This window comes from Liolophura sinensis, chromosome 6, assembly GCF_032854445.1.
Source record: "Liolophura sinensis isolate JHLJ2023 chromosome 6, CUHK_Ljap_v2, whole genome shotgun sequence".
Taxonomy (NCBI): Eukaryota; Metazoa; Mollusca; class Polyplacophora; order Chitonida; family Chitonidae; genus Liolophura; species Liolophura sinensis.
In genome coordinates this window covers 53,858,612-53,925,556 of record NC_088300.1, presented here as the reverse complement: position 1 = coordinate 53,925,556, position 66,945 = coordinate 53,858,612, and the positions used below count along the sequence as shown (strand labels likewise).

At 39.1% G+C, this 66,945-nt stretch overlaps 1 protein-coding gene across 1 annotated transcript; it reads right to left on the bottom strand.

The window, feature by feature from the left end:
• Positions 1 to 10,928: 10,928 nt before the first annotated feature.
• Positions 10,929 to 40,349, bottom strand: LOC135468957 (elevenin-like). Its single transcript, XM_064747450.1, has 5 exons — positions 39,927 to 40,349; positions 22,239 to 22,336; positions 15,188 to 15,289; positions 12,028 to 12,193; positions 10,929 to 11,551 (listed from the first exon to the last, which is right to left on the bottom strand). Exons 2-5 carry the CDS (start codon positions 22,328 to 22,330, stop codon positions 11,498 to 11,500), a joined length of 414 nt encoding a protein of 137 aa, XP_064603520.1. The 5' UTR covers positions 22,331 to 22,336; positions 39,927 to 40,349; the 3' UTR covers positions 10,929 to 11,497.
• Positions 40,350 to 66,945: the final 26,596 nt, after the last annotated feature.

Below are 66,945 nucleotides of genomic sequence, written 5' to 3'. Positions count from 1 at the left end.
TCTTTTTCATTGCAAAAAGTGTTAATATTTCTTGAACTATATTTACACCCGCAATGAATATATATATATATATATATATATATATATATATATATCAATCCTGTATATATGGGCTAATGTTGGCGCCATCTTTTACTACTTACTTCTATAGTGCTTACATTTTGCGATTACTTGCTGTCAGAAATACTGATATTTCAAGTTTGTATTGAAGATAACTACACCACTTATTGTTTTCTTGTCTTTAAATCTTTATGTACGTATACTGCACAGTTGGAAATATTGTTGTTTAACATTTAAATCGTGGACATAATTCTGTGGCATCGGTTGTTTCGTTCGTTTGGAAAGCAATTTCTTGGTTTTGTTAATAACAGAAAATCCAGTTTGAGTACCGCTATGGTAGTGAAATAATAAAAGTTTGTCTGCTTTTTTTATATGTATATTTTTAATGTCATGTTGACAGACAGTGTCGTAAAATGATATGTCTTTGATTGAAGAACTTTGGATGTTGTAATTTTTTGCACAGATTGAGGAACGGTTTATAAAGAGCTTTGTGCAGCAAAGTTAACTGATTTTCTTGTGAAGAATATCCTTTTCCCAGAAGGCATATATTTGTATTGTTTGTTGCCATATTAGGATTCTGGCCTCCAGATACTCGTATATACCCTATTTGAAGCCTGTTTTATGGAAAAGAAAGAACATATTTGATTGAGTTTTGAACTATGTAACAATATTCTGTCAGTTTATTGTGGTGTTTTATAATACAGTGACTTAGTTACGGTTTTATCAAACTACGGATTATTTTGTGTAGTTTTGATTGAAGTAATATTAATGTGTATCAGTACTAGTACGAATTTTTGTTGTAGAGCAATTCAGTTTTGAAACTATTGAATATATAATATTTTGCCATACATTGCTCGTCAAGCAGTATATACAGTAAGTTAGTTTTGAATCATGAGCAATCCCTTTGCTGTATTTCCACACTGAATATTCTACGTGGGGACCACATATCCTTTGGTTTATGTCACATTTACACCTTGATGAAGGATTACGATTTTTTAAAAGTGAACAGGACCTGTTTGTGTCTTCTTCAAGGCTTGCCAACTTAATTTGATGATGGGTCTTTTATAATGTGAACGGAACTTGTATTTCTTAAGACAGGTACACGTTGGAGACGCTTCTTAATACCATGCAGTGCAATTATTATCATTAATATTTGCCGTTATTGATAGTAGTGGTTTGCATTTTATTGTTTCACGGAACCAGCTGTATTTTGGCCAAGTGAGGAAGGAAGTATTAAACAATACCGTGTTGGTTTGTACTTTCCTTTTGAATATTGGTTAGAGTATATGGATTACATAATGCAGTGCCTTGGTAACTTTGCTTACTGAATTTAATCGACATTGTGGGTGATTTTGTTTGAAAAAACACCAGTGTGTTATACCACTTGTATACGGACTTAGTGTATTCCAGCTTGACTACTGAAATCTAGCATATCACCATTTACCATATTTTTCTTCATTTACATGTATATACAGTACAATAGTTTTGTGCAGTTACGGTTGAGTATACCTTTCTAAAGTGCTGCTTATTTTTGTATGCTAACCATTTCACATGAGAACCAGTTGTTAATGTTAGTGTTACATTGACACCTTGATAGGGAATCAAATATTATATAATATGGGACCAAAGGTATTTTGTGTTTCCTTGCAAATGACAGGTTCTTTATCCCAGATGTTCTCTTTATTATATGTTTTCTCTGTTATATTATGTTTTTGGTATTGGATGAATGTTTGTTTTTGTCATTTTTAGTAATGTTTATTCTTTGAACTAGGGAACAGTACATTGTCGCCTAGCGTTATCTTTGTATTATATGGTTTTGTGAATTGGTTACTGTTTTATTATGGAGGTACACGTAATAATTGTACCGTCATCGTTTTTATCAAATTTCTAATCGCTACGATCGTTTGAAACAATATCAATGTATGTTACCACCTGTATGTATGAGTATTTACCGCATCCCAATTTGAAGCCTTATAATGGTCATATAATCTCTTTCTATATCCTTTTTCAAGGATATACAGCAGGATAGTTTTGAGGATATGAATTTTGAGCATTACTGTTTAGTGCTGTATTCCAAGTGGACCATTCCATGTTGAGACGACTTAAGGTGTTTACGTTATATATTTACACCTACACCAGTGATAAAGATTTGTCGGAATTGTCTGTGTTGTTTCTCTTCGTGTGCTTAATTTACATGATTGTTTTTGAGTGCTTTTATCCCGAAGAGAATTTTTATTCTTTCATTGGGATACGATGAGGGGTGGTCTTAATTTCAGATGTGTTTTTTAATTTGTTGTTCTATTAATATGTTTGTGATAATGACTTAACATGTTCATTGTTATTGACTCCTGTTTATATGGCAAGGTATTTGGATGGACAAGTAACAGTAGGTATGCTTTATTGGATAATGGTTTACCTTTGTATTTTATGAAGCCGTAATGCAGTTTTCCTTTGGGTCTTTGGGCCACGCACTTATAATGCTGTACTTATGACTGCGTGTATTGTTTGCTTGAAATAATATCAGACGTTTAATATGTGTTACTATTTGCACATACAACTCTGTCACACAGCTCACTGTAACACTTCAGAATGGTCATATCTTCATGTCATTTGTCGTTGATTTTGACTACATGCAGATTGTCAGAACCATTCCTTGTTACGTGGCCCGGTTATACTTTTGTTCTACATTCATACGCTCTAATAAAGGCTTAAGCCGCACTTCTTTATTCAGCACGACTTCTCTTTCTCTATGCCGTACGTGTGCCATTATTTCCAGCGTTTATTTGAAATATGACTATGACTGCGACACTGCATTGTGAATAATCCTGGACCAATGATATCTAATAAATTGCAACCAACGTCACTGCATTTTTAAACCTAATTTTGCTTATGCTAGAGGGTATGTAAAGTGCTGCATTTAAAACCATTTACAAGAGCTGTTAGAATAAACCAAAACTGAGGAAAACGGACAGAAGACTAGATTTCACCGGCTACGTGTGAGCATTTGCCAACTATCACACTGTTGTCACTGGTCGAATAATACCCACTATGCTTGTAGCTTTAATATCATAAAAATCTTAGATAACCTCAAACAAAATAATCGTGATTTGGAACTACAACGATTGGATAATGACGTCAGCGTCAATGCACGCTACGCATCATACTCCTTATAGCGCATGAGTCGATCTCTGCCTTTCGCTTTGCATCACTGCAACCAGACAATATTGCTTGCAACAGACGAGCTTGACATTTGGAGCCTGTGGGAGGGATATAGGCTTGTTTCGACTTAGCCTCATCACTTGTGTCCTACCGCGGAACTGTTTAATCAGCATTCATCAATAAGATTATTTTAGGTGTTCGTTAGATAACTTGCTGATAACACACTTTAGATAAAGAGAATGTATGAGTATAAATAATTGCTAGAGACAGAGGTTCAGACGGATTAATTGTGTTATCGGACGTCACTTTCTGCGTCATCACCGTGATCCTAGTGACCTTGGCGTTGTTCAAGATTTCTGTGCAAAATTGGTTATTGGTGGCAGTGTTGTAAAGCGAAATATAGAAATCAACGCCTGGGCTGTAAGGAGTATGGCTGTGTATTTTGGTTTATGAAGTCGAGTAAGACATGGTTTTCAACATGCATGGAAGAAATACTCCTTACAGAGCATGTGCCTCTCTCGCTTTTCATCACTGCCACCATTAGACTAGCTTGACCTTTGCAACCTGTGAGACATTCGTCAATAAAATTGCCTCAGGGATCCCTTGGAATCCTGTAATCGTGTTGTACATGATGTCATCTTCTTAAGATAAAGAGAATGCATTTGTGTGAAGTGTTAAAACAAACAAAGGCTGAAACAGAATTTTTAAGTTTTCTGACATCAGTCCTTGTCTCATCATCGTAAGTTCAGCGTCCTTGTCGTTTTCAAGAGAGTAAGAGGGTAGGGAGTGTAGGGTTGGGAGTTCTTCCGACAGGGAGTAAGATGTTGAACTCTTCTCGTGTGTCGAATTACGTTTTCGTTTTCTTCGCCTTGGAAGTGAAAATTACTCATAAAGGCAGTGTTTCTATTAAGGCAGCATATGGCATTGCTCTTTTCTATGTCAGTCACACATTCGCTATCACGCTCTCGAAAAAAAGCGGGACATTAAAGTGGATCGTGGGCGATGCACATGTCATGAAAAAATATAACAAACACATGTACGTCAGGTGTGAAAATTACTGTCCAAAGGTCGGGGGTTTATTCCGATCAATCCAATTCCCTCCACCTGAAGACAATCCCTAATACTGCGTTAACCTCTAATAAAAGAAATACATTGGGAACCCAGCGCTATAACCAGGACAAAGTAGTGATCAATATGCTCAGCATTATATCAAAAATTAAATACGTACTGTACAGTTTCATTGAATTTGTAACGTACCTAAGGCCTACTTTTGTATTATGTAGGCAGCTGACAATAGATTCGACAGACGAAAACTACAGCTGGGTTGTCGGGGAAACCGACACCAATAACTAGGGTAGAACTGATAGATAATGCTCAGCAGTATGTCAAAATTAAATGTGCCCGACAAATATCCAAATCGTAATATAATTCCGCTCATTTAGCTGTATTCGTATAGCTTGTTGATAACATTATATCCGTCAGTAACGTAATCAAACTGTCACAAATGTGATCGATGGACACAAAGACAAAAAGGCTTGTCCCGTAGCTTTCCACGGATTTCGACATTAAGACATTCACAGGTTGGCTCATGTATGGATGCACTCGATGCAGGAACGACAACTCTGGAGGGGATATGTTCCATGTGCATTGCTTTTATAGGTGAGGCTGGCTGAATTGGAAGCCTGGTTTGTAACGTATTTCCTTTCCTGTCATTTGCAAACTAATACTAAGAGAGATTTAATAGACCAAACGTTCGATCTAGGTAGGCAAAAATCTATTTATTTATGTACTAATTTAAAACTGACTAAACCTGCACGAGCAAGCCGTGGAAGAAAATTCTCCTTGTACCACACTTTGTTGGTTGGGCAGCCTGAATGTGGCTCTAACAACTCGCCCGGTACTACGCTTATTTCTGTTGACAGCCTGGATTACTTCGCCTTTTACTTCGTTTTATTCCCTTGACAGGCTGCATTGAACTTTGGTTCTAACGATTCACTTTGTACATGTACTAAGCTTTGTTCCGTTGACATCCTGGATTGTGGTTCTAACAATATCGCCTTGTATTACGCCCTTTCTGTTGACATCCTGAATTGTGGTTCTAACAGTATCGCCTTGTATTACGCTCTTTCTGTTGACATCCTAAATTATGGTTCAAACAATTCGCCTCGTGCTTCGTTTTGATCGGTTGACAGCCTGGATTGTGGTTCTAACAGTTCGCCTTGTACTACACTTTTTCTGTTGACAGTCTGGATTGTGGTTGTAACAATTTCCCTTGTACTACGCCTTTCTCCCTTACACCTTCCTCTACCTTAAGGCATTTGATAAAACATGTATTTGTGGAGATCGGTTTTAATAAGGCAGGTACAATGTATGTCTGACGCATGATGTCATCTCTTGCTGTTGAATTGAATGGTATGTCAGGTCCATCTAACCTAGCATAATTTTTCTGGCACTTATAAAGCAATACACCTGGGACAAGCATCACTCCAGAAACGCTTAAATCATAAGTGGCTCGGCGTTAATCCATGACTTGCAGCTAATCCAGTCGGCCAATACGCGGCTGCCAAACCAAGCTTACAGAGCAGGTCGTCACTCAGGTCGCTATTAGTCTATTCATTCAGTCATCGTCACTCAGTCATTTTATCAATTTGACATAATCGTTTCTCAATATATTCCTGGCTTTCAAGTTTTCTTGTTTTTCGACGTGAGCAATTGTTTTGTGCCCCTTCTACAGATGCCGTGAATCCTGTTCTCCCGGTTAATATGCCGTACATTCAATCACGCTAATGGCGATTGTTATGAACAGTTTTAGCTCTTCAGGAAACAACTTGGTCAGCTGAAAAGACCTGGTATGGTAAGGCGAAGAATCGGCTGTGTACCATTAAAAAGTTTCAGTTTCAAACTCTTAGTACAATGCTGTAAATTTGCGTGTCAGAGGTATTTTGACCATACAGAAAAGATGTTTATTTAGTAATAACCTCCAAAAACAGCGATATTATTTTTATTGAAATAACGCACATTACATTAAGAAAGAAAAATATTCTTACTGAACTTCCCCCTTATGAATTTCTGTGTGTTGTCAAAGTTTCGTTTTGGTTAATGTTCGTCTTCAGTTTTATCATTTTTTGGTTAGGTTAAAATTCGTATTGCTGTCTACGTTCGAACCGATGCGTCCATAGTATATTGAATTAATTGAAGTCTTTGCAGAGAATGGACATCTCTTTGAGAATTCAAATCCCAGTGGCTCTTTTTTATTGGAAACATACTTTTGCGTGAGTTATTTAATAAATTCAAGATGTGTAATATCTAGTAAGAGTTATCATGAGTTGTAACTTGTAATTTCAAAGTAGAATTACTTTACCTAATCTAGTTAGAAGTCACAAGTTACAAGTTGAATTTGGAACTTCTACTAAAGGTCATCATTGTCTTCTCAGATCTATATATATATAACTGGACTGTCGCTGTATGTTGTACATTATGGCATTTTGTATTGCACGTTCAAGAGAGGAACATTATGATTTGTTTGATGGCGAATCTCCTGTGGTAAAGAGAAGATTATCATGGCTATATATTTGTTCCCTTGGACTTTTAATCCGAAGTATACAATGTTACGTTGTAATCAGGGTCATTGTATAAATGAGAGTTGAGTTGGTTACATGTTGACAGCTGATGTATAGCTAACATTGTGTGCCTATTGTACAAATCACGACTTGCCACTCTTCAACATGCAGTAATAGCCTAATGCGTTCATTATACCACATATGTAATAGTACGTGGATAGTACGTAAAGAAATCAAACAATGTCATTCGACCTCAAGGATCTCTCACGCATGGCCTTAATATCGCCCAGAACAGTCGGAAAGATCCGAGATGATCATGTCACTTGACCATCTTTCGTCCTAGGTCCATACATACCATATGGTTGCGCCCATCGTGTAGATAGCTTGATTTGATCTACATATGTTATGTTTGTATGTGCCTGTATCGTAATGTACTGTCTGTTCGATAAGCGCCAGTTTTACTCCTCGGTTGTTGGTTTCTTCTCTGCCTTACAACATTGGTCTAACCAAAATGATTATATTAAGAACTTAATCAGAATCAGCCTATAAAAGTCTGATTTTAGTCTTATCGTATATTATTTCACCGGGTAATTTTTCTGCAAATTAAATGTAACTGACTAGTTAATGGGCTGAGTGGCTTCTCTAAACCCTAACGGTTTATGTCACTGATGAGTTTCGCGTGTCACTGACGAGTTATGGTCATTATCTGAATGGCGAGAGTCTCCGATTTTACCTAAACACCTTATGTAAAAGGTTTAGATTACCGTTTCTACCCAGACCGACGATATAACGACGCTTGTATCGCTTCTGATAGCCATTTTCCTCACTATTTTGCCATTTCACTAATAGAACTAAAACCTGCGTAATTTTGAAGCTTTTGTCACAAAGCGGTATCGAACGCCATAACACGACGAAGTTTGCCATTCTGAGGACCTCCGATGATCATTACGCTCCTGTCATGTTTTGCTACGAATGTTATTGACAACATATCTCGGTATTTAACTTCAACTCGCGCATCACGTATCCGTGCACTGAATGTTAAATGCATTGTTTTGCAGGACGAAGGCATGCAAATGACCCATGCTTCGTATCAATGAGCTATAGATTCTGACACCATAATCATGATCTCAACATTGAACGATCAACCTTTCAGTAAAAGTGATTATTTTGCTTAATGCCAGGCTTCAGTAAGTGGTTATGAATATAAAAGACTGAATACTGTAAAAGCCATTGGTGGTTGAAGGCGTCTATCACTCAACTGTTCGGACATACGAGGTACAGGTTCAATTTCAGTCTTATGCAGGGAAGTTGTGCAAACCCCCGCATTCACTGTTTGTGGACTCTTGGTGACAATAAGCCCTCTACGTCGATTGTATGACCGTTTGCGCAGATCAGTGAAGACCACTGCTCTTCTACCAATATGGTACTCAGTAACTTGCTAAAAGTGGTCTCATCCACATATTCGTACATTAGTGACTTGCCAAAGTGGTCTCCTCCACATAGACTGCATTAGTGATTTGCCAAAGTGGTTTCCTTTACATATCCGTATATCAGTGACTTGCCAAAGTGGTTTCCTCGACATACCGTACATCAGTGACTTGCCAAAGTGATTTCCTCCACATACGCTACATCAGTAACTTGCCAAAGTGGTTTCCTCCACATACCGTACATCAGTAACTTGCCAAAGTGGTTTCCTCCACATACCCTACACCAGTAACTTGCCAAAGTGGTTTCCTCCACATATCCGTACATCAGTTTCATATGTGATATAACTCGTGTACATTTTACTACCAAGGTTTCATTTGTGATATAATGATTATGTTGTGGGAGCCAATGGAAATGTTGCAGATGCATACGTAAGATACGTAAGACGTAATCGGATGCTGAATACTACAATATGTTCATGATACGCACTGAGGCCTCCGTGGCTCAGTCGGTTAGCTCAGGGAGCCTCTCACCAATGCGGTCGCTGTGAGTTCAAGTCCAGCTCATGCAGGCTTCCTCTCCGGCCGTAAGTGGGAAGGTCTGTCAGCAACCTGCGGATGGTCATGGGTTTCCAACGGGCTGCGCCCGATTTCATCCCACCATAATGCTGACCGCCGTCGTATCAGTGAAATATTCTTGAGTACGGCGTAAAACACCAATCAAATAAATAAATAAATGATACGCACTGAGTAATATTCTACGTTCTATTTCATAAATCTTGCATGTTTGGCGACCAAAATTTATTCAAAGCATAAAAATAAGTACGTCCATATAACATTATGCTGAGATTTGTGCACTTACTGTCAGTGCAACCAATTTCTTACAACAAATACTGCTTGATGTATATTATCAGATAACTACACAGAAAACGCACAAGGATGGCCTGTAACGTACCTTAATTTCTGCTACTTTTCAACCATCACCTGGTGTAAAGCACCATTGGCTCTCTGACATGGTAGTAATCCAGATCTGGTTTTGTCACTATCTCTTCATACAGGCGGCAGCATGCTAATGCTAAATTATTTGAAGCCACTTGGTCATGCCGAAGGCACAGAGTTAATGTACAGCGTTATCATAATTTTTTCACGCATCTGATATTACGATTCACGATTTGTTATAGATTGCACATCGGTTCACTGGACATTTTCACCTCCGAGAGCACCAAAGATGCGTGCACTTCGCTGCACTGGTAATAGTGCACTCTTGCATACTTTCCATGTAATCTTTTACAGATTTAATTATACATAAAGTGCTACTGTGAATGCCCATGCTGATGACTCGTCAGATATCCCAGAGTGTTCCATATATAGATTATATCCACTCTTGCACAAGTAGGCATTTATTTTCATGGAGACAGTAAAGAGAAATTCTGTTATTAAATATGCACTACTGTGTTGTCGTTCGTGACTGGTATGAAATCCATTTCAAAAGAGGAAACCTACGTTCAGATATTGCAGAGTTCATTTCCGTTAACCTTTCAGTTCTGTCATATCTATTACGCTTATTTTGATCCACATGTTTTATGAGGAATCCCTTGTATATATCTTATGATACATGAAATACACTTCAAACCAATATTCGCCGAATCGTATTTTTCTCTGAGATATAATGACGTGTTACTTACGTAATGGGGTATTTTCCGTCATTATTTCAACAGCACTTGGTATTATAGCGCAGCAGAAATGACCCTGTACTATTTCTTTGTGCCTCACTTTGTAACACGATTTCTACAGCACGTGAATCTTACCACACCTAACCCTTACAACACCAAGTACGCAGCTGAGTTGGCTAATGTTAATTTGTTGCATGAAAATACTGTTTCGCGTGTATTCATCGCACAAAATTTATTTATTTATTTGTGTTTTACGCCGTACTTAAGAATAATTCACTTATACGATGGCGGCCAGCATTATGGTAGGAGGAAACCGGGCTGAGCTCGAGGCATATCCACGGCCATCCGCAGGTTGTTGGAGGCCTTCCCTAGTATACCCTAAGAGGAAGCCAGAATGAACTGGACTTGAACTCACAGCGATTGCATTGATGGGAACCCCCATGGCCCCTCATCGCAAAAAGAATCCTCCATAAAAAGCACTTGACTCCAATGTATCGACGTCTGTTTTAGCTGATTTTGTGTTTTATTACGTCAACTTTCTTTCTACCCCATTTTTATGAACTATTTAAAATTGTGGATCAAAACCACCAACGGGTTTCCAAGAGTCTTTCAAAATATGATCCTGAAATTCATTTAATCATAATATGGAAAATAAATAATACAGAATAAAAAAGAAGTCTAGCATGTTTGTATATTTGTGCTTAAAAACAACGAAGGAATAACAAACATGGAATCACTCTCGATTTATTCAAGACAATCTTCCTACACTGTACCAAGACTGTCAGATTTTCAGCATATTCATATCTCCTGAGATAGTGTAATAAATGTAATATTTATTTATCCGCTTCAGACATGCAATTTTGTGATGACCGAAGACTGGTTATGTCAGATATTGTTTGTTTGTGGCCTAGAACTTTGAAGAAATCATTATAGGTTTCCGTATGTTACTAATTTTAGAAATTTCAGGCGTTGTAATTCATGTTACTATATGAAATGGTAAACTGGTGCAGTGTATAGCATGACGGTAGATAAGATTATGCAAATAGAATAGATTTTTAGACAAATATAAAACGACTCGCTTTGGATCTTTCTTTTCGTGAAAGCAAGTACCACTATTGCAACAATCCCTATTGCTTTCTTGAAACAAAATTAGTATTGGTGCGACAAGAAAAATATCATCCAGTATATTATAGGAAATGTTTTCTTCATACTTCTGTCGTCTACTGGTAATATAGGTAGATCCCAAACAAAAACATAACGAAAACCACAAAAATCCTCACTTGGGTACAGTATGTTTTACTGGTCAGTTCCAGAAATAGGAATGTTACTTTCCCATGATGAAATCGGGTTTTTGAGCATCACCACAAACGGCTTCAGTTTCGTTACGTTCCCAGGAATTTTTCCATGGTTTTTTTTTTGGTCAATTTGGGCAACACATAGAGCTTCTGTCTTTCCTCAGATAAGACACTTCGTCTGTAGTGATTTTGTATAGGAAACCTGTACTTCATATAGGAGCTAGTTGACAAAGGCAGTGTAACGACATCTTCATTATCAGAACAGAGTAACAAGTTTCTTGTGTCATAGACCAGCTAGCAGCGTACACCTGGATGCGAGCAACCCTTTAGTTTTGCAGCCATCGGTCATCAGACAGGAGCAGTTTATCTCTGGCATCTGGCTGCAAGAATAAAGTATTTATTTATTGATATATATACGAATGATTTCACATACAGAACGAGGCCTGATTGGGAAAAGGGATATTAGCTACAATCGACTGTAAACCGCACAAAGGACTATACAACGACTGCTCAAAGGAAAGTGATGTAAGTTTGTGGACTGACGATCGCGATGGTAGACGAAATTAGATTGGGCAAAAATTATTTCATACTCGAAGTGTAGGGCACTTGCAGTATCTTGAGACACATGGATTTTGTCAGTTCACAATGCTGATAAAAGCGTGATGAACTATTTTTGTCCACACTATCCAGACATTTCTGTTCGATTCTTACTATTTCTCTAGCTGCGCCTTTATCGACAGGCAAGTTACAGACACCGATTCGTAAGAAAATATTTTCTCCATCCACAAAAACCCTAAGAGTGAAACTAATTAATTTGCCACTGGGTTCATTTTGCTGGTGATTTCCTGCCACTTACTTCAGCAATCCGATCTTGCTCTCTCGAAGAATGCAATTGGACTCGCCCTCTGCCCAGGTCCTTTTCTGTGTCGATCTTCGAAAGAATCATCAATATCTTTGACAACGACATCGGTTCTTTTAATGAAGGGGAATCGAAGTTGTATTCCTGACTGGAAAATGGTAACCTACGGTTACAGAAAGAAATCACAGTGGATTGAGGCGACGCTAATTTTTTTTAGGATATTTTCTGTTTAAATCAAAAGGTGGAATACTAGCATTAAATAACACGAACTGAGTAAAGAATGGAAATCACCCACCTTCTCCCAGATTACAGCGAAGATGCTGATGAAGAAATAAACGATACAGACTTAAAGAGTCATTCAAGCATGTCTATGTCAAATAATAATAATCATAAATGTGAGACATATATTCGCTCCTACTGATCACAGCAACCAAGAACAGACACCTAATGAATAACATAAAATGAATAATGTTTACAACAGTCCGGTTATTGTTTTACTTTATATATAGTGACATATTTCTTAATTTTGTTATGGAAGTGTATGCAATGTCAGTTCGCCGCAAGGAAACTAAAACATAAATGTGAACTGATCACTATCTAAAAGCCGATCCCCTATACGTTCTAATGCATCCCCATGTAGTACATTCCAACATTGTAGTAAAACACGAGCAGCAACGACAGTGAGACAGTTGATAAATGGTCACTTGTAACCGGTGTCAAGTTACCCTAGATGGGGTGTTGTCCCAACTGTTCATTGCGAAAAGATGCAGTGATGTAAACAGCAATTTATTAAACGTCACTTTCTCAAAATACAGTAAAATACAGTCAAAAATCATAATTAACACACAATAACATGAAAACAAAACGAAGGGATCATGTCTGGGGGATGCTTAATCCACCAGCAGAATCCCGGTCTACTACATGCAAAGGCAGGCTGGTAAATCTGTAATCATTTCCACAAAAGTAACCACATTTACTCAGCCACTACTAAACCTATAATCCACGGTACAATAGCAGAGTTTCAGTTCGCGGGCCTGCGTTTACATTTTCAAAGTGTCTCGCTATTTATACTCTGTACAGGATTTGGCGAGTCTATCTACATATACATGTCTGATCCACTGAAAGCTGGAGTTGCCTGTAGTTCACTGAGCCGTCCAGTGTGACAAATGAACACCGCGGCTTAGATGAATTCGTGGAAACATAGGAATGACAAGCACATGTATGGGATTTGATCGATGATTGATTTGACACCGCTTAACCGAATTGCTTGAATCTTGCTGCGCTTAATGGACATCCCCACCCTGAGCAGATTGCAGGTGAAAGCTGCCTACTGCAGGGAGCAAGATTTTCGTGTCTCGATATGTTACAATTATCAATAACCTGTGGCTGCATATTTGAGCCTCAAGGACAGTGCGATACAAAACGTTATAACGAAAACTAACACGGACAAATGCCTTCACCTTGTCACATGCAGTGTTCAACGTATCATTTATCTCCCAGGTTTTATTTGAAACATTTCTTCTTTTTTTCAATATTACAGGTTACTGAAAAAAACAAACTGGCTATCATGCTTAAGAATATTTATCATGACCAATAACACTCAATTTTGTAATTTTTTTTTCATATAAATGCAAAAAAACTCCGCTTTTCCGGACCGTTCTTCGATTGTAAAGTCAGGGAAATAGTAAAGGCTTTAAGCTGCTAACGTTTGAATAGTCTTGGCTGGCGCTGTTATTTTCCGATGTATTCCACAGTATATCTTTGTTCTGAGAATGCTTGGGTTTGTGACTGAATTGCTCGCAACACTAGTTTATGGCCACAAACGTTTGTGATCTAGGCAAACCCGTAGGCTAGGTGTCAATCTGATCTGCAGTATTTCAATCTGTTCCCAATTTTGGAAAGTTTGACAGAATTTCTGCAATCAGTGCTTCAGCATTATAAGCCTATAGACATGGTATCAGTATCATAAAATCCCTACTTCAACACACCAATGATCACAAACGTTTATGATCCTGGTAAGCCTGTAGACATGGTATCAGTATCATGAACTCCCTACTTCAACACACTACTGATCACAAACGTTTATGATCCTGGTAAGCCTGTAGACATGGTATCAGTATCATGAACTCCCTACTTCAACACACTATTGATCACAAACGTTTATGATCCTGGTAAGCCTGTAGACATGGTATCAGTATCATAAAATCCCTACTTCAACACACCAATGATCACAAACGTTTATGATCCTGGTAAGCCTGTAGACATGGTATCAGTATCATGAAATCCCTACTTCAACACACTATTGATCACAAACGTTTATGATCCTGGTAAGCCTGTAGACATGGTATCAGTATCATAAAATCCCTACTTCAACACACCAATGATCACAAACGTTTATGATCCTGGTAAGCCTGTAGACATGGTATCAGTATCATGAAATCCCTACTTCAATACACTAATGATCACAAACGTTTATGACCCTGGTAAGCCTGTAGACATGGTATCGGTATCATGAAATCCCTACTTCAGCACATTAATGGTCACGAACGTTTATGATCGTAAGAAGCCTGTAGGTTGGTGTCGGTCTGTTCTGCAGTTCTTCATTATGTTTCCTACACTATGAATTTCAACCGAATGGCCTGAAACCTGTATTACACAGGCAAACGTTCGTTGTGTTGGGAAACCTGGGCTGTACGCCAAACTTCAAAACTGCCAATCAAATCCATCAACACATTAGCTTGGCAACATACAAAGAACTACTTAGCCCTTTTCCCTTTAGACCTATGATGGTCGCGTCAAAGCACTTCGTGCATAAAGTAAGTACAAGTGTTCAAATACATATGTCCAAACCCCGACAAGAGCCACAGATAAAATCCTTTACATATAGGTGTTGTATCCACATACCTTCTCCCAGCCGTGTGCTCTGGTGATAAGAGCGTAGGCGTGTTTTGGGACAATAGTTTTAGGGATTTCTGTGGATGAAAGAGTGTAGTATTAGAAACGGCTTTCCACTGCTTACACTGGGAGTAGCTGTTGGGAATTTCCTGTTGGCTCAGACGGTCGAGTGCTGGGATATATTCAGATCTGAGGCCACCCAATTCAAATCCCGATCAGATCGGTAGGATCATTTCTTCCTGTTCTGTAGTTCTATACTCACCTAAGTCTCCGTTGTGGATTTCCTAAAGTGTGGCTGATTTGTAAATGCGTATCTCCCCTCTTTGCAGCTATTCCTCTGCATACTGGGGCGAATACAAATTTCCTGCAAGTAGAGAGTCGATGTTCAGAATGATGTCAAGTATGTAGACCAACATCACAGCTGAAAGACATGGGTCTTACGGAAGCGTGTGAAAATAACTTTGAGTGAACTGATTTGTTGTTGGAACATACACTCAGACACGGCGTTTGCAAGAATTTTTGTAAATCGTTTATTTCTATATAAACGGGTTACAAAAATTCCGCATCTTCCACCAAGCATAAACACTTGTTCACATTTCATAACAGTTTCGTTTACACACCAAGACTTCCGATAAGTTTGATCTTTTTGCGCAGCAGATTTTTATAGAAATGTTTTGAATAGGGTAACCCCGAATCTCCTGTCGCTATTATTATTAGATTATCCTTGGAGCCCGACGAAAGCTCGTGTTGGAGAGAATCAGGTGTATATCGAGATATGACTTCCGCCTTTTTAATTATTAGCCACGGTAAGAGAGAGCTTAGTGTCTCTGATATTGTCATAGTCCTGTGCGTAATTACCGCTTTTAACGATACCCGCGATCTGTCACATTTGCTTTGAGCAGTTACTACAAAAGCTTTTGCATGCCAGCTGTCATCGTACTTGTATTTATTTATCTCAACTCTTGTTCACTGACGACAGTCTGGAGTGCCTTAGTGGATATCACCTATTCACGGACTCTCATCGTCCAATTAGCTGAGTCGTTTAGCCGCCAATAAATCTGAAATTTCATACTAGGCTGTCCACGGATTTCCAGTCACGTGGTTCTCGGAAATCCGCAACGGACTGCAATGGTCGTCTGCTAGCGAACAGAAATTGTTCTTGTGAAAGGCGCGTTGGCTGATGTGCAATATATAATGGTGACGAATACCTAAGACCGCGCATTAGAGTACGGTCACGTGACAGATTTGAAGGGCGCAACTTCCCGCAAGTCTGAAGTATAAAACCGAGGTCGTCTTTTTATGACTGCTTTAAGACGCCGTTATACTAATGGTAGCGGATGGAGAGAACGGGAATGGCATTAAAACCTAATCAAATGCGATACGTTACATGGCAAACTAGCCAGGTGTTAAACTGTTCAATAAAGCAGACCGGTCTAGATTTCCAGACGGATTACCTCAATGGCTGTTTCTTTTTTTTCTCTTCAGCGAGGATTGGAAGCGAATTAGTTGCTGCCACAAACGTTGACACATTCAACGGTCTAGCTTTTCCACACTCGAGTACAAAAACAAATTCAGTAAAAACACATCTTTTTCAACTTTATTTCGCGAAAACTACATAGTGTGTACATCTTAATAAGATAAATTCCCTATAAGATACTCTAAGTTATACTTTGTCGCACATATGGCCATTTATTCATCTACAATATTTTCCCCAAGTTTCGAATATGGAAAACCACAACAAGAAAACATTAGCCTACATGACACAAGAAAACTGCAAATTACAAAAAAAAAAAAACAAAGAAGCCTGCTGTAAAGAATGTACTTGAATCATTAACTGTTCATAGTCTAGTGGATGGAAAGCCATATTTAGCAAAAATTAGCTAACATGACACCAGAAAAGTTGGTAGAAACGAAAAAAAAAAAGCAAAGACGCCTTTTGTTGTAAAACATGTATTTGAATCTACTATTGTTTGTGGAGTATGTGATTTTCAATCAACACGTAGATAACACCTAACCATCTGTCTTTTATGCAACAGAAAAATGCTCTGTATTCTAGTTTAGGTGACATATGAATTGTCTAAGGCTTGCATTTATTCATGTTGTTTGGACTGCATGGGAAATTACACCACATATTCACCTAGGTGTGGTTAAATGATAACAAAACTCTGCTGCTGAGAATAGGCAAATTGGTTTTCATATTTGGACGACTTAAAAAAAAATGCCAAAGTAATGTAAACGACCAATGGCGAGCTTCTAAAGTCTTTAAATAATTTTAACGTCTTCTTCTAGCTTTATGTAAGTAGTATTGTTAGTGCAAATTTTTAATAGAAGAATCCGTGTGTTGGTTCTTGTTGGAACAGACGACGTTCAAATGTTTGTTCGAAATCTAATATGGCCGCCAAACCAAGTGATCTAAAAAAACACACTTTAAAACCATAAAAGATTAAAATCAGCTGGAATTTTGCTGCCAAATTTCAAATAGCTGTGACTTGCAATTTTCTAGAAAAACGACAAAAAGCACCATCCAAAAAAATTTTATAATTCTCCGAGCGAAAACAAAAGGCGTCCAGCTTTCAGATTGAAAATCGAATTAGGCTGTGTAGGGAGGTCTGTGTGAAATGTTTTCCCAGCATCTGCAAATGGCGATGCATTGATGGCTCTATGAGCTTTACTATTATGTTCCAAAATAAGTACAAGAATGTTTGGTGGTGCCATATAAACATTATGGTAAATACAAAGATTAAAATATCATATAGAACTCGCTAGGAGGGATTGCTCTAGGGCCTTTACGCTCGTTTCCTTCTCACATGTAAGTTATTACTCGAGTCGGCAAAGGCCGGCTGGGTGGTTGGTGGCAGATGGCCGGGTCATTTACTTACAATCCGATTTAGAGAAATTCAATTGAAAGACAAGAAATTTGTCATAGTGGACTTCCATCAAAGGAACACGTGAGCCAATGAGACTGCCTGCCCACGGACAAAAGCGACACTTGTCGACAAGGCATAATGAATCTCGTTAGTTCTGCCAATTGACTGTAGCCTGTTGTCTTTAGTGCGATCAACATCGTGGTCCGAGCGGGTAGATACGATAGAGCTAGTCAGAAGTGACCTCAACCATACATCAAAGCCACCTTATAGCACGCCACGTTTGTCGAGAGGCCTGTATCCAGAGATCTTCCACATGGTCGGGGCCAGAAAACAAAGCTGTCGTTTCAATGGTGTCTCACTGATACACTACTGACCATAAACCTTTTCAAGCAAGTCCATCTTGACCCTAAAGACAATAGTTTGAGACGATGGTTAAGTGCACCTAGTCAATTTCAAGCAAATGGTTCAAAGACTGTGGGAATTCTGGGCGAACACAATGCGTCAGTAGAATAGTCTCAAACCTATAATCCAATCTAACTGGTGGATTCACCAGTTAGCTCCATATATAACTAGCCTTTCGGAGAAAAATATCAGGTACCTTAGTAAAAATAGTGTCTTCATTAATTCCATTACTTTATGGTTACACTGCTATGTCGCCATTACCTTCATGGACCTTTCTGTATGTTGTCTGGTCAATTTTTTCTTCCAGTTCCATGTATATAATTTAATTGCACATAAGACTCTTGTCTACATATGCCAACGAACAAATTTTATTTCTCTCCCTCTAGCGTAATGCCTAGATGTAGATCAAAGTTATAACATGCTTGTATAATGAAGTGAAACTTGAATCATTCGTTGCCAAATAATGTTTACGCATTTACTCAATCTGTATCTTAAACTAAACCAAGAACATACCTAATGTACGTTTTAGATCATTGTCAGAATCACGATGTATTAGCGCATGACCAAAAAACACATTCGGACAAAAACCAAGCCGTAGAATATAGAAAAAATCGACCTAGCATTTAATTATTTAAGACCGTTTATTAACCACGAAAAGATTGTATTGACAAGATAGTTAACTCGGTATAATGTGGTTTCTAATCGGCGATCTGCTCCGTGGATCTCTTCGTCTGAGGATAATGAAGGATAGCAATATGCATTCCACCCTCTGATGATCAGAGTAATCTATATCATGTAGTGTTATTATAATCAACGAATTCATTTCCTTGGGGAGTCGAGTACCACTAAAGTTTTCAATAAAGTATAGAGGGGACCCTTTATAGACACAACCATGTTGTAGCGTGCGAGTATATCCTCATGAAACGTCATCATATTGCTGCTGATGTAACAGCAGGGTGTCTCATCGCGGATATCACATTTGCATTGTCAGATCAGGAGCTATCATGCAGCACTGAGCCCTTGGTCAACCTCTCCTCAGTTCATTTGGTGTAGTTGCGCGCGGTGCCTCGAACGCCATATCGCTAAAACATTTGGTAGTAAACTGTCCAAACTACGTGATCTCAAATCCCAGTTTAAGACAACTTCACCATGAAGGACTGAGGAAAAAGTCTCTTTGTTTTCGTTCTGAACACAAGGGAGCTTGCAACTAACACATTATTCACTGTGTTTCTTTCCCGAGGCTGATATGTTTCGAGTTATAGGTAAAGTAACTCTTATCAATAGAGATTCACAGATAATATACCGCTCATTAGCCTTCCAAGGCTTCCAAAAGATGTGAAAATTCAAATACTATTGAAAAGTTTACGCTTCCTCATCAAAATTACTGACCTTCCTAATGAAAAGTAATCATCGCAACTGTGCAAGTTTGCATCTTAATATTTATTTGATTTATTTATTTTATTGGTGTTTTACGCCGTACTCAAGAATATTTCACTTATACAGCATTATGGTGGGATAAAACGGGGCAGGGCCCGGGGAAACCCACGACCATCCGCAGGTTGCTGTCAGACCTTCCCACTTACGGCTGGAGAGGAAGCCAGCATGAGCTGGACTTGAACTCACAACGACCGCATTGGTGAGAGGCTCCTGGGTCATTGCGCTGTGCTAGCGCGCTAACCAACTGAGCCAAGGAGGCCCCTGCATCTTAATAAATCCCATGCTTAGCTACCCAGAGTTAGATTTGATTGATTTATTTGACTGGTGTTTTACGCTGTACTAAAGGATATTTCACTTATGCGACGACAGCCAGCATTATGGTGGGAGGAAACCGGCCAGAGCCCGGGGGAAAGCCACGACCATCCTTAGGTGGCAAAACTTCCGACGTACGGCCCAAAGTTAGATATAAACCACACTATAAATCGGGTGGGCATAAAAAATGGGCCGTACTTTGATGCTGCATTGCTCCATTATCCTTCGTTCAAACCATTTCAAACTTTAGACATTCAAATGGCATGTTTTTGTTAATATACTGACTAATTTTCAAGGTCATAACATGAGTAGCCTGTACACAGGGTTAAAATGAAAACAAAGCCTCATAAACGCACGTTGACCCACACTGCATCACCTGTCAGGTGTCATGAGTAGAGTGCACGCTGCACTTGTTTGACACGCGTCAATCAAGTGTCGTGTGGAAAAACTGTCTGGCTCTAGTGTCAGAGAAACCCTTCTGCCAGATTGGCAGAAGTTTTGCTGAATCAAGATGGTTTTCTTTGCGGCGGACAAGTAGTTGATCACCTTTTCAAGTAAAACAAGGTAGAACATTATTTTGAAATGTCCGGAGCATACGTTTTTGACTCTATTCTGATTTTGGTCCCATGAACAGAAATCTAACAGAATTTTAGAAGCTGACGTTAGAGGGTTTCGGAGATATTGAGTGTCAAAGTACGGTCCATTTATTATGCCCACCCGATATGTGGCCTGTTATCATGGACAACATCTCTTTCTCGTAGTACTCCGTAATACATAGTGAGTGCGTGAGTGCTTTGGGTTTAACGTCGTACTTAACAATTTTTCAGTCACATGACGACGAAGGAATCCTTAGAGTGCATGTAATGTGCCTCCTTGTTGCAGAACGGATTTCTTTTATCCGTTTAGCGTTGTTTCACTGAGACGATACCGAACGCAAGTAATTTAGCCGCCCCAGCCAAGCCAACCAGTCGTTGCGCTATTTCCTTAATGTGTTTTAGAGAAGCCAACCAGTCGTTGAGCTATTCCCTTAATGTTGGAGGCCAAGCAAGGAAGCTACAACTTCCTCATTTAAGGCCTTAGGAGTGACCCGACCCAGAATTAACCCTGGGTCTCCCTCTCCCAATGCAGACGCTCCAACAACTAAGCCACTGGGGCCTGTCGTAGTACATAGTACCACATGTCCATTACCTAGAAGTATGCAACTTCCCTATAGCTAGCAACCGGCCCCGATAGCACAGTTGGTAGAGCGCCCACTTCGGGAGCGATAGAGCGTCCACATCGGGAGCGGTAGATCCAGGGTCAGTCCTGGGTCGAGTCAAACCTAAGACCTTAAAAGAGGAAGTTGTAAACTTCTTTCGGTATTAAGGGGATAGTGCAACGACAGATGCATGGTGGGATTGCAACGATGTATCAGTATGGTGGGATTGCAACGATGTATCAGTATGGTGGGATTGCAACGATGTATCAGTATGGTGGGATTGCAACGATGTATCAGTATAAAGGCTCTGGCGGGGTGCTTACTTGCCTTCGGTGAAGTAGTGAAGCAGCACTAGATAAAAGAGCGGTGAAAATCCTTCCTGCAACAAGAAGGCACATTACATGCACTTTAAGGATTCCTTCGTCGTCATATGACTGAAAAATTGTTAAGTGCGGCGTTAAACCCCAAGCACTCACTCCCTATAGCTAGCCTCCACGGCACAGTACATATGTTACGTCATCTGTAGAAGCTTGTGCCACCTGCTGGAGAAATTTGCCAACCTCTTAGGTGGAAATTATAAAGTGAATCATGGGAAATCTAACTGTAAACGGCTGATACGGACTGACCACACATTAAAACCGAAACTCCGTATTTAATAACTAGGATTTTTTTTTTTGTTCATTGTTGGTATGCAGTTAGGAAACTATTGACTATTTTTATATTTCTTTTTGACTATTTGTTTTGTAATATTTTTTTGACTATTTTCATATTTCCAAGCAACTCTAAAACAATTTCCACGAAGGACACTGTTGTCCTTTTACAAAACTTTCCGTTTTGTCGTAATTTTTTAAAATCTATTTCAACACAACGCGTTTGAATCCCACCATGCATCAGCCGTTTCTGAAACGTTAGCTGTGCAATAGAAAAAGAAAAAAATACATGGCTGCGCACATACGTTACATGGTGTTTTAGAGATGGAACAAAAGTGTAAAGTGCCGTGGAGACTAGCTACAGGAAAGTTGCATACTTCTAGGTAATGGGCTTTTGATTCTACCCCTAAGACTGCGCTAAACACAAAAGACGTTGACATTACTCACGTGCAGTCAACTCGCCGTCTCCTGGCCCCTGTGTATGACGACAACAAAATGACGAGAGCAAAGGCAACTGCGACATCGGCTATCTTCGACATGCTGATCTGAAAACAAACATAAACATAGTTTCAAAAATACAAACACTAACAAGAATAACGTAAGAACTAACTCATTTGAAACACAAATAGAGGCAAGCAATATTGTTTTACCCGCAGTTCTGTCCATAAGGATATGTATAACATATGCTTCAAACAAAACCTTTCTGTACAATGTGATCTTCAGACAGTATTCAGGTTTAGCGAATTGGCGAATTGCATTAACAACAATCATTGCATATAACGCGGTTTAGCCAGTCATCAAATGGTTTCCTATTGTTTGCTCTAACTCATGTTAACATAACATTCACGTTATTCATTTGTTTAGATCCATCTAATAATACGATTCGATAATAACCGCTTATATAACCGTGTTCAATTTTATACGTGACCGGGGAAAATTTCGAACCTTTGGCATGTAACTTACGAACTGTCTTACGTGGGACACATTTCACCAGCAGGCCGCACTCAACGTGTATACCATTTTGGTGGAAGGTATGTAATCTCATGCGAACTTCATGTAAGACAACTCAAACAGCTTTGCCATTTATTGACGCCAATACGTCCTGTATATAACAGAGGATGGGCATATGGAGTATTCCGTTTTCGAGGCTGGGATTGAAAAGAATCTGCCAAGTCTCTTTCTCACCTTAACAATATGAAGATCACCAGAGGTATAAATTCCCAGACATGTCTTCTCTCACAGTTAGATATTGATTCAAATAGAGTTTATAACACCAGATAATGTTTTTAGTGACTTCACATAATCTAAAGTGAGCAAAAGTCATAGATTGAATTTGTTATAACAAAAATGCGCACGCCAGTGTAATCCAATGATTCAAAGCTGGATTATTTACCTGCTTTGTTACTACAACACCATAGTCAAGCGATAAGCCTGTGGAAATAACCCGTGTAGAGTGTGAAAAGTTCATTGCTAACACATATCTGATTATATGTAGCCGATTAACAGATATTTCCTTACTTTGACTCTTCATTATTCAGTATAGGGAATGCGTTTTTTAACATATCGATATATTCAATCTTGTTCATGTTCTAGTCAGAGGGCCGCTTCGGTGGCCTACTGCCGTACGGCATTATGGCGGAAGCAAACCGGGGTTCCTGGCAGACCCTCTCATGTACAGCTTGGGGGGGGGGGGGGGGGGGGAAGGGGGGTGAAGCCAGCGTGAGCTAGGCTGGAACTCATAGCGACCGCGTTGGTGAGAGGCTCCTGTGTCATCAAACAACAAACAACACCTGGTCTCCGTGATATTGAACTATTTCATCAGCTCATTCATTACTTTAAAGACGTTCTGAAATTATTTACATAAACTCGCATATATGGGATTTTAAATGACAACTAATGTATACAGAAAAGGTTTCTAAAGGTTTGGTTAAAGTGGTAAAGTACTGATTGAAAATTGAATATCATATCATGTGAGTCGAGACGTGGTGAATGGCTTTAAATTATCACAGTGCCGCAAATGTTGCTTCGTATAATAAAAGAAGTGAGTGTTAACGGACATGGTCATATAAGAAATTTAGGTATACTTTAGTATTAACACGAAGCACATGGAAGTATGTTTGAACGGACAGTTCTCATCATTGCTCATCCGTACGTATAGGCCGGCAATAAGTTTCAAGTCGTCAAGTCATCCAACCATTTATGTATTAAACCTCAGGCTTCACTGGGATATTGTTATTCGATGATTGAAAGCGTTGTTCCCTAAAGCAGTTTTGTTTTGTACAGAAGGTACGACAATAATAAATAATCAGCATCTTTTAACCAAAATCAAAACACATAGGACTATTTTGACAACTTTGTACACGGTTGTCAAAATAGTTCTACGTATTGTGGGTTTCGTGAAACTTCTCCATAGCGGAATATAGCAACTTTTAATTATTCAAGAAAGGAAAGGTGAATCAATATCCTCGGCAGGAACTTTATATTTTCGTTTTGCTCTAAATAATGCCCTATGTAAGGAGATACGTTTTTTTCCGTATCATCCTGGGGTACATGCACCTCCCATCAAGTGGTTCTGATAAACTCAAAGCAAAATCTAACACATCAACGGCATGACAAACAACTGAAGCTGTCACGACACATCGGGAGGATTTCACTTTCAATCATGCTTTAAATATAGGATATAAACAAGCCTACAAACATGGGCATATTGGCATGTTGATATCTAGCGTATTGGAAACTGTAAAACTGTTTCCAGTTCTTGCCAGTTCTCACCGCCATTTGTCTGCAACTGAAACAGGTCATTTGACATTGAACATGTTGCGCACCCTAACGTTTGACCATAATCATTCGTGCTGACTAATCTCCATTTCAGCTCCTCAAGACAATTTCATATATATTGATTTCTATTATAATATATTGCTTAGCATGCTTATAATAATTACTTATGATTGAACTGTTAGTTTTGGTGTGATAATTTAACAATGGATTAAGTAGCTTTGACAGAATGCTTTGACGGCATTGTTATTCCTACTACAGGCGTTATTAAATTGGAGTGGTAGAATAATAGAAGTATACTAACATTTACAAGCAGTGGTAATGTTTATGGGAGGCGACAAACGCAGTGGCAATGAACTATCCTGTAATTTACCCACACTAATCCTTAGACAATGGAGATCTGTTATGCATCGGGAATCCATCTAAAAGCCAGATTTTTAGTCTACTCAGGGAGTGGAATTATAATATTAACAATCGTTGGCCTATACTTAAATTCACTGATTTAAACTTTGATATTTTCAATATCTATTGTAACGTTATTTCTTCGGATTATCGGATTATCTCTGTTGTGCAATTAGGTAAGCTCTATTTTATACTAACAGAGAGCTAGGTTTGTAATTGAGTAATTGGCCACTACTGTCAAACGTCTAAGGCCTCAGGGCTAGGGAACATCCGGCAGATGCCATTAGGCCTCGTCGCCCGCCGATTGTCCTCGGGATATCAATGTTAAGGTTTGAAAATTGACTTCACTCTAAAGTCTGGAGCATCGACTTCAACTTAATGGTACATTTTATATTACTACCTACATGACAAGAGACTGCTATTCGCTGTGTTTTTGGCAGACATATATAGTTACAGCGGTGAGAGGTGTTACTGACTGGTTTAAAATCAGTCGTTAGAATATTAACCGGGATGGTCCTTATAACAGCGATCCATCGAGGAGCAAACATCCGACGGAAGTGACGCCAAGATGTCTGCTTGTACAAAACAGCGTATACCGCTGCTTGTATATTATATAGATAGTCTACCGATAATACTATGTACATGTATTTCACTCCATTATGGTACAGCCCATGTTTGCAGCATTTATCCAAAGTAATCAATCAATCAACACCCTGGCCATATCCCCTGTCTTTTGACACATTTGGGCCTTCAGCTTCGGGGCGGCTACGTCATCAATGTAATGATCAGCACTCCACTGAGCAAATATGCGTCACGAACTGCTGTCCGAGTTCGGAACTAATGATAAATGCGCGTTTTAGCGGCGCCCGGCTGTTTTTAAAAGTGGACCGCAACGGGAGTCCGGAAAGTGGACGAGGATTAATTAATCCGTCTGTCGGCTAAACTAAGATTATCAATAAACAGAACAAACATGACCCTGACTGAAATGTAATAGTCCTCGTTACGGCTCCATTTCTGTGGAATGACAACTGCATTTGCGGTGAGCATCTGTCAACTACCTCTCTCCAGGGAGAATCGAAAAATATTTACTGTGCACACAAATGAGAGCGTTGAATATCCGGTAGATGTTTGCGTTGAAAACAGTGTCAAAGTGATTGTGTGTAAACCGGCAATTCCAACTCACAACGCCATATTCGAGTCTACACAGTCGCTTCCAACAATCCCCGGCCAATTATCATACAAAAGTTTCTATTCGTAAACTTGTCATTTGTGCATCGTGAATTTCTGTCACCCATGATTTGTGGACCATAAACAGTTAATAACTGTAAGCCTAAGGGTGAATATCATTGGCTTTATCACCTGGTGACACGGAAGCGATACCTGCCACAGCTACTCTGTCTCAGTCAATACAGACTGTGTGTGAAAAGCTAACGTGTTTGATCAGATTCCGCCTCATCGGTACCGATATGCCCTGAACGTATGGATAACTCAGTACAAATAAAACGTATACGGCCAAGTGAATAAAAGGCAAAACAGCTATGGCAGTGTGATAACTGGTATCTGGTTACACATAACCTGTGAAACACTATAGGCAGATCTACTATTGCCATTTCTTGTATGCAGTTAAAAAGTCAAACAGTAAATAACGTAGACATATATCAACATACGTCTTTCTGGCAATTAACCTCTATAACATAAACTCTTCATGCCATAAAATTACATCGGCCTACTAGCAAATAACTAATCCCAACTCGAAACGGATATATGCGTCAAACAGACATTCGTATACCAGCGGTCAACCAAATTGGACATTCCAGGTCAATAATCGCAAAGCCAATCACAAAACCACCCGGTCTCGTTACCCTTCTCAGCTGATCTTCCTGCATGGTGCTTCTTAGACATGAGGCGATCAGATGACATTCTACAAATTGTACCATCCCTCAGAATGTGCCAAGTGAATGCCTAATAGAAAACAGGTACATGAAAAATACATGTACTTAATATCTTTACTTCAAATCATATACCCACCGATTTCACGATGCTACAAAATCAAAGAAAAACAAAAAATCAAAAAAACTCTGCGCCATTCCTACCCGTGATCGACTTCATGTTTTCTGATTTATTTCTCATGTCCTAAACTCATCTGACTTCAGAGCCAAATTAACAAGAAATTCTGACTAAAATAAAAATTTGCATGTTAGGGCAGAAGGCGCAGAATCAATGACGATATGTGCCATAGTTTTATTTACTCCCGTTTATAACTCGGGGCTAATGGTTGAATTGATAGTCATCAATTTTCAGTGAATGTCAATGAAATGAACACAGATACTTATCTGTGTTCATTTCATCGACATTCACTGAAAATTGATGACTGCTTTTCTCTTACATGCTACCAGCTTTATTTACTATTTAAGTAATTAGTTAGAACACCCTATCACACTACGAGTGATATGTACATGTCGAACCTTTTGCCTCGTTCCATTTAGACAGATGTATGTATTAACTACATGTGTATTGCGCAAAACCCATTGTGCTGACAGTAATACTACTTACATTTCAAGCAAACGAAAACTGTACGTAATGATACTGGCAATGTATTAACCGTTGACAAAAGATAAGTTTGTTTTCCAGTTGAAACCAATTATTTCATGACACACAGCTATAATTTTCGGTAAAGAAAAAGAATAAAATTACAAGATTTCGTGATAAAAATGCAAAATAATATAAATAGATAAGGATTTCATGAGTCTAATTAGTTTCTGAAAGGTTCTTTTCATGTCAGAATTTCAAATTTAAACCCAAGGTTTCTTCACAAAACTGTGAGTGGCCTTTGTTACTGCTTCGACTGCTTTCTTGCTTCTTTGGTGGAACATATTCTTTGGTGCAACATATTCTCATTTCAAGTATGCTTCCCAAGATCAAAAAACAAGAAGACTCTCCCCTTACCCCCAAAGAAAAGAAAAACCAAAACAAGAACAACAATGCGGAATGTAGATAAAAACTAAGAAGCTTTGGTAAAGTGGTAGCTGGTTCTCTTGCCTATCATGATTACGATTTATGGTAAGCAGGTAAACAAGCATGGTGTCGCGGTTAGAAAGAATACAGATGTAATGATATTTTTGGTGGAGGCGATATTAATCCAATAAGATCTCATACCTGGAATATTTGCTCTCTACTAGTCCATGTGCTATTAATATATCGGAACAGATGTTTTAAGATTTCCATTTAGTTTTACGCAGCTATAAGAGGCAATTGTCTGGACGAGGCAATGTACCAGAAGCTGGACAAGTGACGATTATTTAGAACTCCTCGCTCTTTACAGTCGAGAAATTTGATATTAAGTTTCATATCCTCAGGAAATGCCTGGCGTTTATCAGAAATCAAGGGCGATATCCATTATCTTCCGGTCATTTATTATAAACAGGAGCTTTATCAGCGTGGCCCTTGTGTGGGTGGAACACCAAGGCGGTGTTGACTCGCACACTCTGGCCAATTGTACATGGTTAAAAGACGCGGGTCTATAACTCGCTGAGCCATAAATTCCGATGTCTGAACTGCCCTTCCACAGCAGACAGAGAGTTGAACGACCGGGACTGCCGACCAGGCTGTTTGAGGAGAAAAGGACCACCGCAATGACCATGCACACCTCCATGGTGTGTGAAAGAAAAGCAGATGGATTCATGGTCCCGTCTTTACTCCCTCTCAGTATGATGGAATTTACCGATAATGCTTTAAAGTTTCGCATCAGACACTCTGTTTGACATTGTACATGAACAAATAATAAGGTTTCGTAATCTACAAGAAAGTTTTACATTAAAAATAATAATCCTGACATTTAAAAGATATCACAAAACTTCTTCTTCAGTATGAAAAGGTATAACAATTCCTTAAATCACCTATAAATGATGGTCTGCTTTCTAGGTTAGAGACGGGAATTGAATCTAATTACGCGCGCTCCTGCATACTTTCTGCGCCAGTCAAATCTTTCTGTCTTTTCTTTTTATGTTAAAGATGTCTCAGTCAATGTCTGCGGAGAATTATCCACTCTAATCCTCCTCGGTAATTTTTCCCAGAAATCCAGCATTTGCTCTGTGGGCATGTGCTAAAACTCGCATGCTGCATTAAACATTTAGCTGGTGCTCGTGAGCATAACTGAAATTTATGTACATAGCATAATTATACTACAGCGCAGGCATTCGTCTGAATCGCAATTTATACCGTCACGGGTTCAAAAGTCAAATACACATTGATTTCCGTAATAAATGTAACAGGAATGATGGCTTTAAATAAAGATGAAACCATACAGATATAATTTATTTATTTAATGAATGTTTATTGCCATACGTAAAATATGTGGGAAGGAGACAATCACCACCCTGTCAGGTATCTGAATTACCTACTGACAAGTATTGGTCACAGCGTTAGACAGAACTGACGATGATGAAAACAACGATGATGAAGAGAGTTCACACAGAGTCACAGAGGGATATTCAACCTTGCTCTCGTGTCAGCTGACACGAAAGTGTTAGTGCGAAAAGTGCGCCTTATTTCGTTAAAGCGTGGAGAACCTTAAGAACCATTGCTAAGTCTCTGTCGGTAATAAAGCCAGGATGGTGAAATATTATATCTGACACTAGCCAAGTTTATACTTCATCGTCGAATAGTCCATGCTGTCTGCAAAAGGTATTTGGATAGAGATGTACGTGTAAGACACACTGGCACAAGATATACCGCGTAAGGTGCTTACAGTGAATTGGAATTGGCTATTTATCAAGTGTATTAATCTAATTGTCTCCTCGCTATCTCACAAAGGCCCCTAGGAATGGACTGAAAAGGTAGACCACATCATTGGCTTGTGATATACAGGTACTAATGACTTGTCTCTCTTTGTTCGGGGTTACTGATTATCCCGTCAGAACATGACTGACATTTAATCTCTCACCTTCAGAGACCTCGGTGGCACAACCTTGACGGTAAGATCGGGTTTCAGGCGTTGGACCCCGTCAACATGCGCATGGTAGAAAAAGATCTCTCCATTGTGAACAAAAAGCTTTGGGTTTCATGGTTTATCAACATTGGCAGGACTCATGGATTTTGGTATCCTATAAAGCTGTCTTAAAATATTTCTTTCAATGGATGAAGAAAATAATTATTAGCATCTTCGCAGAAAATACTTGTAGCTTATCATTGTAGAGACAAATAACAGCCAGCATTCTGACATTAATTGACAGAAGTCTCAGTGTTATGTAGGCTGTGTTTACCACCCTGAAATGTCCAATGAGGGGTTCAAACATCAGTTATCTGGCTCGTGGGGCATAGTTGCACAGCCGATATCATGGGTGAAACCTGCCTTACCTGAAAGCATCACGCCACGAACAGAGCGGCTTCCCTCTAAATATGGTAGATCCATTATTCTTTCGAAGATGTTCTCAGCTTAATTGTTGGCCTACAACTTCTGACATGGAGGTTCATCAATTAGAATTAAGGGGTTTCTAGGAAATTGGTACCACTGAAAACACATGTTTTCCATTCCAGGAAAGACTGGATTATCGGTAGCTTTTAATACCATATAAAGTCTATATCTACTCGACAGGGTAACATGTCCATGCCACCTGTCAACCCCGTTGTAATCATCGCCCAGGTCAATAACTAAAAGATCGTATCAACATCCATGCATTTGTCATCCTCACACTTGTTACTTGCAGGGAGAAACCTATTGATGCTTGTATAACAAAAGTCAAAGAAAGTCAAAATATGAAGAAAAGTTCATCGTAACGATAACTGAAAAATACTTTTAAGAGTGTTGAAAGACATTCAAATATTTGAATACAATGGTGGGCTTTATGAGCCATACTGGCGGTATCTAGGAACTCTGACGTCACATCACCATTTTTTCCTGATGTTCACTAGAAGGAAGGAATTTTTGGGAACATTATTTCAGTAATCTTTGACTCATGGGTAAAAAGAGTCATTCCAACATTCAGTGTCGTGATTAGAGTTGGATAAACTTCCTATAACGTCAGAGTTCCTACCACCTGATGATATGGTCCATAGAGCCTACCTTAGAAGTCGAATGTTTGAGTGCCTTTAACTCTATTCACAAAATGTAAAAAAAAAAAACTAACGAAAGTATATTTATGCATAGTTTTAAATGGTCTATTTAGTGATGCCTGCTTCGATTTTGAGAGGTCTATTCCTTTAAAACATTTTGCACACAACTATAATAAGGAACAGCAAATACTGCAAGGAGAGTACTGGAGGTTTTTTGGCGTGACCTTGGTTAATCAGGCTTGCGGCAAATCTGAACTTCATCACATAACTACATTTCGGTATTTTGCTATCTATAAGAATGGGATATTAATTATGTCAGAATTGGCACTATCTGTGTGGCCAGTGTCATTTTGGAGCGGAAGTGGGCATGTTTGATTCACCCCTAGGGTATACACTGGTCATATATCATTAACATACCATACTGTGAAGAAAATGTTTTTTCAGTAGCTTCGTTCTGCATACAAATCGGTACAGTTTGAATTAGTTTGAATAGCTAAATGTTCCCGATAACAGTAACACCAATTCCGTCAAAATAGTACTCATAATTCGTACAACTCTCTCCAGTTGTAAGTGGGAATGTCCAGCAGCAATAAACAATTTTTAAACGCAGAAAGAATCGCTTATACCAACGAAACTGCCTACTCTGTCAATATTTGGTTTAACATACACTGTAGTTATTTGACGATTAAACAGTGAGCGGATTTTGACTGGAGAATACAAAACATCTAACCGTGTCGTGGAGAATGTACATCTGACAATGACGTATATGAAAGAATGCAGGAGCAGCGAAATAGCTGTCTTTTCCAAACGTCGCGTTAGAATTTGTGAGTCATTGGCTAGTGTCCATCTAAGATAAAAGCCATTTGATACTTGATACTTCGTGATACTTCAGACGGTTCGCCAAGAACAACTATCTTTAGGTTCTATGTACATATGACATAAAGAAAACGGCCAATTAGCATGTGGTCTTTCCGGAGAAAAGTGGAGATTAACTTGTAACATTTAGAAATACTGAAATATTTCCACTTGCATTGTGCATACTTAGCTCTTCACAGATCGTTTAGAAAAGATGGGGCTTTTCAACCCGCTGTACACGTACTTTGTTGGGCACGTTTGTATTTACGTTTGAACGCCGTCTGATACATCCGGCATCAAGCGACTGGAGCGCATATGGGCGTAATGATTCCATGGTCATTATGTGTGTTGTGCTGGGAAGGAGAAGCAATGAACGCTTTGCCGTCACAACATTGTTGAATGCTGAAGGCATTTTCACTGTAGCGGGCAACTAAATGCAGTCTCTGCATACTTGTTAAGTATAATCCCCATCTAAGTGTTGACAGGTGGGTGGCCAGAAGAAGGTGATTAAGGTACAGCAATTAGGCTCAAATCTCGCTGAAATACCTTTTCTGCCGGGTTTATTTCACCAGTGACCTCAAACAACTTTTTCTACACCTTCATTTTTCGGTCTGAATAAAATTCTTTGTGCTTTACTTGCGTAATGTGATCAAGTAACGCGAATCTGACATTAACTATACATGTTTCAAGGGCAAAGAAAAGTCCTAGAGATTGATTGTTGTTTAACACATTACTAACGAATGTCTGTGTATCTAATGTTACATATAAGCATACATATACTGGAAATCAGAGCATATATCATGACAAGACAGAAGTCATGTTTGATACCAGATGTAATACTCAATGTTCCTGGGTATGTAAACTTTTGCCGTATGGACAACAACAATCATCTCCAAACTCCAAACGGGGTTGGAAGCAATACAACATTTTCGTAGAAAACCAGAAGTCATAAAAGAATAACAAATAAACGTAGAGCCAAGTGTAATAATCAGAAACATAGACGACAGTGAACTGTTGATAATTGATCAAAGATAATCGGTGAAATATGTCCTCGGGATACGTTCTGATCTCTATTCTGAGGGTTTTATTCTGGTTTTTGATGATGATGATGATCACGTTGAATTAATCTTGAATGTGATAAAATGTATGATTGTGCTTTCAGAAAATACTCATAAAACATGGGTTAAGAAAACTGTTACTTACAAAATGAGAGGGACTCTTGAAAAAGAGTCTCTCGAGACTCATGGGTTTAGTGGCGAAGGCTGGAGTCAAAACGTGATTCACAACAGACCACAAAGGCGGTAAGTGAGTAGGATCCTCTCGAGTACTGCTATCTGAGAAGGGATAGCTCGTCTAGTTATAATTCGCATTTTGTCTTTTGTCATAAAAACTACTCGAGATCAGATTACTGTTGTATCTATAACATATAAACGTCCAAGAAGATTGTATTTGAATTATTTGTTACTTTCTTTCTAAGACACCAGAATGGAATCCGAAACTTGCGTTTTCTACGGGAATCGGATGGCAAGGCTCGTCCAATCAGATCAGGCAATGTTAAATCTGGGCGTCGCATCAGACATGCATATACAAATCGTCAGGCGCTACACGAAGTTTTACCGTAATAAGTCAAAAGGCAAGGAAAAAATTGGGAGAATGTATGCTGATGTCGTGTCCAACATGCCGGCCTTGATTCCTGTACAGACCAACACATCACCCATGTCGAATATACAAACAGAAGACAGATATTTCTAGAACATTTCTCGAAGGCAGCTTTCGTGGGAGACTATGAGTCATTTAAAAGTAAGGCCACGTGTTTAAATCACGTTCCTTTTGGAAATGCTTCTTGATGAGGTTTAAAGACTTCCCTTGAGGCATGTAATCTAGGCGTTAGAATAGACATTCGTCAACCAAAATGGACGTTCCAGATCAATATTCCCAAAACAACATTCCCAACAATATTCCCAAAATCAGTATATATGATATACCTTCTTTCATCTGTAAACCTGAATACCATCATAGAAGTAGTGCAAAGAATTAAATTTGTAAATTAATACAAACAAACATGTCATATACACTATGTGTAACAATTTACCTCCCACATGAATAAACATAAATTGAAGACGTTTTATAAATACGAAGATAGAGAAACAGTTGCTCAAAGCCAGAATGTAAACATAATACAAGAGTGTCCTAAGTGTCACTACTTATTGGCACCTATGACTAGATATGTGGTACGTTAGCCAATGAGAAGGAAATTCTTTACATTGCTGATTTAATTTGAACAGCTTATTAGTCAACAGACTTCTAGGACTAAATTACAAGACTAGACGTAAAAAAATTAGGGTTATAAAGCCCTGCTAACAGTCATACAATGAGATCGGGCTACAACTACCTGATCTTTTTCATGCGGACATGGCGGTACCAATGCATTGGGACTGTGTTTTCGCCTACATACAATCGTAAAAAATCACCATGCGGTCAACAAGAACCAAGAAAAAAACCAAGAGTTTTTTTCTCGTCTGAGAATATTTTTTTCAAAGTAATACTGTTTGTGGATGCCGATAGAGGACATTTCGCTACATCTCTACCTCACCTTGTATTAGAAAGGTTCAGGTAACGAGTTTGCGAATGGTCCTCTATCGGCTTCCATAGTTGCCATAGATGTTCATATAAACATAGGTAAATGAAAGGCTGATATACACCCCCAACGATTCAGTGCTAGTTAAATCAATGTTATTAGACTGTCTGTTACCAATTTATTATTTGGCTACTTGTATATATGACTGATTCTAGATGACATTAAGTTTCCACCAGCTTAAGAACGCGAATGAGATTTCCCAGCATGCACTGTGGTAAACACCTCTTGATACAGTCATGAACTTTATTCACTAACAGTGAGTGGTGGAATTCATTTCAGCCGATGCATGCATAATCATTATAATTCGTTACTACCCCCTGCTTGTAGAGCTTGTTATTAACACTTTAAAGTCATTATGCCACATGTCGAAAATCGAAGCAATATTGGAGTCAGTGGTACATTACGTACACAGATCATACACAATCGGCTACAGAGCCATGGTCATTCGGAGCTGAGCAGACCGGTAATGACAGCAAATCAAGTGATGATAGCGCAGATGTGCCGCGTCAGTCTCGTGGGAGATGTAGGTGAAGGAGAGAAACACGTGGCCAGCTGACTGAATCTGTCACCGTCTGCTCGGAGAGAATGACCACACCGACGAACCAACAATTCAGAAGACAGATGAGAATTAGTTCGCCAATGATCTGTCATTAATTAGAAAGGTTTATACTAAGCGGGGGTTTAATCGTCAGATGCCCTTTTCACCCAGGAGGAACACATTAGTGGGCGTGGTCTGGCAACAATCATATACCTCATCGATGATAATCAAGTGACTAGCGTGTAGGTGAAGCAAACAATATACAATCTGTCGATGTATACGACTACATCGAATCGGAGACCAAATGAATATGCATATTGCCTACAGTAAATATTTCAGTGTTTCCAAACAATAGTCTCATTAAATAAAAAGCAACAATGGTGATTTCATACCCACCTTACTTAACCCCCATTCCATTGAACTAGGATGGTTATTAATACTTTAGGCCCAAACTGATATCTTTCTATTAACCTCTGTTTTTGTCTTCAGCATTTACTTTCGAACATATGAAGGAATCTCTGCTGTTGGGAACAGCCTAGCGGATTTTCTAAAGTGTTTAACTGATCTACCAAAGAACTCGAGGTCAGCATATTAACCAAATATGGAAATGGAAATGACGTACAAAAAACAAGATTAGTGAACAGACATGTTCGGATATATATGTAGTAAGTCAGAGAAACACAGACGTTTGCAAGTCATTAAAGATGGCACTTCAAAAGGCTGAAGAAATCAAAGTATAGAATAAAATAGAGCAGCACTGAACGTGGCTCAAAATGCTGCATTATATCGATTAGGAAATGATCAGAAAAACATCGCTTGGATAACTCCAGACCAAAATATGCATTCGGGTTCTGGCAAACACCTTGCTAATTCGAGGCACTTGTAATAATCTGTGATCACGTGAACAAATCATAAGCTGGAGGAAAAAAACGCCGACATGAATGTTTATGAGAGGAGAGAATGAGAGGCGTGAAGTCTGATCTTGATTCATTAAAATCTGTGTTGGGTTTTCGCGGAAGTGTGATGGAATTGTAATGTCAATGTTGTTCTTTGAAAATCTCTTTCAAAGGTAGCTATAATAAAAACCTGCTTCTGTTACCAGCTGTTGACGAGCCTTGAGATAACAGCCGTAAGGCTAAACTGTTTCTGTTACCAGCTGTTGACGAGCGCTGTGATAGAAGACGTAAGGCTAAACTGTTTCTGTTACCAGCTCTTGACGGGCGCTGTGATTGAAGACGTGAGGCTAAACTGCTTCTGTTACCAGCTCCTGACGAGCGTTGTGATAGAAGACGTGAGGCTAAACTGTTTCTGTTACCAGCTGTTGGCGAGCGCTGTGACTGAAGCCGTGAGGCTAAACTGTTTCTGATACCAGCTGTTGACGAGCGTTGAGATAGCAGCCGTGAGGCTAAACCGTTTCTGTTACCAGCTGTTGACGAGCGCTGTGATTGAAGGCGTGAGGCTAAACTGCTTGTTACCAACTGTTGACGAGCGTTGTGATAGAAGACGTGAGGCCAAATTGTTTCTTTTATCAGCTGTTGACGAGCGCTCTGATAGAAGACGTGAGGCTAAACTGCTTCTGTTACCAGCTGTTGACGAGCGCTGTGATAGAAGACGTGAGGCTAAACTGTTTCTGTTACCAGCTGTTGACGAGCGTTGAGATAACAGCCGTGGGGCTAAACTGTTTCTGTTACCAGGTGTTGACGAGCATTGTCGTAGCAGCCGTAAGGCTAAACTGTTTCTGTTACCAGCTGTTGATGAGCGCTGTGATAGAAGACGTAAGGCTAAACTGTTTCTGTTACCAGCTGTTGAGGAGCGCTGAGATAGAAGACGTGAGGCTAAACTGTTTCTGTTACCAGCTGTTGACGGGCGCTGAGATAGCAGCCGTGAGGCTAAACTGCTTCTGTTACCAGCTGTTGACGAGCGCTGTGATAGAAGACGTGAGGCTAAACTGTTTCTGTTACCAGCTCTTGACGAGCGTTGAGATAACAGTCGTGAGGCTAAACTGTTTCTGTTACCAGCTGTTGACGAGCGTTGAGATAACAGCCGTGAGGCTAAACTGTTTCTGTTACCATCTGTTGACGTGCATTGTCGTAGCAGCCGTGAGGCTAAACTGTTTCTGTTACCAGCTGTTGACGAGCGCTGTGATAGAAGACGTGAGGCTAAACTGTTTCTGTTACCAGCTGTTGACGGGCGCTGAGATAGCAGCCGTGAGGCTAAACTGTTCCTGTTACCAACTGTTGACGGGCATTGTGATAGCAGCCATAAGGCTAAATTGTTTCTGTTACCAGCTGTTGACGAGCGCTGTGATAGAAGACGTAAGGCTAAATTGTTTCTGTTACCAGCTGTTGACGAGCGCTGTGATAGAAGACGTAAGGCTAAACTGTTTCTGTTACCAGCTGTTGACGAGCGTTGTGATACACTAAGTTAAGGAATTGCATGAAAGCGTTAGCGTGAAGGATTGCAGAGACAACGTTGCACACGGCGTTGATAACAACTAGCGCAGTGAGGCCAGATACAGAACGTCTGAAATGAGTTCAAAGAATGTCGGAATGTAGGAGTTTTGTTTTTACGTTGGAATCACTTCTGTAGCTTTAGAAATCGGGGATCACACTTGTAGCTAAGGCTTGTCAAAAGAAAGTCCATGCATGGAGAAAGAATAATTCAGTCTCCATTGATGAAAATGGAATCGAATGGAATAGAAAGGTAGCATTTCATAAATGTAACTGCTTGCCACTTATAGATAGACGATTAACAAATTTAATTACTTATTCTGAAACTCCTTAAAGGGAAAGAGAATCGATGCTGATTGGCTGATTTCCAGTGTTAAATCTTGCAGCCTTGGTCATGCTTGAATAAATGTACCATACATGAAATTCAGCTTAGGCAAGGCATAGCCTGGACTTGCCTATCTCTCACATAAGTCAGTCGGAATCGATTCTGTATCCCTTTAAACCCTCTTCTTGTGACTTTTCCTTATATTTCCTCGTGTGCCACGTAGAGCCTAATTTTGTATTAAGATTCCAGAATCCAATTGTTCGAAAAACCAATTTCATTATATTGTTTGAATCCTCCTCCAACCTGTTAAAAGATCATGTTTTTCTATGTTTGGGGTTCGAATAATAAACTTTAACAGTCTTGTTAGCCAGTAGAATGTAGTACACTTGAAGAAAGAAAGATCGACACCTACGAAGGCTATTTTACACGTCACTGTTGGTGGTGTAAAAGGTGGTTATTTGAAAAGCCATGACTTTGGACTGACATCAATGGAAGTTAGCAGAATAGCCCAGATAGTTTCTTTTGCAATCCTGAAACTAATAAATCGATATAATGAGGAGGTGTGTTTGTGTGCTATATCGCCATATATATGTTCTGAGGCCACTTGAACATAGCCCAATTGTCCTGATGGTAAACCGCTTTAACACATTGTTACTGAGATGATTCAGGCGGATAGTGTGAAAGTGGACCACAGAAAAACTTTCTTATTGCTGAAAGCGCAATGATTGTAGTAAAATATAAAACAACAACTGTTTGTGTCAGAGTATCATGGTTTGACTGCTGATGGCAACACAATCACATAAAAAAATTGATGATATTTTAGACATTCGATCAGTTTGCTCGCATTTGAACGTGTATCGTCACATGCAGTGGTACTGACAACCCAAATGGGGTGTACAGATTGTTACAATCTTTCACAATAAAGGTTTGGCTTAAGCCATATGGCTATCAACAATGAGTTCCAGTGTATGGAAATAACTTGGAATAGCGATGCGTTCTTTATAGTAAAAAAAAGGTAAGAGCATCAGCGATGTTTACGGACATCCCGCACTGAAACTGTGTTTGAACCAAATTTAAATTACTGCAAGTAGAAAAATAAGAACCGAACAGTTCCATTAGAGTAAAGAGTAAATAATACTTCGTTCTAACAATTTTTTGTCTCTGTAAGGATGCAATAAATTTAGCTTAATTTAAGAATGGGTGTATTTTATGAGTGTAATTCTAGATTATGGCTCAGTTAGGTTTTTCCTAGTCTTAGCTAAAGTAAACCGCAGGGCATCAGTATGTGTAACAATGTAAATCGGATGTTAGGATTAAACAGAAATAATGTTTACCTGGAATAAACTACAAAGTGGATATTTTAGAAGGTTTGAGCCCTTACTGTTAGAAAGTAAATACAACCTGTTTCATTTTTTCACTCTTTCCGGGAATTTTCGTGTCTTTTGTGACGTTTAAGTTGTAAATCAATTAATGACGTATAGGCGTCCTGCTGTACAGAACAGTGTGAATTCTGTCAGGAGCCACGATTTTAAAGAATGGCATCCTCCATTATAAACTCCTCGTACATGATCACGGCAGTGCTGGGGGTATAATAATGGTCTAATGCACATAATCCTAGCAAAAGTGTGCTATGAATCATGAAGGAATAAAATAACCGAGAAATTTTCTAACTTCTCTCTATCACTAGCAACCCACTCGCAAAGCGAGAAATTGAGAACACACAATCGAAAGCCCCGGGTTAGGCTTAACGGGTTTTATAGGCAGTGGAAATACAGTCATAAATTACATTACAAAATAAGTTTTTTCATCCTCGTAAAAGTTGCAACGACACCAGCCCACCATACTTTATTACGAACTCTCTGGATCATTGAAAATGACAAATAGGATTCGTTTAATACTCTGTCTAATGTCACAATACGAAGTAAAGGCATTTCCACATTGATTCCACATTATCATTTAGCGAATGTCACTTATCAATGTCTCTTCTTAATAAGTTCTGTGATAAATGTCTGCATTCGTTACTTCATGTGATAGAACTGATTTCATTTGGTTATCTTAATAATAGGTACACCCTCTACATATAGTAATGAGAGTTTCTTACCTTCACTTCCTAATGTAGAATGGGCCCGAGAGCACCACTACTTCTCTGACCAGTCTATAGAGTTGTTTGTGTGTTAAAAACAGAGTATCCTCCAAACAAGAACCACAACGTTTATCTTCTGCTTAGTCTTGAAAATATCTCCGTGAATCCGTATCCGAACTGGAAAAACTTTTGTTTCTGGATTATCTTTTCATCCAATGCGGGGAACAAAAAATTACGACACAAAATTACAAACCGGGTTCAAAATGTGCTAACAAAATTAAACTTTCTTTCGCAGGTCTGAAAGCAACTTTGAAACTCCCTGGTGCTTCACTGTTCTGATATTGGTAAGAACGTCCCACTACACATTGACCTGCCCTGTTATACCTTACTTCGCTCGTCTTCAGATCACCGAGTCGTGGGGTTGCTGCTCGCCGCGGAGGGACTAGTGTACCAGACTGTCGCCAAGGCTGTGAAGCTGTGTGGATCGTTACTGCGAACTACCCAGTATCCTCCTCTCTCCACCATTTATATTAGACGTGTAACGCTCTGCTTCCTCCCACAAACCACGGCTCTCGCTCCGCACGGTGTTGCAACAAAGCTGCTTGTCCATTTAATCGTGCCGTTTCACGTCCCCAATTCCACTGATGGTGTTTGTTGTGTACCACTGAGCATTAAACCTTCCAGAGATACACCGGACTGTTTCGTGAATCATGGCGTTTAGAATAAAGTGTACGGAGGAGAATAAAAAGGCCAAAAATTTAAACAACTTATGTAACGCTGGTATATGATTATGGATAAACGATTGTGACAAAGACTCCAAAAAGAACAGTGTGGATGTAAATTTGGATACCAGTGCCAGTTGGACTTCTGCTGAATTTACTCTTTCTGCGTTCTATTAATTTTTGTTTATATGAGTGCTATAATTGTGGAGTCAAAACCAATTTGATCAAAACCATGACAGTATAGAACACCTCCAGCATAGATTTACGGCATTTGACCTGTTCAATTTTTCCATTTCCCTCAACTTAATCATATCAGTTAATTTAATATAAAAAAATAACATTGAAAAATGACAACTTACCGGAATAATCCATGTGATAGTTTCTTTTGACTTTCAGAAGTGACGCCCTGTGGCCTTTTTTACACTGGATGTAGACCTAGCTAACACTTTTATTTATAGGTCAGTATAATTTACAGATCGTGTCCTTTGTATATGTGTAGTGAGGATAAAAACAATGTTACTTAAAATAAGACATACCTTTGCTGCTCTTTGTCTGTGATCTTCGGGATAGGACATTGTATAATGAATTTCCTATGCGGCTCTTCTAAATGTCATGGTGTTCAAGGAATTGACTGCAGCATGCATTGCTTGGTTAACTTATCCGACCTCGTTTATCGTTGTTTTTTTTTTCACTACACAGCCGTGCGTTTAATTAATTTACGCAATAATTACGGTTTTCATTGTGCACACCTTATTGGCACATTTCTGCTAGATTGCCAGAAGCTTTTAACTATGAACGTGTTAACCTGATAAAAACACACACTCTTAGCTGTACTAGGGGTGTTATAATTACCAACTACTTTCCTTAAGGGATTCACATGATATTAATAGTTGTAAGGCCCTGTACAAAAATACTGTTGTTAGCCTAGATGATTAAATTGCATTGATGTTGAAATTAATTTTAGCTGCGACAAGCAGTTCTATACGTCAGGCTGCTTGTCTGTCGGTTTGTCGGTCAGTCGGTCGGTCAAATTTTTTACATCTATCTTTTAATATGGGTCATTCACTCAACGAGGCGGGATTGTTCCTTTCTTGCGGGATAACCATAACATACCGGCGAACATGAGCCCTTAATATAGCAAAAACTAGTGTGGTGTAAAAGGTGTCCCATCAGTTCTATGAGTTAATGATGGAAAGAAAAAATCTCAACAGTAACGCTTCTAACATAGACACAACGGTTCAGCAAATAGGACACACTCACAGTTCTCTCAATATAGTGGCAGTGTAGTTCGCACTTCTTTCACTGTGCTGCCAGTGTGATTCTCACTTTTCTCACTTCATTACCACTAGGGTTCACACTTTTCTCTCTTCACCAGCAGTGTATTTAAGTCTTCTCTCGCGGTTGCCCCGATGGTTCAGTTGGTAGAGCGTTCGCTTCGGGGCGATAGATCTAGGCTCAACCCTGGATTGGGTCACACCTAACACCTTAAAAGAGGAAGCTGTACAGTACCGCCCTCGCCCAAAAGCAAACTGGGTGTGTGATTTCACGTTGTGTGGGCGTACTCTGTGTCTTCTCCGGGCGTTCTCTTCACGTACTCGTCACTTGCTCTGGGCCTGATCACATTGACGCATTACTGCGGATACAATATACATCCGCCAGTGAATGTCAGCTGTTCTTACCTGTTGTGGTGATACAGTACCGATAATGTCAGCAAATTCAGTCGGGGAAAACCTGTGAAAGTATAGTTTCCTGACGTAGTATCATGAAATATTTATTAATATTGTGAAAACGGACCTACAAACCTAAAGAAAGTGAAAAAGTATTCAGAAGTGAGCGATTCTCCGCGAGAGAAAGTCGCGGTGAGATCAGAAATTCTGCCTTAACCTTTTGTTTTGGCCACATGAAAAAGTAGAGATTTATATTGAACCAACATTTTGATTTCATCTATTTGCTTTTATTTCATGACAGCGCCGTGTTTCTTGTTGTCAGCCGAAAACAGTGACTCAAAAATAAGGCTAGAGCTGGTACAGAGTGCGTGAACGACCGATCGCGGCTCTCGAGATACACATATATGCCAACATATATTTATATATATATTCAATCGGTCAGAAGTAATTTGCCGGTCAGACATAAATCTCGAGCTTTATTTTTTGGTTAAAAAACATGGAGACAATTGTTTATGTTCAATTTACAACAGAGGAGGCCTATACTGGTATACTGACGTCCACTTCAGAGAGAATTCGGATGGATTAACGTTAAGCGTGGACGTTTATTTTTGATGGGTAAATAGAGCCATCATGCTGCGAATGTGTGATATTTCCTCTTTACTCCATGCACAGAAAAAGGAAAATAGGGGACTATACTGCATTTGTACACAAAAAGAGTTCTGCCGTGTAATAACTGTGGGGCAAGAGGCAGGGCCGTACAGAAACAAAATATTTGAAATGATTAGCCTACGTTATTGGAATTTACTTTGTCTTTTCCTCTTGTACCTTTGTGAAGGTAAACCACGCTTCATGGTGATTGTTACACAGCTTAACACTCGCGGTTACCGTGGATTCTTTAACGTTAATTTGCAAATCCCGACGCTCGGCCAGTCTCAGTACGGAACGGAAATGCACCCCATGCATGAGGGGTTATTGTGACCAAAATCATTTAATTAAGACAAAGTTCAAGTCACTGAAACAGGAAGATTGCCTACTGAGTGTCGGATGTATGAAGACGCTACCTGCCACACACCTGCATTTTTTCACAGTCTACATTTCATCAATGCTGGCCGCCGACATATAAGTGAAATATTTTTGTGTACGACATAAAAAAGTAAACCAAATAAATAGAAACACATTTCACTACACTACAATTCCCAGATTATATTACCTTTGCTTACCAATTCACTTTGTGCATTTCCTCTACTATACACCAATTACAACCCACTTACTGGCGTAATTTCTTCCAGTTCATCTGTCTTGTAATATTCCACATCGAGCACCTACTCGACATTCACATACTTTAACACACTCCAGGAGAGCCAAACATATCAATAAATATGATATCAATAAATATTTACACCGGCTTACATGTGCGTCTGTGAATGTGAGACGACTTTGAGTTTTGTTTAAGAGGTTATGGATTGATTGAGAACATTCTATCAGAGTTCAACATCAAACTGAAATGTAAATCCATCTCACACATGACACAGGCTTACTACACGTGATGAGGACGGTTAATCCATTAGCCTACACAATCCGTTTCAGATGTCTAAAACATTATGATTTAACAGTGATACTATATCACTCCAGGGATTATTTACCGAATTTGTAATTACGGTTAATGATCAATTGAGAGTATTCTGCCAAGTTTTAACCTCTAATGTAAATTCAACACATCTCACAGATGATAGGCCTACTTTCTTACTCCACAGGGCGGATATCGGGTTTCATAAAATCAGAAAAATGAAATGAAATTTAGGCCTATTTTGATTTCCTACAATATGAAAAAGTAATTGTTGACCTGTACACGCGAGGTTCATTGATATGACGACCAGTTGTCAAGATTTCATCATCTTATGGTTTATTTCACTCAGCAAAGAAAGCACACTTCTCTTATTTCACTATCAGTGTTGTTCACTCCTTTCTCGTTTCAATATCAGTGTAGTTCGCACTTCTCTCACGGTAGTAACAGTGTTGTCCACACGTCTCTCCTTGTAATAAGAATGGAGTTCTCACTTCTGTCAGTGTAGTAGCAGTGTAGTTTACTCTAATCACTGTACTAGCAGTATGGTTCACTCTTCTCATTGTAGTATATGGACTGTTTTGCCTAAACAATGCGAAATAACACTTTGGACTGACAAAATTTTGGAAGAAATGAACAGTTGTCAATGAATGACAAATCCATTTCAAAGCAAGCACCTGTCAGTAGTCGATGTCGGTAGCATTTAGGACGCAGCTACGTGAACGGCTCATGTTAAAGGATAGAATATCAGTAATGTGACATTTATATACTAGTATTTGATTGTTGGTTCTCTTTTTTTATGGCTATCAGTTTTATTGGTGGAGGAAATGAGACTGTCCGGGTTAAACCACCGACCTTTGTCAAGTCATGCACTTAGTTTCCGTCGGCGACGTTCACATATGCACACGAACGCTAAGAGCCTCATTAAGCTTCATCGAACATTAGTTCTCGCCGTAAAGCTTAACAATTAGTGAGAACGGGAAAATCTACAAATTTCCTATTCAAGTCCGGGTTTGAACTTGCAACTCACAAGGATACAATGGAGGTAGCAAATACGCCAAATACAAGACCGCTTTGTATATTACTGTGTAAGATCTGATTCAAGGATGTCTTCATAAATGAATTGAATAGGTCCTAAATCGAACCTTAATTAATTTTTGAAAGAACAATGTACCCGCTTGTTTTTTTCTCATCGGGGATTGTTTCCAATATTGGACACCTACCAGCAGAAGATGTGTATAGCTGAAAACCAACAGTCAAACTTGATGTTTCAGTAGAGCAGATAAAAAACGTTACTTTGTTACGGTATGTTTAATTGAAAACAAGCCCAAATTTATGTCAGACACTAGTTTCAAGTGATAGCTATGGAAAACCATGTTCGTTTCTTTGAAGAATTCGTTTTAAAAATCGTGTATTTAAGCCATTGATTCCTCATCGGATTACCATGTTTCATAAGAGCTTCCATCGACAATGTGGGGACGGGATTTTGTGAATTAGGTGTAGTCATAAGTAGGGAGACGAGTGGGGCTTGCTCAGGCGCGTCTCTCTACGGAATAGTACCATAGAAACAGAGATAGAGAAATTAATGGCGCCGATATTGGCTGTGTACAATAGATCAAAGATCTGACTAATTAACTGGCATGAATCGTAATGAATTGCCATATAGATAGCGATGCATACAACGCATTTAATTCACCTGTCACCGCTAAGCACGGACGCATTTTTGTGTTTCCGTGTATCCTACTAGGCCCTATTATATTAATGATGTTGTATTGGTGTGGCATATATACCTCTGATAGTATCGCGGACGACACAGCCCGCTCATGACGTGAGCTTCAAATACAAACGCAGTCTGAGAGTCGCTTACCACACACTGTCTATGAGGGCAATTATGGATCTGTACGATTCCTTCTGTAACACAGCTTTTGTATATTCACCATGAGAAGGCTTAACCACACACCGTAGTTTTATACCTCATTGAGCTGACAGTATAGATTGTACAACACTGAGCAACAAAGTGGACAAAAAATCCAAAAAGAATAACACAAGTGGTTCGGTGAGCAAAATCCATGGTAACCGCGTATACAGATCCCCCTTCCCTCCTAAAAAGAACAAAACAAAACAAAAAAACGCTTGTTAATGATAAACGCTTAAGGGCGACATAAATGAACAATAATGTCGACATGCTGACAGGTTTTCTATCCAAATAGTATTTCATTATCTTGTTATTTTATGCTATTGACAAAACAACAGCTATTTAAAAAGGCATTTATATCCAAAACAGTAGTCATCATCTAACGGTAACAGAAACAGTTTTGTTTCAGGATGTAATTTCCGCGAAACCGTTAGCTATATTCTTCAATCTCTTTTTTTTTTTCTCTCAGGCAAGGTCCCATTTTCTTACTACACACTCCGACGCCATAATATAAGTGCAGTCAACTATAAAATTTCTTACGTCACGCAATAAGACACCGACGTCGTACAAGACGTCATGTGCGATGTGACTCTATATACACAAGTCTGTGAAAGCTACAGCTATAAAACATTGCTTAAACTTGTTCAATTACACAGAATCACGATATTGTCCAAGTATAAAATAATGAATGGAATATTGCACAGTGAAGGTTGAATATCATAAATATCTTACAAGCAAAATCTGGAAATGATAAAACAGTTGACGCTTGGCGTCTCGTGGGTTATCAGTTTCACATGTCACTCGACAGGTATTTATTATGTTCAGCCTCTACTGTGCAATATCTTCTATTTAAGAAATAATGTTCGCGTGAGGGTAGTCTGACGGTAGTTTTACATCAAATCGATGTGGAAGAGTTTATATTGTAGGTCGAAGGCGAAGCCTGAGACCTAAATTTGTAAACTCTCTGATAATTCATAAACGCTGGGTAACGAATGTTGAAATAATGGAACACTTCAGTTCACATTTTCAATTCAATATTAATTTCTCAACATATCTTGATAAATAACAAAACAATAACAACATCAAAGGTATGTGTTTATGCTTATTATAAGTAAGCAAATAAATATATTATAATTTATATGTTGAAGGTATTATGAGGATAAATATGATTTGCGTTTATAGTATTGTGAAATACAATGGATGGCTATCACAATTTAAATTTGTAATGACGCAATCTGTACAAAGTTATATGTACATTAAACCAGCCCCGTGCACATGTTTCACTCAGTGCGCCGTACCAGTTACGTAAAATATACGCGTCACACTCACGAATAAGGTCACATGATGTACCAAATTTGAAGATCTGGGTCAACGGCAATATATTGGCGGCAGTCAAACAATAGCGCTTGCGGGGAGAAAACATGAGTGAACGGACTGAACATTGTGGGGGAAAAACACAATAATTTAACTCGGATAAACATCAAACAAGGACTGGGAGTTGAAAAGGACGATCTGCAGTCAGTCCGCTATCCAGAGGATGTGAAGTTGATATGAACTGTGCTGTTATTTATTGTTGCGTTGTTGAACCCCCCTCCAAAACGTTGAGGCGTGACTGAAAACTGAGATTTTGCCATTTGGATGGGATTGCTACTGTTAAGTGTAACATTACAGTCGACAGCGTCGGGCATTTGCACTGGGAGTGGCGGGACTGACATGGGAGTATTTTCACTCCCATTTTAACTCATTTTCACTTTCAGCATTTTCTGATAACACTTGAAGCATGCAGGATATTGCTGATTTCACGGCGTTTTGAAACGGACACTGGATTCATTGCGGTGGCCCGTCACAGACATAACGCCCATCACAGAAACTCCGCCATCAGCAAGAACTGTGGTTGTCGTAGCCCGGACGCAGTTATTCGCGTACTGGCGGCTAAGTTTTGCATCGCGGGAAATATCAGACATCATGGATCTGATCGTTTTGTGACCCATTGGTTGATTGCCATACCATGGTTTGTGATCAACTGGAACGTTTAGGAGAGGCCGCTGAAAGAAAGACTCGCGGAAGAATTATCAGGTCCGCATGTAAAAAAAACTTTCGTGAAACCATTTATTTTGTAGCATTCAAACGTCCCTATGGGCTTTAAATTATCTGTAACATGATACTTTTTTTTCTTTAAAATAAACGTTCGCTCCAACAGATAAAATAGCCATTTTGTTTCTTTGTTTATATTTGTCGTCTACTTTATTCAATGTAAACAACAACTCTATCCACCCATAGAACTACAATAGACCCGTCCAGAAGTCAAACGCTTCTGTCTCGTGATGGGGGGGGGGGGGGGTATCTAACGACTCAGATAATGTGCACTTGGCACAAAGCCAAGCAGTGCGTTGTATGTAATAAAAAGGAATCGAAGGGTAATAGAATAAATAACATTGTTCCAGTCACTTGTAGATTACTGATATAACGTCATAGAAACACCGGCATGACGTCTTAGCTGATTACCTTAGGAACGTCCAGTACTTGTGCTTTTCCTCACAACGTTGAGCGTCATCATTATAGGCATGTCGTTCTCCAGCTGCCAATAAGTGGATACTTAACAGATGTTTGCGCGAACCATATTGCCCCCAATAATGGAATCCAATACAGTGAGGTATAAACGTGTATTGTAACCCAGTTTGCACCTCGGAACTAAATGGCAATAACGTAAGATGTTTCACAGTTGACAGATGCTTTCAACTATGCACAGTTCTAAATTATCGCTATTATTAATAACTCGTTAGTAATTCACTTGTGACTATATATCACTAGAAAGTGCATGTCCTTTGTCCATATTGTAGATTACTCTTTCGCTGAGGTCAAAGTTATACTCAGCGGTGTGCAGATTTACAAATAAATACAATACTTATCATATGGGTCCCTTTTAAAGTGTCACAGGGTCAGCAGACCATTTTATATGCGATCTTAACCAAATCGCTAGTCCGAATTTGCTTCGCCACACAATGCTCGGTTTATTGGCAAATTGATGTCTCATGTCTCTGTACCAGTAATTCATATAGACTGGTGACGTCTTTGTTCAGTAGCTTTCCTACGGAACGTTATCCCCGAAAGTTATTCCGTAGTTATCCCTTCCTCGTTTTTACACATGTTCCCAAAGCATTACTGCTCTAATTTTATGTAGGTTGTCCTGATAAAAAATAGGATATATGTGGGTACTTTTTACTAGGCTAACGTGTTATTCATGTCAAATATTTACTTTGAACAACAATCAAATAAAAAAATAAATCTTATTCACACAGGTGCAAAAACACAGCTCCGCACAGAGTAAATCACACGTTTTATTGACGAGTTATGTGAAATAGAGACCACAACGTCCCGTTGCCCACTTAAAGGGCTAAGGATAAAGTAATACCGGTACTTAGAGTGAATTAGCACTATATATCCCATGTCTGCAGTCTTACAAGAGAAAACACTCACATATGGACGAAGTCTAACTCGCATGTACTTAGTTTTAGCATGTAACCTGTATATATGTACAGGAAAGATGATGCGAATGACGCAAAGCATTAAGTGAATTAAGTGGTCGAATTTCACCGGTTATGTGTGACCAGATACCAACAGTTGTCGTGGCTTTGGTTTAAGTTACAATTTCCATTAAATCAATGCTTAAAAACCTGTCAGACCCGGTTATGTATCTATGGCTCGGCTTTACATTAAAGGTAAGACTAGAAACCAAAACTATTGACCACTGGTAATATCTCCGCGTAAATTTAGTTGGTAATGTTTTATTTGTATGTTGTATGGGGTTGTCTCTCTTCTCAGAATATCTCACCTATACTCGTTTCTGAGTATTAGATCTGTTTGGGCTACCTTTTGGGGTCTCCATGCTCGTCCGCGTTTTTATGTGTAGGGGAAAATTTAACAAAATTTTGGTTGAAGTTTAAATAGCGCCTCTCCTTTCCAAAGCTAAGGCTGTTTTGGACCCAAGCTGTATCCTACCTGCAAGGACACTTTAATATTTGCGCACATGTGTCGTCCTAACCCTTTCTCCAGTTCACCTTTAAATCTGTGATCTAGTGGTGCTGAAGCTGTTAGTTATCACTCCTTACCCAATTCATTACGCTTTTCTCTAAGCTGCAAACCCGACGCTGTGTTTTGGTTGGAAATCCTTACTTCCTTTGCCAAATTAATAATATCATGGTGCGGATATGAGCTAGAAAACTGCCCTGAGGTTGATTTTATGCTAGTAATAAATTGTGCTTAGGGTGCAAAAAGGTTCTCCATCCAAAATTTACACTGAAAGCGTTTAACATCCGATTGCAAATATCACTCTCTGTTAAAAAATATGTACAGAGCATTCGGGATCTCTGGCTTCTTGTCCTGACTGAGCCATCTTCGGTTAATATAGCACTGTAGGTTGTTCAGGTAGGATTGAAGTGGTTTGTTACATCAGTCACGCTAATATGGACAGTCGTGATAAATATGCCCCTGTAATAGGTTCCCAAATGGTTGGGTATTTAACTTTGAAATCAATCATAACTTCATGGTGGCGGGCCTAAACATCCGAGTTCTCTCACCATTGAAAACTGTTGATGAAAGATGAAATCTTCTTCATAAATGATAATGAATTGTCCTGACTTGTGGCTAATTTCAAGTAAACCCAGGATTAGAAATAGGGCTACAAGTACACAGGTTTTAGGTCCCATAGAGGTTCTATAAGGTTTTACTTATTCATAAGAGCTTTATGTTCTTTAAGGGTTCAGGTCATTTATTTGCTGATTAATAACGCTTATGTCAATATTTTTCGATTTGGAAAAGGTCAAGAGTACTATATATGAAAGTATACTTTTAGCTCACATTTCGAATGTGACCTTTAGTTTGCTTAATAAATGTACCGTCATGCTGATAATGTACGAGTGTGGTGCATTAATCCACACTATCAAAGTTCAGTAAAAGATTGGGGGCTCTGTCTGTTAGCGCGCTAGCGCAGCGTACTGACCCAGAAGCCTCTCAACAATGCGGTCGCTGTGAGTTCAAGACCAGCTTCATGTTGGCTTCTTCTCCGGCCGTACGTGGGAAGGTCTGGCAGCAACCTGCGGATGGTCGTGGGTTTCCCCCGGGTTTCCACCCACCATAATGCTGGCCGCCGTCGTATAAGTGAAATATTCTTGAGTACGGCGTAAAACACCAATCAAATCAAAATCAAATCAAATCAGTAAAAGACTGACGTAGCACAAAGATAATGTTCTGTCACTGTTTATACCTTTTAGCATTATAACATGAGCATTTTTCTGTTTCGTGATAGTTTCCAGATGGGCTACATTACAGAGAATATAACCAGCACCGAATCTAGTGCAGTTTTGTTTCGACCAGATCAAGACACTTATGCTTCGTCTACATATATGTTTACACGTTTACTGTACAAAGTGCAATTCCTTGTGACTATGGCTTCTATTCTGTAACGCTCCTGGACAAAAGAATATTGAGACGCACCATTCTGCATTAATATACTAGATTCCAACCCTTTTAAAATTGTATACAATGTCATGAACGCTTTACGCATGTTTTTGTGTGTTTTAAAGCACCACAAGCAAAAAAAATTATTTTTTATTTAAGGCAAGGCGTATTAAAATTGTAGTTTATTTTTTATTGTTATTTATTTTTTGCTTAAGCGTGAACTGAGCTCAACATCATTGGGACAAACTGTGTCTTTATTTATATATTTATTTATTTTTAATTTCATTGAAAATTGCCGACTTACTAGTATTTGTTCAAATGACATATAGTTTTTCCTTACAGCGCTTGGGTGAAATAATGACTAGAGCGTCCACCTCGAAGTCAGGAGACGGGAGATCACAAACTGGGTCAGGTGATACCAAAGACTTTAAAAATGGTACGTGTTGCTGCCTCGATTGGCGTTCAGCACTGGGAGATTAGAGCAAGGAAACAGGACTGGTTGGTCCGGAGTCACCATAATGTGCGTGGGTGAGGTGTTTTGTCTGGTGTCTTCGTCATGGTACTTCAGTGACGGCAACACTTTGGCAGCATGCACTCGCCCTGTTACAGGAAGACATATTATATGTATATACACGACTCCTAGTCCTCATATGAAAAATAAAAAATTTTTAAGTTGGACGTAAAACCCAAGCATACATAGTTTTTCCTTACATATTGCTACTGAACGTTGGTGCCAAAATTATTCAGATATCTTGGATCTGGGAATCAATAGCACACGAAATAGTGCCTCAAAACGCCTAAAGACTCTAACTAATGATTTTTGGTATGACCGATTAACGTCAAGCTAACAGTCACTTTTCTCGTTCTCCCTGAACTCTAGACTGAACTATCTTCCGACAGTTCCTCCCACACAAATATAGGGCGTTGCTACTTTCCCTTATGGTATTTATATTCATGACAATTAGTGTCGATTTATGGTATTGGTATTTAATAATCCAGGCCAGCTTGTGTTGACTGCACTCATGAGTCGTCTGAACTGACAGGTTGTCAACATAGAGAGCTTCCTGCCACAGACTGGCCATGTGGGATCAGACTAGATCTGATCCGGTAAGGACTCTGTCTGAGCCGTAATTTCATCTCCCCGACACGTGCAAAATATACACGTGACAACGTGGATAGTAATGGTATACAGAACGTATTGTAATCAACGCGGACAGTTATGTTGTACAAGACCTTCTGTAATCGATGTGGACAGTAGTGGTATACAAGATCTTCAGTAGCCGACATGGACAGCAATGGTCTACAAGACCTTTTGTTATCGACGTGGACAAAAATGGAATACACGACTTCTGTAATCGACATGGACAGTTATATTGTAAAAGACCTTCTGTAATCAACGTGGACAGTAATGGTGTACAAAACCTTCTGTAATCGACATAGACAGCAATGGTATACAAGAACTTCTGTAATCAACGTGGACAGTTATAGTATACAAGACCATCTGTAATCGACATATACAGCAGTGGTATACAAGACCTTCCGTAATCAACGTGGACGATAATGGTATACAAAATCTTCTGTAAACGACATGAACAGCAATGTGATACAAGATCTTCTGTTATCGACATGGACAGTGATGGGATATAAAACCTTCTGTGATATCCTGATAACATTAAGCGTGTAAATCTACACAGACAATATAATTCACGTTGAATCCACATAAACGATGCCTTGTCACTTTGAATTCCAAACAAATGTGATGATATGATAATTTTATATTTACCCAGATATTTTATACAATTTTGTGACTTGATGATCTGTGATGATCAGCTAATATTCTTTAAGACTCACGTGAAAAGCATCCGTCTCGATAGACGCCTTTACTTATGTACTTAAATTACTACATTCTTGGCCTTAGTTAAGTTTCCAAGTCACAGCATATAGCGTCAGCCAGGAAAAAAGGACATCGAATAGTAAAGTTAGATGAAAAGACATGGTCGTTATAACAACAGCATAAATACACTAGGGTGGTACACTATAACCTCGTCTCACGTTTTTTCAAAGTGGTTAATTTGATTAAACCCCTTTTTCCAATCTTATTTAGCATACTAATACGCGCATTTTGGTTATAAATCCATACAATCAAATTTGGGGGGTGGGGGGCAAAAATAGCGTAGTTACTCTATAATTCAGATAATTATAGATAATTCAGATAATATAATTCTATAATACCTTATCTGATAATACACATCGTCTATAAATTTCTTTCTTACAACAACTAGATGTATCGCATCACGTGATAATGATGTCACAGGGTGTGCCTCGTGACGGTGGCTCAACAGCGAGGTAGCGAATGCTAGATCTGCCATTCACGCGTTTACCTTTTACTGACGTATGACTGCGCGGCGTTTTGGGAGCAAAAGTTTCCACATGAGAGTCCCGTGGATTAACAACCAATCAGGTCTAATTGCCCCTGACATATTCTGTGCACTTTGGGATGACAGTAATTTCCAGATGGATTCACACGTAAACACCCTTCAGCCAGTCAGTTCGATATGTGTTTTATGACGGATGATCGCTAGCGGGCTAAAACAAGCGCTTCGAGGTGTCGGTTATATAAACAAACAAAAGGACGCCAGGCACGGACCACTGGGTTTTGTTCACTGCCCATGAGTGCTTGATGGAAACGACAGAGTGCAGATTGGATAAGTGGATATCCCGAGGGGTAACGCGGTGGTTTGTGGGGGAGCCCGTGTCAATCAAATACAAGCAATAACCTAGCACACTTCCGGTTGCATAAAGCTTCCAAACACACATAGCGCGCAAACGTACTGCGCCGACACAAACAATTTTACGCACAACTCTGATTGGTTCATTTACCCCGGACATACCCGGACCTTTTTGGATGACAAAATATAAAAGCACGGAGGCAACTTATGTGAGCTAAATGATAAAAAATATCCGGTACGTAAAATGATTCAACAGCTCATACAACCTTTAACAAGGATCACAACATGACTGTTATAAGAATTCAAGAGCATTAAGTAGCCTACATCACAGTTGGTACAGTTGGTAACAGATGCTGAGATGAACGTCCATTCGTGACCTGGTCTCACCGCTGAATGAACTTCTATTGTTTTCTATGGTTACTGACTTTCTGTATTTTATTGTGTTATTTGACTAAACTGACAGCGTACTAAATTAAATGTTCTTCTTTGAACTTGAGCAAATTTATCACGTGAAACGTATTTTGGCACCCTGTACAACAGCAGTTTTATACGTCTACCCGTGCGGTTTTTCATGGGGGATTACAGGTGAAAACACGTTACCTCAGTAATGAACATGTCCAACAGGATCAATACAGAACAGCTTTAATTCACTGAAACTGTACAAAGCCTCTATAATTCACACAATTCTCATGATGGCTGAACATTTCTCCTCATAGGTTATATAAAGCGAGATAACTTTGCCGTTGTCTTGACATAGTCAAAACACAGGCATATTGACAAAGACAATTTGGTCGAATAGCATGGTCTGTTCAGGAGTATGTGGGCAACATGGCTGTGTGAAGAGGGTCTTATTCATTATCTGCTAGTATTATAACAGAGAGGAAATGAGGACTGAGTTCTGTCCATACAACAGTACAATCACCAGCTCTACTGGACATTGCTGTAAGGGTGTAGCTTCCATTAACTTCCTCTCCGGACAGGGCTATTGATGCCAGGCAGCCTGTACCACGCCACTCTCTTCACACCCCAGTGCCATTCCTCTACCATCTTCTGTTGACCAGATCTGCTTTACCCAAATGAATTTACATTAAACTCTCGAGAACTCTATCTATACTGAGAAGGCCCGTTGTTTCATTCATTTTTGCCAGATTAGTTTTGAAACAAACCTCGATGAAAGCATACCGGCTGTAAGATAGTATACCCCCCCCCCCCTTGGACAGATACAGCTTACATGGTTCTAACCATACTCATTACAGCGCATGCGTCGCTCTATTTATTCGATTTATATCACTGGCACGACTAGCAAATTTTGTTCAGAAATCTCGAACATCACTGAGGTCACTGGGTTCACGGTGATCAGGCAGGAAGTGATGTCAGGAAACACAAACAATCCGTGTCAACCTTTGTTTCTAATAATACTTTATACACACACTTTCTCTTTATCTTAGCTATGTACAAAATGATTCTAATCAAAACCTGAAACAATTTTGTTGATGAATACTGATTAAATACTTCAGCACGGGGGCACAAGTGGTGGGGTTAAGCCTAAGCAAGCGTGTAAGTACTGTTGGTTCTAACACTGTTTCCCTGTTCACACAGGGCTTCCCTTTTCAGACAAACGCCTTACATACAAGCACAAACCTGCCCGAACGTTGCTCTGTTGTTATTCCTCTGTTGTCATTGTCGAACACACAACTTTCCATACTTCATACTTTTCATATTTCATTTACCCAGGTGTAATTCTAATTTTGCATCCTTCTCTTCAACCGACAAGATGACATTTTGGGTATTGTGTAAAGTCTTGTGGTCAAGTTGTTCAATTATTGTGTCATCAGTTGTTTATGCCTTCATGTATCATTTTTATGCCTTCTGGTATCAGTTTTAAGCCTTCTGGCGTACGTGTTTTAGGCCTTCAGGAATCAGTTGTAAGCCTTCTAGTATCAGTTTTAAGCCTTATGCTGTTAGTTGTTTAGAACCTTGTGGTATTACTTGTTTGAACCTTCTGGTATCAGTTATAAGCCTTCTGGTATCAGCTGTAAGCCTTGGTGTTAGTTCTTTAAAACCGCCCGGTATTACTTGTTTATAACCTCCAGGTATTACTTGTTTGAACCTTCTGTTATCTGTTTTGAAGCATTCTGATGTTAGTTGTTTGAGCCTTCTGGTTTCAGTTGTTTGGGCCTTCGGGTATCAGTTTTAAACCCTTTAGGTATCAATTTTTAAACCATTTGGTATCAGTTTTTACGCCTTCTGGTGTTAGTTGTTGTAATATATTTATTTATTTATTCTACTGGTGTTTTACGCCGCACTCAAGAATATTTCACTTATACGACGTCGGCCGGCATTATGATGGAGGGAAAGCAGGTAGAGCCCGGGGGAAAGCCACGACCTAGTTATTTTGAACCTTCCAGTATAAGTTGCTTGAGCGGGGTGGCTAACTTGCCTTCGGTAAGGCGTTTCAGTGAAGCAGCACTAGATAAAGGAGCGGTGGAAATCCGTCCTGCAACAAGGAGGCACATTACATGCAGTCTAAGGATTCCTTCGTTGTCATATGACTGAAAAATTGTTAAGTACGACTTTAAACCCCAAGCACTCACTCACTCACTCGTACAAGATGCCCAAGTCTTGCGGCATCACCTCGGTTTTGAAGTTCATATCACCTATCTCATTTATCCCGCTACCTAGGACATATATTACACTATTACACAACTAGTACATTTACCCGACTATCTAGCACATTTATCACCACTTGGCTCATTTATCATATCATCCAGCACATTTACCAGCGTGTACATTTATCACACTATCTCGAACATTTATTAGACTCATTCATCACACCACCTGGTACATTAATCACACCATGTAGCGCCTTTATCACACCACGTAGCTCGTTTTTCACACCACCTAGTGTATTTATCACACCACCTAGTACAGTTATCAACCCATCTAGCACATTTATCATACCATCGAGCACATTTATCAAACCATCGAGCACATTTATCAAACCATCCAGCATATTTATCAAACCACCGAGATACTTTATGTGTTTGTCAAATTTCACATTCATTGACACATCTGTAATATGATCTTGAAACCCATCATCATGTTGAAAAAAACCGCTTGAACAAGTCATTGTTCGGCAGAACAATGGATTGCACCTCACAAACCTTCAATGGAGGTTGACTTCAGTGATTCCAGTGCTTTCTCCTTTAGTCCAACTTAACCACAAATAACGACTCTCATATACATATACAAATAGTATAACTTCGAAAAACAAAGCTTCATTTTGACTTAACACTTATTATGGCACTTTGTCCTGCCACCATTATTAATATACCACTGTGGTACAGTATACCTAAGATCATAAGGGAAGATCAACATAAAATGTGAATGATCTGGACAGGGTAACTGGATAATATGGTAGGTGTGTTTATACAAGTGACACAGCAGGACGAGTGCTGTTCATCAAACTGAACAGTGGAGAAGGGGTGAGGCTGGGGGATGCTCGTGAAATAACACAGGTTCCTTAGATGCCTTCAGCCCATGGTAAGTTTGGTCAAAGAGCTTTACTTCAGTTTCGTGTTCCACGAGTTACGTTTGTAAACTGTATCTAAAACAATGTTAATAGTTTTTGTAAGAGTTGTGTGCCAGATTAATGAGATCAGATGACACTTGCTTTATATCTAACGTTTTATTGAGCTTTAATATGACCATGTCAACTGCCGAACGATAGAGAGTTACTGATCACATACAAGGTTTTATTAGTTTCTGATATGCATTACAGGACACAGTACATTAACATGTTCACGATCTTGACTTAAAACCGAACACGACACATTCGAGTGGAATGTTGCCTGCCTATTACGACAGGAAAGGAATCCCACACGGAAAACCTATCGATCTGTTAAAAGCGAGATAGAAATCCGATCTTTTGTAAAGAAAGGAAACATATGTTCTTGTGCCCACGTATAGAGACAACGAAGCGGTACGGGCATGCAATGGGAACAAATTCAGTCTCGGTGAATTAAGGTAATCCAAGTAACTGAGACAGGACTCAGCGATAACGGCACTTTGTCTATCTTATCCAGATAATCCCGCGAAGCTTTTTTCTTTAAACGAGAAGGCAACTCCAGGATTCCTTGTATGTATTATTAAACAGAACATATCGTTTGCTGATCTTTCGATTTTCTTTAACGTGTCATACTTGAGAGAAAGTCAGTAACATCAGCTTTTCAGGACTCTTATTTCTCTACAGATGTACATCGCCACAGAAACCCTCATAAATCGTGAAATACCATCAAACTTCATTTAAATAAGCATCAAAGACGTATTGTAGCTTATAAACCTTATCTTAAATAAAAAGTGAAAATATGAATTTAGTTATAGGATTGCCAATAAAATAGAGGGAGAACAGCTTGTAGGGCAAAGTGACGACAACTGATGTCTTCATACATGTAACCGGATTACATCATTTGTCATTTCTTCGTATTTTAACAACACAAAGAGCAGACAGGCAGAGATTTAGTAATCCTTACAAACTGTCATTTCATTCGTGTCTTGACAATACCAGAAAAATCAAACTCACGCAAAATTAGGTGACATTAATTTCTCATTTACTGTGTTAAGTGTTCGATGCACAGTTGGCTATGAGATCCCTGGCACATAGTTAAGACGTCATATTGATGTCATTCAAAAATCTTTGTGCTCTCTGGTGTATAGTCATATAGTGAATCTGTATTAATGTCAGAAGAGGAATATGACTTGTCTGTATGCTGGCGTGAATGTTTCTAAACTAAGGCGACAACTTCACCACTCCCACCCCCACCCTCACCCCCACCTCCACCCCACCACCTCCACCACCACGCCTCACAAGGTAAAGCCCTTTAGGCACACACGTTTCCACAGAATCTATTTCAATCACATTCGTTGAGTTCCTTCAAGCATTTCCACCTTTAGGTCACATGATCATGATTGACGCTCTTCGCGCCACAGCGTCAGATATGGCGAGCAGACGAGAATGCCGCGATCTCCGCTCGGCGACTGTGCAGTATTACAACAGGCGGCTGCTAGAGCAGCTTTCGCCTGCCTGGAGCACTGAATGCGTGGAGCGGCTCGATCATTCTGCAGTGTTGACCGACTCAATAACGCGGGGTTTTCAAGGCAGCGCTGAAGAGGTACTTGTGTGAAACGAGTTTCGATTATTTCGGGCTTTCTTCATAATTCGCCCATGATAGATCGTGACGCCGAAAATCGGCTAACGTATAAAAGATAATAACTCAGCCTATAAATGGGTTTCCGGTTGTGTTCAGGAGTGCTATGGAAAGACCCGTCAAATGATGGCCATCTTGTGCTTGGTGTTTTCTATAAACTTAGGCTGTAACCTGTGTCTTTCCATGAAATCCACCAAGACGTAGCTTTCCAGACTCCATCGTGCAAACCTTTGCCGTCTCGTGAGCATCTTAGGAGCTTATCTAACATTCTCTTACAGGGTCTTTGGCTAAAATATTAACAACAGGAACACAGTACAGGTGTATTATTTAAAACCACTCCTGACAGAAACCAACCACGATAAAGTATTTACTAGGACCTTCTACCATTTTCAGGACAGTTTTCTCAAACTTCAAAGTCCGAAACTGTACCAACAGTAGTGTTAAGTCTTATAATCTCTCATAAGATTTTCAGTTTCTGACACAATTAGTCGATTAAAATTTGGAAGTCTCAGGAAGCAGTTTTGGTGGTCTCGTGATGCCGTTTTGGTGGTCCGTGGCCTCCGTGGTTAGAGAGATGGCGCAGCACAATGACCTATTAGTATCTCGTCATTGCGATCATTGTGAGTTCAAATCCAGCTCATGCTGCCTTACTCTCCGGCCTACCGATGGTGGTAGGTTTCCCCCGGCTCTGCCAGATTTCCCCCCATAATAATTCTGGTCACCTTAGCATAACGTAAAACTCCAATTATATAAATCAAAGAAATCCATGATAATATGGATTTTAAAAATTGTGGTTTTGGTCATGGAATATTTTCCAGTGACTTCCACTGTACACCGTCACTACTTAATCCAGTTGATGGACGGGGTTGTGATTTTGATAGTACACATAATTTTATCTACTTCGCACTCTCCACTGGACGTGTTAATTTTCAGCCTTTCATTTCCAAGAATGGTGTAGAAAAAGTTACTAATACCTTCAAATGAAGTCCACGTAGGACGCGTAGCGAATCAGACCTACGGTAAACACACGGAATCGTTTGTTTTTTTTTTTGAAGAAAAGCTAATGATTCGCGCTGAAAATCTCATGTTTTAACACATCGATATAAAAAAAAATTTGATACGGACATCTAACTCCTCTGCTCCTCATTGGACACTCAGCAGAAAGTGTATGTCAAAGTACTAAAATGCGTGGAAAGTTATTCTGCAGTTGGAGCTTACGTCAATCTTCAGCACTGAGAGAAATGTTCAAATGGGCCACGGTGAAAATCAGAAGCAAAAGATCTTTAGGTTAAAACATTTGATTGGGAAATTCTCATTAACCAACCAATGCATATGATCTTGGAGATCCAACGGATAAAGTACGCCTCCACCAACATCATTTAATATTGCAAGGAATCATCAAAAAATGTTGTCTTTCAAACTTCTTTGCCAAACCTCTTTCAAAATCTGCATGTGTACTGGACAACTACAGCATCATGCAGTACAGTGGTAATAAAAAATGCGATTCCACTTTGCAAAACAGAAAGCTTCTCCGAATCCAGGCGGGGTTTCCAGGCATGATCTTCAAAACACCCTCTCAGCGACACGAAACCATAAGTGGGGGGCTTTCAAATATTGCAAGGAAGAGAGAAAAGTTTGGCTAAATGGAATTTTTTTTGCGTGAGAGACTGTATGGCACCCCGAAAGCTCTGCACTCCATATATCTCCGTTTTCCTTCCTCTCCCCTATTTCCCCCTCCACATCCACCTCACTCATTCTCAGTAAATATACAACTCTTTGTCGTTGGTGGATCCCTGGTCACCAATAGGGCTAGGAATTGCAAGTACGTTTAATGGTAGGTACAGTGTGTAAACTCATCCCACCGTAATACAACTGACGGGCACAACATTGCCGGCTTCCCTAACGTCAGAAGAATATTAGTGAATACCGGCTTGTAACATTAAATATTTATTCCCCAATAATCAGGGATTATTATAAATTCACGATTGCTTTAATAAGGGAGCGGCTATGTCCATATTGGTAATATGGGTAAACAGAAATACATTGATTCCTTCCATATTTAGGGACTATATGGCGTGGAGTTTTAAATGGAACAAGGACAATGAGTCCTTTGGTTCAACATTTGACCCGAAATCAGGTCCAAATCTGGTAGGACAATGTACCTCGAGTTCATCACGGGGGAGCAGGGGTCCACGTTCTGCCGGAAATTAACACTCATATATCAGCTCATAAACTGCGCCGGTATCGTAATGTGTGAATATAAGCTGCCACACGGACAAAAGGTGTGGTTATATTCTGATACCAACCAATACTGCAAAAGTGAGCAATATGCGTCTGTGTTGAGTATTTTTGCTGTCACGTACATATAGCCTTGATGTAGGTTTACCCATTTTTCTCCCCTTCTGGTGAGACTGTGACAAAATATACATAAATAATAAAAATAAAGGAAAACAAAACTCGAAAATCAACAAAGAAATTAGGAATTAAAAAAGGACTTGCTCTGCCAGTTTTAAATGTTGAAGCGATTATGCGATTCTTATGTAAGTATGAGGTAGACTATACACACAGAGTGACATCATTGTATGACACACCACTCTATGGGGTCCAAATTAACATTTAAAAGAAAGTTATAAAATTATTTACTGATATTGATAAACATTTATTGATATCGCTAATTCATCCATAGATATCATTAATTCATTTATCGATATCGATAAGTGCCCACGATTTATCGATATCAGTAATCCATTTACTGATATGGATAAATCATTTATTGATATGGATAAATGAATTAGCGATATCGATAAATATTTTTCGATATCGTGATGTTTTACTCTGTTCTGCTAAAACTGAAAAACTTCCGGTTAAAAACTTTACGACATGTCAGGAAGGAGCAGTAACTATCATAAGGCTAAAAAGGCGGAATGATCGATATGGGTAAGCCATTTATCGACAATTGCTACCATATATCGATATCGATAAGTCACTTTAATTTGGCCCCTCATAACATTCACCATTGGTATATTGCTAGTAGACTCATTCGCAACTTTCCAAATTTCTGCTGGTGTCCTGTATAGTCTTGGCTCAAAGAAGTTACTTTTGTCCAATGATTATTGGAGAAAAACGCTGTATACCAGTGTGGATCAAAATATTGCATTTTTTTTTCAAGATTTCTACAACAGTTGCTTTTCAAAAATTGCGTCTTGCCCCAGCTGATTCGCCCGCGACCATAGATGTAAAAGTAAGGCTCCAGCCCAGCTCTGAGTGATTTGGCGGTGGCTTTATGTCAGGCGGTTTGTTTTTCATAAACTCTCGGCACTTTGTTTTCCTTCCCTATGTAAATTAATCCAAACATAACACATTACCGTTACCACACTCTACTTAATTAATATAACTTATCAAGCATCTAGAGTCGCTGGATTTTCGTGGCGAGATCTTATCGCATTCCACCTAATAATGACTGATGCATGTCGTTTCTGCACAGACATGCGTGTCTCCAGCTACGTGCTGATGGCACACAGAAACATGCATCAGCGCCACTAATTAGTGTTTGGTTGGCGCTTTGTCACGTTATGGTTGAAGTAGGGCTTACGTGGCGTAAACTGAAAAGACATCATTTCTTTTCTTAGAGCTAATATTTCACTACTATAAACTAAACAACGAAATGTAAATATATATTTTAATAAAATTATACCTATTTAAATTTAATTGTCACTATCTTCCTGAAAGGAGAATAAAACATAAAAATGATGTCAAAATCAGATGAAAGAGCTTCAAAACTTATTTGCAAATATGGTCTTTAATATTTTTTTGAATTTTTTTGTTCAAGAGAAAAGGGTATTTGAAAGTATTTATGTACGGTGGGCATTAGGGAACAACTTTTGGTAAACTTTTGTTCTAAATAAGGATGTGATGCATGCGTAATGAATTTATTTGAATGTAAATTTGTGGTTTATATCGAAACATATGCATTTAACCTAAATTATAATAATACTTATGAACATATTAAAAATAAAGATATGATCCAAATTGAGGTTTAATACATTTGTTAGCTGAAAAGAACAAATTCTAGTGCAAAAATATTGATTGAACCTGTGTTACATCCTCATTTATGACATTATTAAATAAAGACTATAATACCAAAAGGTGGTCCCAAATACCCACCATACAAAAATTATTTTCAAGTGTCTTTCTCTCCTTAAGGAAAGATTGGAAAAAATATTGAACACCACATTCAGGAATAACTTTTCGCACACTTTCATCTGAACTGTCATTTTTATGTTTTCTCCACCTTTAATAGAATATCTTATTTCTGCCTTGTCTAACTTTCTCTACGGGATTTGAGCAGATCTTTTGCCAGAAAGACGTGATTTTGTACATAGTAGTTTGTACTTGAGCTTGAATGTTCAGTAATACACTCGAATTACGTATATGCCATGAACCTATACAGAGCTCTCTGTAACTCCATGATGATCCATGTCCTCCGTGGCCCACTGGTTAGAGTGCTAACGCATTGCAGTGATCCAGCATCCTCTCACTAATGCGATCCCTGTGAGCTCAAGTTCAGCTTATGCTGGTTTCTTGTCCGGTTTTACACAGGAAGGTCTGGCAGCAACCTACGGTTTCCCCCGTGCGCTCTGCCCAATTTCCTCCCACCACAATGCTGACCGCCGTAATAATAATGAAATATTCTCGTTTACGGCGTAAAAGACCAATTAAAATAAATAAATAAATTAACCCAATATGTTAATGCCCTTGAGTTAAAACAACATGTTGTGATAGTACAAACCTTTCACAATTTCCCTTGGGTGTTAATTCTGTCATATGACGACTGGTAATCTCAAGATGTATAAAGATTTTATCTTTGTCTTGTTTATATAAGAATCATTACATACATCAAGGAATATGAGCATACAATTAAAAGGATAACATTTTCCGATGTGCAATTATACGTTGCTGTCTGTGCTTTGGCCACGATTGATTCATTTTGTTTAGTTTGGATATTCTGTTACCAGTAGAGCATCCAGCACCTCAGTAACACACTGCAAGTTTTCCAGCAAAACGCTGCAAGCGGCTTTTGGTTTCGAAAACGCTACCTTACTAGTGAAAAACAACAACCACAAGAAAAAAGTGGTTTTATGCAACAGCGCAAATTGGCCCAGCTGAACGTCTGATTGTTATTAGAACAAAATGTTTTATTAATACGATGACTTACATGACTATTGCATAAAAAGACAATTCACATATAGTCAGTCACTTGTACCATGCGCTGCACATTTTAAGCAACTGTCTCCATGCCATGTTCCGAGTTACGGATAACGTTATCTGACAAAAGACAAAAGACCTGAATCACTTTGTAACTATGTACACAGACGAAAGTTCATAAAATAAAGAAATTTCATCCAAAGTACTAGTTATTTACTTTCCTCGATCATGATCTGTCGCAATTCAGTCATTTACAGCTCAATAATTTGCAGCTTCCTTTTTATTATCATTTTAAGTTAAATACACGAACAGACATAAAAGCATAAGGCATAGGTTTGTTGATCTCGTATTTCGTAACTGGATACGTTAAAATTTATATTGCTTCACTCCTTTGAGTTTGTACAAAGCCCATTATATGTATTGGGGATTTCAAAATGGTTTTCAGTACCGTACCCATAGATCACTACATTTGAAGGCTTTCTCTAGATCTCTGCAGATAGGTTGACATATTGTTCGCCGCCCTCTGTATATTTACCCACTGAAATGACATTACTGCAAGACAAACAGTCATAAATACAAAATTTCCAATATTTTGCAGAGAACAGATGGTGGAACAATAGTCGAACCGGTGCCGTCCATGACGTTAAAGGTAGGTCAGAGACCGGCGTTAGACGGATAAAGCTGCATGCATCATATATGTCAGGCCCTAAGATTGGGGAAGTACAAGACCAGTTTAGACCTGGATAAAGTACAAGACAGTTTGAAGGACAAATAGAAGATTTCAGAAACCAGTTAGACGGTCGATTGATTTGTTGCTTACCAAAGCTTGAGGGCAAAGACTTCCAAAATAGTCCTGGAGTTCGAGATGTGAGAATGGGGAGTTGGCTTAATTAGAGATGTAACAAGGTCTGACTACGACAGCTCATAACGAAACGATCCACCGAGCAGGGTGCTTAACACCCCGCCTATGTCACCGATTGATCCTTAGACCAAGATAAACGATTGATGGAGAAGAAAAGAATTGACTCAGACTCTGTCTAACCGAGAAAGACCCGTTAGGCCTACAAGCAATGAGAAAAGACAGTTCGGTTGAATTATATCTGATGTAAAAGACTATAGCAAAAACACCCGACATTGTGATAGTTGGCCAATGGTCACACGTCTTACCGGTGAAATCCGGTCTGTTGTCAACTAACCTCAGTCAGGGTTTTATTCGAACTGTTCATATATATACTTAGAAAATAGCAACGTATAGCACGTCCCCTAACACCATGACTGAAGCAGAATTAGGTTTTAAAAAATGCATTGACGTTAGTTGCAATTTATTAAACGTCACTGGTCTAGAGTTATTCAAAATGCTGTGTTGTCATCACAGTTAATATACAATATAGGCTTATAGCGTGGCGTAGTGCAATTTGCGCAATATGTCTTCTGGTTATGCCCAAAATCCATACTGCTGATATTAAAAAATGACAGAAAGTGAATAATTTGTTGTGTTTATTTTGTTTATTTAAACTATAAAGTGATGTCATGAGATGCAATTGTTCAGCGTGAATAACTCATCAAAGGTTGGTGGTTTATCCCGATTACACTAATTTCCCGCTACCCGCCGCACATGCTTATGTTCTAAGCAACAATGAAAAGATAAATAATTAAACAGACGTGATAGGCCGCTCCGTGTTTATCGTGTCTGCCTTACTCTCACTCTCATAATCCCATAAGCTCTACTATATAGGGTGTGTAGGAGAAACCGTTCCGGTGGAAGACCACGTGATTGGCTGAGCACGTCACTGCTTTTCCTCAATAGCACCTCTCAACATCGTGATTGTTGTCTTAGCATCGGTCCATCGCATCAGAATCCAGTCTAAAGAAATGAAACTAATTCAAAACAGTTCAAGACTGACTTGTAATTCGCTCTATACACAACTCAAAAGGCTCGTGCGCTCGTGCGCTCGTGCGCTCGTTCCCTCTTGTCTGTGCTTCAGAGAGCTCAACACGGCTAGACTGCAATTTTTCCTATCCTATGGCAATGTCATCTTACACAGTACTGCAATCGTAAGACTTATAACCGCACACTGAACTGTGCAGTTGACACAAAAGCCCTCTGCTTATGCCACGCCAAACCTCTGTGTCACAGTAATCACAGCATAAAGTCAACATGACACCATATCCATTAGAGAGAGAACTTCTTAGAGAGAAAACATATTTTAACTGTTTTTGTGTTTGAATTTTTGACTTACGTTTTAAGACATTTGATAGATATTGGCCCAGGTGTGTTACATAACCCATGACGGTGGTGCAGAAAAGAAATTAGCAAGAATTTCATGGAAAGACTGAATAGCGAATGCCCAGCTTTAGGCCGAAATGTAAATTCTTGTTCCTGCTGCTGAACAATTTGCAAATTATAATTGCTGATGAAACTCCTTACTTGTCGACTCCATTAATATCAGCTTACAAATGCTCACCTGGTTGAGAGATTAGCTCTCTAAAAAAAAGACTGTAAATTTCTCATGGTATTGGCATTTTGAAACTGGGTTATTAATTTCACAGAAGCACTTTTAAATACAAAGG

Bases quoted from the DNA above. Each gene is read 5' to 3' on its own strand.
- LOC135468957 (XM_064747450.1), bottom strand. From the start codon at position 22,330: ATGTCGAAGATAGCCGATGTCGCAGTTGCCTTTGCTCTCGTCATTTTG. The intron at 15,290-22,238 runs GTGAGTAATGTC...CTCTACTTGCAG, and splicing joins AGACGGCGAGTTGACTGCAC to GAAATTTGTATTCGCCCCAG. The intron at 12,194-15,187 runs GTGAGTATAGAA...CTGTAACCGTAG, and splicing joins AATCCACAACGGAGACTTAG to GTTACCATTTTCCAGTCAGG.